General features: G+C 37.6%; 1 protein-coding gene across 1 annotated transcript; it reads left to right on the forward strand.

The window, feature by feature from the left end:
* The first annotated feature begins 27678 nt into the window (after positions 1-27678).
* On the forward strand, positions 27679-32305 carry LOC149409745 (uncharacterized). Its single transcript, XM_089649138.1, has one exon. It carries the CDS (start codon positions 28841-28843, stop codon positions 30041-30043), a length of 1203 nt encoding a protein of 400 aa, XP_089505264.1. The 5' UTR covers positions 27679-28840; the 3' UTR covers positions 30044-32305.
* Positions 32306-72089: the final 39784 nt, after the last annotated feature.

Raw genomic sequence — 72089 nt, forward strand, 5'->3', positions numbered from 1 at the left:
TTTATAGTATATTAAAAAGAAGCTTAGATTCATGAGAATATAAATGATTTTAAATTATTAAATATGATTTTTTGAACAATTTTGTTTTTAAAACCCGTTTAAATTCAGCCAAATTTTGTATATTGGTAAGGGCTGGGGGAAGTTTATTCCAAATGAGTGGGCCAGCTACACGAAAAGAGCGATCATAGTAAACAGCTCGATTTGACCGAGAAAGTTCGATTAAACGATTGGTAACATCTATATCTGCTGACCTCAGAGTAAGCTGTCTATCGCTTAGGTTTTGTCGGACACATAATTCCGATATATAGGCTGGCGCCATTCCCTGCAATGCTTTGAAGGTCATTAAGCAGATCTTGAACTCTATTCTTTCAGGGCATCGAAGCCAATGAAGACGATCCCTTAGAAGCGGGGTTATACGACAATGCTTAGATTCACCAAAAATCATTCTCGCCGCAGCATTGAAAACGGACTGGATTCTGTTGAATTGTTTTTTAGGTAGGCCAGCATATGCACTATTACAATAGTCCATACGTGAGACAACGAACGAATTTATGAGTGATTTTGCTCCATCAAAGGGAAGGCATCTCCTAATTGATTTTATCTGCCTTAGATGGAAAAAGCCAGCACTTACAGTTTTTGAAATTTGCGATTCAAGAGAAAGACAATTGTCTAAAGTGAAACCTAGAAATTTTATTTCCGTAGAAGGGATTATATTTGTATTCTGAATACGGATTGGACTGGAGTCGATGAGGGCTTGTCTTCCAGGAGAAGCTATCCAAATAAATTCCGTCTTTGTCGGATTAAGTTTGAGTTTATTAACAGACATCCAACTTGAAACCGTGTCAATGAAACTAACCACCTCGTTTTTAAGGACGTCTTTTTCATCCGGACGGGAATATTGTCCTTCGCGCGATGAAGATGCGCGGGTTATTGCTTGTGTTTCTCTCTAATTGTAGACGGCTGATTGATGACTGGTTTGATTTGTTTCATCTGAAGGGGAAGCTTTAGTATTTGTAGGTAAAATACATGATGTAGATCTGCTTCCGAATGTGCTGCGCGTTGGTCTTCCATATTGTTCAACTTTTCTTGTGAAATTGTTACAGGTTCTTGAAACGATGAAGGTATGTTTGTTTCTTCCGATGAGGTCATTTCCAATAATATGTTACGTAATACGTTATGCAAGACATAAAAAAAACTAGAGAATAATTTGTAAGAATCTATTCCATCTACCGGATATATTAGCAAGTTATAAGCGGGTTCGCGTTTGTATTGTATTTCAGTGAAGACGCAAACCGCGTCACGTAAGCTATTGTGATATACCAATATGCCAATATGGCGCTATTATTATATAGTGCAATAATATTTTAAATTTGTTATTACAAAATAGTATGATGTTAAATTACCTCAAAGTAAGGTTTGGCAGTTATTGGACAATAACCTTAATATTACTACAATAATGTACATTTAAAACATGATTATGTAGGTATGCTGAACAATTCATTGTTTTGCGATATGGCAATAAGAAATCGTGATATAGGTTACTTGATTGAGATATGTGGGTAGGTTGGCTTGTTCAACTGCAGGTTGTCCACGTGGATTGTTGCGTCATCTTCCTTGTCTGGGGAGTAGATGCTGCCGTTGTGGGTCGTAGTGGGTAGGTTGTAATTCATCGAAAGATTATGATGCCATGGTTAGCCACGTTGTTGACAGCCTGATTTCAGGATCTTTCTCACTGAAATTAATTTTAACACGCACTTAATTTTCATAGTAAAAATAGTAAAACATTTCAAGCTAGGGATTGATTGACAAATGGGGTATTGATGGAAAATATACCACGTGTATATTTCCTTAAATTACCGGGACATTTACTTGAATTTATATTAAAAAATTGATTTGTAAGAGATATATTAATTGGATTGTACTTACTGATCTTGCCCGGGATTGCTGTTTCTCTTTTCTGATCCTTGGCAGTGACGGAATGTTGCAAAATGATTTTAAAATACTAAAGTCGGTAGTCGGTATATTATTCAGAGTCGAAGGGTCACCAATTTGGCGATGTGTTATTATACTTACCTTTATAGCAGCCAATTAATGTGTATAGTGTAGGTTGTGATAAAGTAAGAAGATGTAGTTGATAATTTAAGTTTATTGAAAACACGTTACACTATAACACGATATCAGAAGGATTTAGTAGGAATCAAGAAATGTCGACTGCCAAGGTAGATCGGAGAAACAGGAAGGTTGGTCGGTAATGAATTGGCAGCGAGCTCTGTTTTTGGGTTGCCATCCGTGAAACAGTGTTTCCGTATTAAAATATTATTTTAGGCTGGCTGACAGTTCTTGTCCCCACAGTCTCAAAATCCGTATAACTGAATGTCTAGAAGCAATAACTCGTTGGATGTCTTCAAACAAGCTGAAGCTCAATCCATCTAAGACTGAGTTTCTCTGGGTAGCCACAAACAAACGTCAACATTTCATAGACAATTCACCTATTACTATTTCCGGCAGCGATATCATCCCAAAAACAACAGTCAAACTTCTCGGTGTCAATTTAGATTCAGACTTTTCGTTTAAAAGTCAAATAAATAGGACTGTAAGCACCGGTTTTTTTCACCTAAGACAACTCAAGTCTGTCCGAAGAAACCTTCCTTCAGAAGCAACAAAACTACTTATCAACTCTTACGTAGTCTCACGTCTCGATTACTGCAACGGCATTTATGCCAGCCTTCCAAAATATCAAATTGACAAACTTCAATCAGTGTTTAATGCAGCAGCACGGCTCATAACCGGGGTTTCAAAATATTCACACATTTCAGAACACCTTCGTAACCTTCACTGGCTCAAGTGCCCTGAAAGAATCCAGTACAAACTGTGCTGGATGGTGTTTAAATCCATCAATGAAATGGCCCCACCCTACATCTCTGAACTATGCTTCCCGGAAAACACTGGTCTGAGGCAGTCAACGCTTAGATCAGCAACATCAGCAGCTGTAGGCAGACTGATAGAACCTATGCGCAAGCCAAATACTAAGTTTGGTGATCGCGCTTTCGGAGTATCTGGGCCGAAGGCTTGGAATAAACTCCCTCCGGAACTAAGATCCATAACAAGTCCAACAGAATTCAGGTCTAAATTAAAAACTTACCTTTTTAAGCTGTCGTATCCTTAAAATAAATATACCAATCCTAAGAGAAAGTTCAGTTATATTCAATTTTTCAATTAAGTCCTAAATCCTGTATCTAAATTTCGCCAATAAACAATTAGATAATGTTAATTAAGTGTTAATCTCAAGTGACCTATCAGGTAAGTATTGAACTGTATATTTTCTCCATAAATAGTTAAGTAATAACATAGATCACTGTACAAATGTATTATAAGTTTGTACAGCGCCCTTGAGGTGTTTTTGCACAAAAACGGCGCTATAAAAGTCATCCAAGTATTATTATTATTATTATTAACATAAATACAAACACATTACATATTAACAGACTTCGGTGGTGGGTCGGAAATGACTCAGTTTTTGCAAAAATTATATGTCGTTGAGGCTAATTTCCTATAGTAATCTTTTATCAAATTTTAAGCAACAATTTAGGATAAAAATGAATATAATCAGACAAGATTCACTTGAATTTAAATTTGTTTAAATTCAAGTGACCATCGTCACTTGAATTTAAACAAATCTTACTCGCTCTTTTTTAATGTGAATACCGCACCGCAAGTCCCAACTGCTCCATACCATCTGGAGTCGCGCCCCCATTTGGAGTTTGTTGAGATTGAAAGTAGTGGGGAGGGGAAGGGAACACGGTCAAAGCTATTTCAAGCAATATTTCAATTCTGAATGGTGGTCTTACACCGGGGCAATACTGAGAGTATCTCTTCCACTCTGGAACGTGCAGAAAATTTTGACTAAGTAATTTATTTTGGTAAATTTTTAATAATTTGTTAAAAAAAAACACGAAAACAGATGATTCGAGTTAGCGGTAATATGACAGTTGGGTGCGGTATTTAATAAAACTTAAGTTAACATGTTGAAACTGACTTTGCACACGCACTGTTGGGGCGTGTAAGTAAATAAGAAACTCCACTCCTTTTTTATTATTAATTTTTTTATCAATTTTCCTTCTAACTTAAACACCAACATATTTTTTGATAGTTAAAATTATGTTCAAAGTTTTAATTTTTCAGGTCTCTCCAAAATGTATCAAATCTGTGGTTTGTATGTGTGACGTCACTGCACACTAACAAGCTACTTCTTGTGACGTCACTGCACACTAACAGGCTTCTTCTTGTGACGTCACTGCACACTAACAGGCACTGCTACTTGTGACGTCACTGCACACTAACAGGCTACTTCTTGTGACGTCACTGCACACTAACAGGCACTGCTACTGGTGACGTCACTGCACACTAACAGGATACTTCTTGTGACGTCACTGCACACTAACAGGCACTGCTACTTGTGACGTCACTGCACACTAACAGGATACTTCTTGTGACGTCACTGCACACTAACAGGCACTGCTACTTGTGACGTCACTGCACACTAACAAGCTACTTTTTGTGACGTCACTGCACACTAAGAGGCTACTTCTTGTGACGTCACTGCACACTAACAGGCATTGCTACTTGTGACGTCACTGCACACTAACAAGCTACTTTTTGTGACGTCACTGCACACTAACAGGCTTCTTCTTGTGACGTCACTGCACACTAACAGGCACTGCTACTTGTGACGTCACTGCACACTAACAGGCTACTTCTTGTGACGTCACTGCACACTAACGGGCTTCTTCTTGTGACGTCACTGCACACTAACAGGCACCGCTACTTGTGACGTCACTGCACACTAACAGGCTACTTCTTGTGACGTCACTCCACACTAACAGGCTACTTCTTGTATTGCGGCGTAGAGAGTAGAGAAGTCTTTTTATAGTTTAATGGTACTCTGAACCTGTATATCACTTGAGTGGAACATCACTTTCAAGGCAGCCACATTCTACCTCTGAACCTGTAGATCACATTCTACCTCTAAACCTGTAGATCACTTGAGTGGAGCAACACTCACAAGGCAGCCAGATTCTACCTCTGAACCTGTAGATCACTTTCTACCTCTAAACCTGTAGATCATTTGAGTGGAGCAACACTCACAAGGCAGCCACATTCTACCTCTGAACCTGTAGATCACATTCTACCTCTAAACCTGTAGATCATTTGAGTGGAGCAACACTCACAAGGCAGCCACATTCTACCTCTGAACCTGTAGATCACTTTGAGCAACACTCTCAGGGCAGCCACATTCTACCTCTAAACCTGTAGATCACTTGAGTGGAGCACCACTCACAAGGCAGCCACATTCTACCTCTGAATCTGTAGATCACTTGGTGCAACACTCTCAAGGCAGCCACTCAAATTAACCTGAGGGGTTTTTTAATACAATTATAGTGAGATTGGTACTCATTTTTAAGAAGTTGTGATAGTCAATAAAAGTAGGTAGGTATGTATTCCCAAAGTCTTGATGGATAGGAAGCCTCAGTATTAAATATCTACCCAATGTAGCCATCCTAAAATGTCACTACGACCGGAATAATTGTTACAAGAGGAAGAAAATGTGGAAACTTACCTTTCAAACCCTAATTGTAAATTGATATCTCGGACGAGACGGATCAATGTGTGATATAAAGGAGACGGCAGAATATAATGTTGTGAATTCAGATTCTTTACATTCATACATAGTGAAACAGCTCGAAGCTGGCATACTCCGTGGCTCCAACTGCAACAGGTCAGTCCCCCTTCTCTTATATTCCAATCTGGGCTTATGTTCAAGAAGCCCAGATTTAATATTTTGAGGAATACTGTCCTTTGAATGCATAGTAATCAACTGTCCCATATATTATATATAATAGCATTTAACATAGTTTAGGGATTGGTCCTTCGAGTGCGTTGCGAACGGCTTACCTTAGCAGCACCTTCAAACACCAACTTATACAGTGGAGTCGTTTATCTACAGTTTAGATATATTTTTCTATCTTCAAATTTTCAAACTCAGCAAACAACAGCTTGTGACGGAAGCGTCCTTCTGTTTTATTATTATAAAAGGAAAGGAAGAGAATGATAAATGTGATTGACACCAAACAGTGCCTTTATTTCACAGGATTAGTGAGAGAACACTATGCATTTATGTATTTTCGCAATAACACTAAATCTGTAAAGTTGAAATGAGAGTTGGTCATCCCTAAACCTTTACAAAGTCCTCTGGATCCCCTTATATTGGATTTATTTCATTGTAAAAAAAAAAAAACAAAATTTGAGATTAAATATATTTTTATTTTACAAAAACATAGCTGCATAATTATCAACATATTTACACATTAAAATCATATTCCAATAAACAATATGAACTTATTTATTGTAATTACTTAGAAATAAGTTATTTACATATAATACAAATTTTTGCTAATTCATACCTACTGCCCAAAATATAGATGCAGCAATAAACGTTTTGTTTGTGTTTGTCTAATTCTAATGTGTGTACTACCATACAGTAGACATTTATTTCAAGATTCTACTGTTATTTAATTACACATTTTTGTTTTTATTACATTTGTACATTATTAAAATACATTTTTGAAAACAGTTTATACAGTAATTATGAAAACTATAGAACACCACTCCATTATTGTCTGTAGACACAACTTAGTCCTGCAACTTAAATTAATTCTATAATGAATGTTCGACTTAAGTTTTGTACGAGAGAGACAGCGAGAAAACATCGTTCTTCATCATCAACTGTCATCCAAGTCAACACATTGTGTTCATTGGTCTGTGGACTATTATTCCGCCATCCCATCCATTATGTAAGTCAAAGACATAACAGTAAATTAGAACAGAGTAGGTTTGAGTTTTAAAGAACAATCATCAATAAGAGATAGAAAAACAATATTATGTTTTGGCTACTGCCCATAAAATTTGAATATTTTTTTAAAATATCAAAGGCTTAAAGTCAAACAATGTTATCTATAAAAAAATATACCAATATATAATTAGTACTGACATGTTTTTGTAAATAACATTGTTTAGCCTTCGATATGCAGGAAATAATATTATTATCAATAATAATCCAGCAGTATCAAGTGGAGTAATGAGATTGCACTGTGATTAAATACACACACCTTTTGTTTCATTACGTTAATACATAATTAAAAACATTTAAGCGGTAATTATTAAAATCATACAAAATGTGTGCCCCTTGAAAACTGTACTAAACTTAAAGTAAATACATTTCGTCATTTGTATCTGATAATTGTGCCAGACAGATCTTGTACTGCAGCTACATGTTTCTGTGCGGCCAATTTCTATAGTTAACGCAAACTGAAGGTGACTAGATTCAAGGCTTTTTTTATTTAATTCAATTTGTACAATAAGTTGTACCGTTTATACAATGTATTTTCAGTGCCAAAAATCTTGTAAGTGCGTTGTAGGACATGAAAAATATATAATCTTTTGATTAAGCACATTTAGCAAGTACGGTCCTCAAGAGCGAGACTCTGTTTGACATTGTTAGATAAGTAAATGTTCAGTAAAACTAACTCTAAGCAGAATTCTTGCCTGAACAGACTATTCAATAATTACAATAGCGTATTTTCCAAGGTTGATATTTTCAGTTGCAAAATTACCAAATACAAGAGGTCCATAAAAGAATATTTCTCTGATGGTTTATGAATAATGTTTGTGTCTCTATCGTTTATATCTCTATTATGATTTGATTTATACCTAAAACCTCTCTCCATGGCTATAAATGTATAGTTTTGTAAATTTTGCGTTTTATGTAATCTTTGTTTTGTGTATATTTTTTAATTCATATTCCTTTCTCACAAATTTAAATAACTTATTCCATATTATGCTGTCTCAAGTCACAAGGAGGAAATCAATAATTGGTATATTTTACTATATAATACTTATGTACAAACTGGTTTTATTTTACTATAGAGGAAAGGAAGCGTATTTGGAATACTGTTGGTAATTCGGAATACCGTCTTATCTTCGGTTCGGGCGGCGGAATCTATCGGTAATAATTATAACTATTGAAAGTCTAAGCTGTGAGCCTTGATTTTGGCCGGTATAATAGTTCTCCTGTGTCTGCGGATGAATGCTGACGTGTTTTGTGAAGTTGCTCCTATCAAAACTTTTTCGGTGAGTTTTTAATCCAATATAATCACCCCATATTCCAAACTATTTTATAACATTACAAATGAAATCACTTCAGAAAGAGTTATATTTTTATAGTATGGCTTTCGTTTTTGCATTTTTTAATACGTTGACATGTGATATAAGAAAGATCTTTTAGGTTATATGTTGCTAATGCGGAATACGGAATGTGATGCAAAATCCCAATAGTATTCCAAATTATATTCATTTTTTTTTAAAGTTCTTTTATTTAATTTTACAGAGATGTCGTCACCAAATTTGTACCAGAAAAGGAAGAAGTGGGATTCGAATGATATGTGTGAAGCCATTAGTGCTGTTCGCAATAAAAAATGGGATATTTGATGGCAGCTAAACACTTTAAAGTCCCACGTACTACTTTGTTTCGACTCGTATCTGAAAAAGATGCGGACCCTTTGACTTTAACCTCAAAGAAAATTGGCCGAATACCAGTTTTTAGTGCAGAGTTCGAAAAACAATTGGTAGACAACGCCCTTGTAATGGAAAAAAAATTCTATGGTCTAACACAAATGGATATCCGACGATTGTCTTATCAAGTGGCTGTTAAAAATAATCATCCAACTCCTTTTAAATCGGGAATTGCTGGCAGATACTGGTTGAAAGGCTTCCTAAATAGACACAAAAATGTGTTATCTATGAGAAAACCTACAGGAACCTCGTTTGCAAGAGCCATCGGTTTTACCAAAGAAAAATTGGACACATTTTACGACATACTAGAAAATGTGTATTCAGAAAAAAACTACCCCGCCGACCGTATATTCAACGTAGATGAATCAGGACTATCTATCGTTCAAAGTAAAATCCCGAAAATCATTGGACGCCGTGGTAAAAAACAAATCGGTGCACTAACTTCGGCTGAACGAGGGTCTCTTATAACTATTGTGGTTTGTATGAGCGCATCAGGCATATATGTGCCTCCAATGATAATTTTCCCCCGCAAAAATATGAATCTACAGCTCATGAAAGGAGCCCCGGCTGGATCTATTGGAGTATGTCATCCATCTGGGTGGATACAAACTCACCTATTTACCCAATGGTTTTTACATTTCATGGAGAAAACTAAACCAAGCGAGAGCTCTCCGGTTTTGTTAATCTTGGATGGTCATTATAGCCATACAAAAAACTTGGAGATTGTAGATTTGGCTAGAGCGAATCACGTCTCCATAATATCACTCCCTCCTCACTGCACACACAAAATTCAGCCCCTCGACAGGTCATTCATGAGTCCTCTGAAGGCCTATTATAGCGAAGAAATTCGTATGTGGCTACGTAATAACGCACGAGCTTTGTCAGTATATGACATAACGGAGTTATTTGGAAATGCTTATTGCAAATGCCAAACCGGAGAGATTGCAGCAAATGGATTCAAAGTTAGTGGAATCTATCCCTTCAACCGGCATATTTTTAGCGATGCTGACTTTCTTGCTGCAGAAATTGAAGAGTCTGAAGTCCAGCATTGTGCAGAAGCGTCAACAACACCCATGATGGAAGTTGAAGCACGTCCATTAGCTTTAATGGAAAGTCCACCCGAAGAACAAAGTCCTTCCTTGGTCGCGATTGAACCCCAGCCGTCGACTTCGCGTGGAAGACCCAATCGCACTATCATTACCCCATTTGATGTTTCCCCGATTCCGCAAACTAGGAAAAAAAACATCCAATAGAGGGCGTAAATCAGCGGTTTCAACCGTTATATCAAGTTCTCCATACAAGAAGCAACTAATAGATGAACAGGAAAAGAGGACTGCCAAGAACAAGCCCAAGGGTACAAAAAATTCCAAAAAGAAAAAAACGACAGATATTGCTACTGACTCGGATTCTTCTGCATCGGAAGTAATTGATGACAGTTCCTCTTCTGATATAGTCATCCCTCCTGGAACTAATAAACCAAACGATGAAGACGCAGTGTGCTTTTTCTGCAATGGTCCTTTCAGTCAGGATGTAAGGGGAGAACTTTGGGTCAAGTGCCTAATGTGCAACCTCTGGGTACACAATGAATGTGCCGGATGCGAAACAGAAGAGTATGTATGTGATTATTGCAAATAATTAACAAGACACTATTATATTCTGAAATATTAAAAGTGAATATAATTTGGAATATACTATTCCGAATTACATGCACTTTTAAAAAAACGCATTTTTTCTCATTCTTTAATTTTTTATTTTTTAAAAGCACTGTAATATTTTTTTTTAATTTCTGTTCTCGTTTCCTAATAAACTATTAGTTTCTTAACATTTAAATCGACTTTTATTCGTAAAAACATTTTTATCTTATTTTCTGCACCCTAAAATGTAAATGGTATTCCGAATATACTTCCTTTCCTCTATAATTAAATGCAAACTGTCGATTTCCCAAAAATGAATAAATAAATAATCTTTTGATCAAGCTCATTTAGGAAGTATGTGGCTCGCTCTACAGTGCATACAGTACTCTACAGGTCATGGTGAGGTCCTCAAGAGCGAGACTCTGTTTGACATTGTTAGATAAGTAACTGTACCTACAGTAAAAGTTCAGTCCAGTTCTTGATTCCAGCCAGAACGGTTGTACTAATCTCGCTCCGGCATTAAAAATCTCTGAATATTCTCTTTTTTTAGAAAATTCACGGAAATTACTAATTTTCTTTGAGTTTCATTTTTGTATTATAACAGTATAGTGTACATTATTAAAATAATTGCTTTTTTCCGTTGAAAAAACACGTTTACGTGTGTTTACCACCATGTGGTGAAGTGAAAAAATCAACTTTTCGTCTATGTTCGTTTATACTCTAGTGAATAAGTTTCTCCTTTGTTTGCATCGTGTTCTATCCCGTTTACAAAACCCCCACTAAAATCGGTCAAGTTACAAGTGCTCAAAAACTAAAATAAAAAAAAATTTGGTCCCTAATGTGGAGGGCGGAAGTCCGCCATCTTAGTTTTACCGACACATGGTTCTCGATACTATCGAGGTTCTCGAACAATCTAGAGCCTTCTAGAGTTTTCTAGAAGTTTCCAGAAGACAATTTAAATTCACATTGTGTGATCGCTAATGTGGAGGGCATAAGTCCGCCATCTTGGTTATCGCCACGTGGTTTTCATTCCTATCGAGGTTTCCAGAGAATTCTGGAACCTTCTAGAAATTCTCAAAAGACAATTCAGATCAAGATCTCGGAAGGCCCGACTCTTTCGCGGCTTGCCCGGCCTAACTGCCGCCAACTTCGCTTGACAGTAAATATCTCTCCCTGTCTCCTCTTTACAATTCGTTACTTAGTTGAATCGCTTTAGACTAACATGTCTTCAGCCAGTGATACCTCGAGTGATATGATAATAGAGACAAAGGCGACAAGCATGTCGCTGTTTCTTCTCAGCCAGGTCCCTCTTCTGAAGGCATATCGACCCTGAACATCAAACAATTTATGGAGTTTGTCAAAAAGAAAAATAAAAAATTTCAAAAAAAAAGGATAATGAAGACAAAGGCGAAATACACGTCGCACAACATGAAGAACAGCCTAATCCAACCGTCATATCCATTGAGAATTGGCCTAATCAGTAGAATAGAAAAATAGCCCGCATTAATGACTCACCTAAAAGTGATCAAGAAAGAATAATCCCTTCCATGGAAAGGCTCATCAATGACGGCAACAACAAGCTGAATAAAACAGATAAGAATGAAATAACCACCCTAGTAGACACTCTCATGACTGACCTCACCACCATGACTGTTGAGCTAACAAACATTAAAACAAGGGGAGCGACTATCGAAGAACTTTTAGCAGCTCAACAAAAAATGAGTGAGAAAATGGATAAACTCGTAGTACAGCCGAAAATCATTCCACCAGAGGAGGAGCTACGTCAGTGTAGCCGCGGGAGCTCCTGCGTCCAATAGTATTCTACTCAACGGTTTTGAACGTCCCACGCCCCCCAAACAACCAACTGTACTCTTTTACCCGGCTAATGCTGAAGGAAAGACATCTGAACAGATCCACAAGACCCTAGTTGAAATTATCGACCCAAAAAAGAATGGCTTTCAGGTGGTCCATGCCAGAAAAATTAAAGGGGCAGACCTTGCCTTACAGACCACTACATCTGGAGGTCTGGAAAACATTAAAAAGACGGAGGAAAAGCTTACAGCACAAGAAATAAAAATGATTGCCCCATTATGCAGATTACCAAAAATAGTTCTGTACGATGTCCCTAGAGGAGAAGCAACCTCGGACGCAGCCCACTTAGCAGACAAGGGAAACCTCACAAAATAAGATCACTTACGCACCATGAGAAGGGTATCGAAGAACATGATTATCACGTACCATACACAAGCTAGAAAATTACGATTCAGATGATCAAAGTGAACCTGAGGATATCCACTTGGGAGATGGGGACGTTGGGGATCTACAAAACAATGGTGACGGTGATAATCTACATAATGTTTTATCTAGTGGCCAAACTAATATTACAACGATGACGCCTGTTTTGTCTACTTCAAAAGATTTGAAATCGTAAATTTTGTGGAGAAAAAAAAACCTGCAGCTTGAAGACTCCGACATGGAATTTACAGGAAACGGGCAATTGCCTTCGGATGTGATGGAATTGGAAACCCCATTCGATTTTTTTTAAATATATTTTTACAGATGCTCTTATCAATAAAATAGTAGAACAGTCAAATCTCTAAGCTCTGCAAAAAGATATTTCAAGGCCTGCAAATATTACTGTGACTGATTTGCATACATTTATATTTTGTTGCGTGGACCAAATATCCGGTCCCACTAGTCCAGCGATTCTTAACCTCGGGTCGCGACCCAAATTTGGGTCGCGAGAGGTTTTGGGTTGGGTCGCGGAAATCGCGTATTGATATCCCGATCGATGTCACTAAACTAGTATAGTCACAATTATTACTACTCTCAGAACAAGGACATCTATTGTTCACAATCGCGACATGTTAGTTCTGTTTTAATGGGCGGAAGGGCGCGGGGCGCAAAGCGAGGAGTGCGCGCCATCGCCACCGCTCGGCTCACGCAGTCGGCATCGCTCGGTTCGGCTCGGTCACCACCCGCGCCGCCCGCCGCACCGCGCTGGTCGGTCGGTCTCGTCTCATCTCGGTCAGTTTGCTAGCGAGTTTGTTTACGATTGCACGCTCGTTCTCATACTGTTTTACGTGAATAACGTTTATACTTGACTACAATACACTCTTTGTTGACAACTACAAAGTGCTACAAAATTGTGATAATCAATTGTGGAAGATTAAAAGTGCAACTCGCGATTGCTGTTATCGAAAGAACGTAAAATATTTTTTTCCAATAAATGACATTGTTAGCCTACAATTCGCCGATGAACGAATAGAATAGTATATTTCTATAATTTGTCGTTTTGTTTCAGTAAGTCTTTCGAATTGTGGACAGTCATGGCGAAACGGATGTTAACATACAAGCAAGAATTTTTAGCCTTAGGATTTATTGAAATAAAAGATCGCTCTGGTGTGCCACGTCCACAATGCGTGGTTTGTACGCAACTTCTTTCAAATGAATCGCTAAAAATAAACAAATTGAAGAGACATCTCGAAAAAGTCCATCCAACGTACGCAAATAAACCGCTTGCTTTTTGGAAAGAAAAAGAAACACAAACAAAGCGCATGAGACTTGATGCACCATCAAGTTCAGCAACAGTTTCGTTAGAAAAAACTACCTACGCTTCTTTCGAAGTAGCTTTAAAAGTAGCTCAATGTAAAAAACCCCATAGTATTGCTGAGCAGTTGATTAAACCAGCTGCAATAGCCATGGCAAGAACTGTCTGTGGAGATGAAATTGCGAAGAAGCTGGAAATGGTGCCAATTTCAAACGATACTGTGAAAAAGAGAATAGATTTAATGTCATCAGATATTTTAGAACAATTAATAACGGATCTCAAAAAAGCCATCAAATTTTCAATTCAAATCGACGAATCAGTTGATATTGAAGATTTCCCACAGCTGTTGGTGTACGTAAGATACAGAACTCCACAAAATTTCAATGAAGAGTTCCTGCTTTGTGAAAAGCTCTCTGAAACTACAACTGGGGCTGATATATTTCTTTTAATAGACAAGTTCTTTGTGGAACACCAATTACTGTGGGACAATTGTCTCGCAGTCTGTACAGATGGAGCACCGGCAATGATAGGGAGTCGCATCGGGTTTTGTGCCAAAGTCAAGGAACGAAATCCAGAGGTTGTTTTAATACACTGCTTTTTACATCGAGAAAACTTGGCTACACGTGATATGCAGCCAGATCTACATCAGGTGTTACAGGACGTAATACAAATTATAAATTTCATAAAGGCACGCGCTATGAACTCTCGGATATTTCGACTGATGTGCGAAGAAATGGGTTCAGAACACCAGAATTTATTATACCATTCGGATATTGCTCGGATATTGCTCGAAATGCAAGGTGATGCACTTTTAAAAGAGAGATTTGCCAGAACGAGTCTCACAAAATTTTGGGCACAATTATCTGGGAAGCCTGTTCTGAGCAATGAAGCTGAAAAAGCCCTGCTACCTTTCCCAACTACTTATTTATGTGAAGCAGGATTTTCATGCCTTGCTGTTATGAAGAATAAGTACAGGAATAGGTTGGATCCTCAGCATGACATGCGGTGTGCACTTTCTATAAACATAACTCCACGTATACATGATCTTTGTTCAAAAATACAACACCAGGGTAGTCACTGATTATTTTGCTGTAAATTTTTTAACTGTTTTAATGCTGGTCTGATTTTAATACAGAACATTTAAATAAATTTGTTTATTTCTAATTTTACCAATACATCGTATAAATTTTATAGTATAAAATTACATAACCTGTCAATGGAAAAAAAATAAAAAATTAGATTAGGGTCGCGTACTTCAAATATATTCGTACCTTGGGTCGCCAGCCAAAAAGGTTAAGAACCACTGCACTAGTCCATTGATTTGTATTTTGATCCACTAGCATCAACAATGACTGTCAACCAATTTAAAAAAATACGTCGATTAATCCATTTCAACGACAATTCTAAACACTTACCGAGAGAAAATCCAGCTCATGATCGTCTTTTTAAAAGCAGACCTCTACTCGCGGACTTAAATCAAAGATTTGCATCAATTCCCATTGAAAAATATATTTGCGTCGATGAACAAATTAATGTGTTCAACTAAAGCAAGAAGTTGTATGAAACAGTACATGCCCATGAAACCCCACAAATAGGGTTTTAAATTTTTTGTATTGAGTGGTATATGGGGTTACGCTAATAATTTTGAATTTTATTCTGGACAAGAAAATTGCTTGCCAAGACCTGAAAGTAAACCAGTCTTGGGAGCCTGTGGAAATATTGTTGTGCGTCTATGACGCGTAGTACCAAAACCAACAGACTTTATTTTGACAATTATTACAGCTCAATTCAACTTTTAAGCCATTTGGCTTGCACAGGCATTCAATCTCTTAGGACAGTTAGGAGGAATAGAATCCAATCAATGAAAAATGCTCCACGAGGAACACGCTCGGAATTCAATGGATCGTATCAAGGCGTTGAAATGTCTAATGTTGTTTGGAAGGATAACAAGGTGGTCACATCACTATCATCTTTTGCAGGGGAACTTCCAATGAAAACTGTTGAACGCTTTTAACTGCCCATTTGCTATAACATAGTACAACAGACATACGGGAGGAGTTGATTATTACTAGACAGTGTCATGGGAAGATAAAAAATTGCGATGAGAAGCAATTGATTGTATATGAGGGTGCTATACCACTTAGTTGATATGACTATAGTAAATTCTCGGTTTCTATACAAAACAGTACAAGATCAAAAAAATGCCAAAACAAAAAATATGATAAGTCTCGCCAAATTTAAAACCCAAATTGCTTGATCTTTATGCACCGTTGACTCTAAGTTTAACAACAAACGAACTGGTCGGCCAAGTGGAAATTTAGAAGAAAAAAGGCCCAAAAGTAAATGTCCCACCAAAATACATAAGGAGAGATGAGGTATCTCATTGGCCAACATGGCACGAAAAGAGGGAGAGGTGTCGACTTCCCACCTGCAATGGTCTGACGTACTGCCACTGCCAAAAGTGCAAAGTCCCTCAATGTTTTAATAACAACAAAAACTGTTTTACGGCATTTCATTTAAATTAATACTTTCCCCTGTTTTTATGTCTTAATTTTTTACGTATTAGTCGTAAAATAGTTCGCTTTATTCACTGATAATTATTGTTGTAACAGTAGGTACAAACGTTTTTCAGACATGGATGCATAGTGTTTCACATATGATACAATAACGTTTTTCTCAAAATAAACAGAATTTATGGATAAATATTTATTTTAATAAAATAAAACATTTTTTTTTTTGTTTAAACCACGAATTTTTATTAATTTTAAGACCGACCGGTTTCGCTTCACTCGAGCATCGTCAGGGTACAAAATTAAACTGGTTAATTTTGTACGATGCTCGAGTGAAGCGAAACCGGTCGGTCTTAAAATTAATAAAAATTCGTGGTTTTTAACAACAACAAAAAATATTGTTTTATTTCATTAAAATGTTAAGCCACAAAGTGATTGCTTTCTACGAAAAAATAATATTTATTTTATTATTTTTCTCTATTTTTAATTAATAAGTAGAATGCAATTTTTATTTAAATAAAAAAAAGTCATGCGTTTACGGGTTAAGTAATATACACGTGGTGTATTTCCGTCAATTACGATTGACGCGAGCAAATTCTAGCAAACCACGCGGCTGTGAATATTCCACCACACACAGTTTCCAGTCCAGCATCTGCAACAAGTAATGTGCACCAAGTCAACACATATTTTGTTTGCTATATACGATCGATTAACCATTAAATTTTCATAAATTTCGATTCCACATTGTGCGCATGGAATTTATCCTACAGAATTATAATCTGTAGAAATTATTGTGGTCAATTTAATCATAAAGCACAATAGTTTATTAATAACCAATCTTTTTTAAGGGTTATAAATTTTAAATCAACCTAAATAAATTTAAATCTTTCACCAAAAATACGTTAAGAGGTTTGCGTTTCCACTAATATTAATATACCTGCTCATAACTTATAACGTTATCTGATAGATGGAGTAACTTTTTAATTTCTCATACGGTAATTATGTGATTACTTTTTCCTTGTATGCCTTGCGTAACGTATTTTATCGGCTGAAATGACCTCTCCGGAAGACAAAACCAAATCAATTCCGAAGACACAAGAATCATTGCAAACAATGGATCGAACATCAAGCGACGTTGCACAAGAAGGCACATCATATTCCGTGACAGACGCCCATCACGTGTCAGTACAGCTCCCAGCATGTTGGAAGGGCAACATAGCCCTGTGGTTTGCACAGGCCGAAGCGCAATTCGTAAACTACCGTGTGAAGGAAGATTTCACAAAGTACAACATAATTATTGCGGCTTTGGACGCCGATACTCTACAATGTGTGAGCGATATCGTCATCGACCCACCGCCCAAGGATAAATATGCACGTATCAAGACGGCTCTAATGGAATGCTTACAGGACTCCGAAAAAAACGCCTGACCCGTCTCTTAAGGTCTCTAGAGTTGGCAGGACCGACTTTGGCCAAAAGTTCAATTATGAGGACGCTTTGGCTGCACCGCTTATCTCAACATGTGCAGGCAATACTGTCAGCACTTCCAGACAACGACATCAACCAATTAGCTTCAGCTGCCGACAAGTTCCTGGATGTATATCAAAAACCGGAATGCGACGCGGTGGATCGGAACCACAAACCTCGACCATCACAATCTGAGACAGGAATAAACACAATTTTGCAAAACCTTCAGGACCAAATCGCTTCACTTATACAAGAGGTGAAGCACCTCAAATTATCGAATAACGATCAAAACAGTGCCCAGTCTAAGAGCTGGAAGGAGTATTAACATATATATCATATATGATATTTCAGATGTCATAGGACACGCATACCCTCTTTCTTTTACTCAGAGTCACAGGAATATGTCCTATAGACGAAGATATATTTTCCGATGAAGATTTCGTATCATCTTATGTAACCGACCGTCCAGAACAATGTTCTATCCATATAGACAAATGCAAAACGACAGGAAATGTTGTCGACTTATCTATTACCAACCATGAAAATGATCTCGACTTTAAACATCAATGAATTCAACACCTTTGGTTACTTTAGACATGAATAAAGTGGAACTATCAACCCCTGAGGCCATATGTCCATTCCCTAAAGCACCACCCAGGAAGACAAAAAAACAAACAAAGAAAACAACGAAGAAAACCTGGTAGGACTAGAATACTGACAGACACCCAATGACAGAAAAAAATTAAATAATGAACGAAGCTATAAAAAGATATCAAAACAAAATAAAGGCTAACGTAATGGGAGGAAAAAATAAAGCTTCCAGGGTAAAAGAGGATTCAAAAGGTCCCAGCATCAAAGATAAAACATTTATTGATTTAGACCAGCCCAGCACCAGCAAGATTAAAATAATAAGCGATGTTACGGTTGTTATATGCACAGTTTGTAGACAATAATAACATCCTGACATGTAACTTATGCCAAGGTTATTATCACTCTTAGTGTGTTTCAAGAGCACACAAAGAGAATTATTCAGATTCAGATGACGAGAATTCTTTCGTATGCCAGAGATACTATCTGAAGTACTGATGGAGATCAGGATAGTATTGATTTGGAAGATTTATACAGAGCTGCATGTGATGCTAATAAATAAGACTATTTACACCGTTAAATTGATAAATGTTATTATTTATCATCAGCATTACAACCGGCAACCGTTGTGTCGGAAGGACGTATTGTTAAGCTATGTCGTACAATGTATGTAATCTCATAATAAATGAGTGCCTCGCGTTTATCCAAAACAAGGCGGACACTCTCGATGAGATCGCCATCATGCAATTATGTACCTCCGCCTTCTCGGAAGAGGAAATAAAGAATGCGAAGACTATCTTGTTCGACAAACGAACTCTGCGGAAAGGAGACGGCAGGATTAGCCGAGATCTCCAGGACATCCTGAAGGCCTTGAAAGAGACAGACCCTGACAGGCTACCAGTATTCGTCGCCAGACAGCTACACCTGTTGCCTCCTGTCAACTTATCAAGAGTGGACATATCCAAACTCCTAAAGGAACTTAACGCTATGGAAATAACACTCATTAAAACCAAATTAAAAGACTCTTCGGTCACAACAAATGACGAGCTAAAACAAGAACTGGCTTAACTTAGAGAACAAATTACAAAAATACATGCTCCAAACAAACAAAGCGATTTAGCCGAGAACTTGCAACAAAATAGTGGCATAAATGTAGGTAATCCTCAACGTAAAAGTAAACAAATACCGACAGAAGAGTCCTACTCAACTGCTGTGACTAAGAACGCACTAATGCAACCACCACACACATGAAAAATACACAAGAACGCACCGAGCGTAGAAACAGTGATCACTGTGATCACTTCGAACGGCCCGAAAACAATAAACAGAGAACTCGCGAGCACTGTCCGCGGCCACAACCCCGGCCTTCCGCGATGGGTGAAAACGGATTTACACTAGTAACGCGGAAAGTTAACCGAAACTTGAGAGGTAAAGCAACATCAACAATATTAAAGTCGGCTGACTTAATCACGACGGTTTACCTTGGAAACCACCGAGGAAGACATCAATGCCTACCTAGCAGAAAAGGGTTTGGAAGATACCAAGATTGAAAGAATCAAGCCTTTCCGCACTACGTCTTTTAACATCTTTGAACTTTCTGTCAAAGCGATCGAAGTAAAGAAATTCCTGGCAGAAGAACTTTGTATTCTGAAGATTTATAGAATCGCGCATATCAACTAAACATCAAAATGACAAGTAATAATTTGAGAATTATATCCGTGAACTGCAGATCGGATAAAATTTATACATGATCTCTGCGAATTACACGATATTATAGTAGTTCAAGAAACGTGGTTACTCCCTACAGATATTGACTTCCTATCACATATACACAAGGATTTCAACAGCTTGGAACCTCTGCCATTGATATCGCCAATGGGCCACTCCTGGGAAGACCGCCCGGTGGAGTGGGGATAATCTATAGACAAAATTTAAGGGTTACCGCAATCCCAATGCATAACTGAATCTGAATCTGGCCGGAATCAATGAGTGGACGTCGAATCGTTGATATGGCCCTTTTCTTTGAACAGCCCAAAAATACAACTGCTAAGGAACCTTTTACTCACCCAACAGTCTCGCCTAACCAGGCAAACAGGAAGAGACACAGGGGTGATCATTGTCGTCCCGACTAGCGTAGATACCCAAGATTCAATAACAACAATCTGGTCTTATATGGAGACTATCTCCATCGCGGTGAACGCGGGTAAAAACAAGATGAAACGCGAGGAAAAGGCTATCATAACCAATGCAATGGATGACATTAAAAAAGTAGTCACTAGCATGGCAATATCATACGCGTCCGCGGCAGCTCGAGCATCGACACTGAGTGAAATCCTCGAACCCCAAAAGGGACTATAAAAAAGCTTCCCTTCCCATCCAGTCAATCCCTGTCCTCACTAAATCTTATGCGAGTGTTACCTCCTCTAGTCCCCTATCCAAATCGATCAAGATTGACGGAATCCCAAGACAGATCCCTCTCCACCCAGCACACGGTCCTGTTCTATCCTACCATTCCCGAGGGTAAAACCTCAGAAGAAACGCTGAAGAAGTGGACAACGCTGCTAAACCCGAACAAAGACGGTTTTAAAGTGGTAAGAACACGGAAGATTAAAGGTGCTGGATTCGCCCTTCAGACAAACAGTCAGGAGGGTCTTAATAACATCAAAAAGGCGGAAGCTAAACTAGTCGAACAAGGAATCAAACGGTCAGCCCACAAGGACGCTTACCTAAAATAGTAATTTATGACGTTCCGAAGGGAGAAATTTCAGGCGATCCGGCACTGTTTGAGGAGATTTTCACTAATAACATTACAGGAAAAAGCGGTCTGCTAAAGGAGGACTTAAACGACACAAAGAAAAGACACAGTTTATTCGTATAAACTCTTACAAAACACGAGACCAATGGATATGCTAAAATGATTTATAACCAAGTAGTGTTTTTTTACTGCGTTTTGTGCAGGAGACCAATTTGAACCCTAGACCCCTATGCATAGACATGCTAAAATGATTTATAACCAAGTAGTGTTCTTTTTACTGCGTTTTGTGCAGGAGACCAATTTGATGACGGTACAGTACATGAACATATTATTATATAATGTTTTATCAAATGCCTTTATTCGATTAATCATGGCAAATCAAGCTATCAGTATGTATTGTGGATAAAATGAAATTAAAATAATTAAATACAGACAACTCTTACGTTGAGTTTTGAAATTCAATGTCAGGATGAAAAAATGTATTGTAAGAAGATCTTTCAGAATTCACAATTCACATTCCCCTCTGGTCATCCAGGAGCCACTTTTCGCAACTGATTTATAACAGATATTTAGAAACTTTCTTATCCATCAATTTTAAATACTCCACTTTTTGTTATTCGTAAAGAACGGAAGACATTGATAAAAATTTTCTCCTGGACCCCCAAGTGATGAAACTTCGTCCCTCTTCCCCAATCGAATCCGACTGACCTTCAACTTCACAGTACCGAGCTGCACTTCCTCAATCTCCTCCAACAAACTTCTACTCCGCTCATTCCCGTGGTTGATGTCTAAAGCAAACAACTTGAGAAAGCGAGGTTGAATAGGCATAGAGTTTAATTCAATAGACAAACACAGTTTTCCAGTTACGTCAGACCACACGATGGAGGTGATTCAGATCATTAGCAGAGCCACTTCTGCCCCAAAGCAGGATTGCAATAAGTATCTGGATTCAATCAACAGTAAAGAGTATATTGCTGGCCAACAGTTATGGATGATGGCTAGAGATGGCTCTTCTCCTTGAGGCCGATGCTTCAGTCGGAAGCATCTGCTGGGGGAAGATGAAATGAATGATCTATGGTCATAACAACTGATAACCAAAGAGCCTTCCAACAAGTAGTTGATGGTGACCGCCCCAAGTAGCAGCACACGTTGCTCCAGAGACAGTGTTCACTGGCGTCATCGAGATTTAGAACCACCAAATCCAAGGACTAAAGGAGGTGCTACTGTTCTCTACCCCGCCGCGACTGTGGGTTCGGGCTTCATAGACTTCCTCCAAAAGGAATGCCATAATATATTGAACTTGGAAGGTAATCTACTTCTGGTGCCAATCATTACCGAAGACTTTGCCAGCGCATGATCCTGCAAATGACTCTGTATAATTTGGAAATATTCCCAGTTCCAGCTTAACTCAACGCCGGAGCCGCGGTATTGACGCCACCACTGGAAAAGCTTACGCCAGTGTGATGATCGCAAACCTGCAAAGGCATAATGTCCATCTGGCAAGTGCAAAAAGTCTTAAACGGAAATTCGAAGAAGAATTATGAACAAAAGTTACAAGTTAAATGATCAAATACTCGGATAATAATGACGAAATTTCAAATTGGCTAAAGGTAATTCATTTATATTAAGCTTGCATATTTCATGAAAAGAGAAGTGGTGGGGGTATATATAATTGTAATCTGATAATTATGTAAACGCAACAACCGACGTCGGACACACCACATACTTACTGCGGCAACTTAGCCCTATTGCCTATTTGACAGCTAAGAAAAATTTCCCCAATTGCCACCTATAACCAGAAATAATGCTCCTCCAGGACCTGCCAGACCCTCGGTAATAATTCACTAGTCAACCGACGCCCTGTCCACTTCCGAGTCGAAAACCAACTGGATTGCTAAGACACATGCTGGAGATGGCTGGACCCACGTTAGCTAAAAGTGCCATTGTTAGAACATTATGGTTGCAGCGCCTCCCACAGCATGTACAGGCGATACTGTCCGCACTGCCAGACAATGACCTAGAGCAACTTGCTTCAGCAGCGGACAAGATTGTTGACGTTTATCAAGCAACTGAATGTACTACGGTAGACCGTAGCGAAAGACCAAGTACATCGCGGTCTGAAATTTCTGAGAATTCAATATTGCTTGACCTACAAAAACAAATATTAACCCTTACCCGTGAAATGAAACAACTCAAGTTATCGCAAAATAACAATGGTAACCATTCTAACTTTCACGGACGCGACAGACAAAATACTCGCCGAAATTCATACTACCAGCCTCCATCAAGACAGAGCCCCGCTAGAAGACCAAGGTCTGGGTCTCGCGGGAGATCTCCGAACAGGAACTCTGATGGATACTGCAGATTTCACACAAGATATGGCGAAAAGGCATATAAGTGCTACCAACCGTGCTCCTTTCCAAAAAAGAACCAGGGAAACGACAACGGAATACCATAGTAGAGACATGTGAGATTCCGACAAACACTTGCCGTCTCTTTCTATATGACCGAGAAACGTGTCAGAAATTTCTCGTGGACACCGGCGCAGATGTTTCTGTTATCCCTAGACTTTCTGGAAAATAAAATAAGCCCCATAAATGGGGCATTAAAATGTTCGCCCGAGCGGGATCAAGTGGCTTTGTATATGACTTTGAAATTTACACTGGCAAAGACACCAATGTGGGTGAGAGGACTGCACTGGGAATCAGTGGAGATATTTTTTTTTTTTTTTTTTTTTTTTTTTTTTTTTATTGTTGATACATTTTTTTTACAATATTTCATATTTCAATTTAGTAATGTTGGCCTATTATCGTAAGACTTTGTCGAGGCATTCCTCAGAATGCAAACTATAAAGTTTCTTTCGACAATTCGTTCACCTCTCATTCACTGATTTCCAAATTAAAATCTATAGGCATATGGTCCATTGGTACTGTTCGTAGCAACAGACTACGTGGTTGCACATTCAAAACAGATCGTCAGTTACTTGAAGAGGGCCGTGGATCATATGATTATAAGACTAAATTGAAATCTGGTGTTTTTGCCATAAAATGGTTCGACAATAGGAACGTACACTTTGCATCGTCATAAGTCGGACGGGAACCGGTTGGTACCGTCCGTCGTTGGTCTAAGGTTTCCCGTTCCTACGTAAATGTTCTTTGTCCAGCTATAGTGGCAGAGTACAATAGATTCATGGGTGATGTTGACCTCAGCGACATGTTGATTTCACTCTACCGAATTGATATCCGATCAAAACGCTTTTATTTAAGAATAGTTTTTCACCTTGTTGACATGTGTGTGGTGAATGCTTGGCTATTATACAGGCGCCACTGTTCTCAACAAGGTGAAAAATATAAATCGTTATTAGTGTTTCGATCTGAGATTGACCGTGCGCTAACAGCTGGTAATTCTACAGTCAACCCACGTCGTAGAGGTCGACCCTCACATGAATCTCAGGACAAACCGTCTTATAGTAAGGGTCAAGTAAACCAACCAAGACTTCTTGGTGATGTAAGGTTTGAGGGCTGGGGGCATTTTCCCCGATATAGTGAAAAGCAGTTGAGGTACAAGCACTGTCTCCAAGGCATCACCAAAGTCAAATGCGAACGGTGTCTAGTACATTTGTGCTTTGCACCTACTACAAACTGCTTTTCCGACTATCATGATAGGTCGAATACACATTGATTATAATACATTTTAGTTGTGCATTTTTTTAATTAAACACTTATTTGTATTATTTGTGTTATTTGTGTTTTGTTGTTTATTTTACCTAACTATAAAAAAAATTCCCCCTGACACACAATGTTAATTCAAATTAACGTAGAATATTTTATAAAGTATGTATTAAAAAAAAATATATATATACAAGAAAATTTCAAATAATCTTCTGAGGTATTATCAAGCATTACATATTTTTATATGTGGAAACAATAATGCGGGTGTGAAAGGGCTAACCGTGACACGGCAGAAACTTTTCACATCAGTCCGTGCTATATTTACTAATAACAAATGCTGGACCAGCGACAACACAATTGTGGTGATACTCCCTGACGGACTATGCATAGACCATAAAATAAATTTGGATAAGATTAGGAGATAGGAGAGATCATCTAATATTGAATATTTAAATTGCAGGTGAGAATTGTAAAAAGCAGTGGAAGACAATTCGCGATGGGTATATGCGTTTTAAACGCAAAAATAAACTCCCCACGGGATCGTCAACTCCGAAAAATAGTCGAACAAAATGGAATTTGTACAGATTATTTCCTTTTTAGAAAATGTTCCGCAAGAGAGGTCTACTATTGGTAACATAGATGATGAATCGGAGTCATCACAAATCACCGCTGAAGAGTCCTCAGAGTCGGCACAGATTAATACTCAGCAAGGGAATGACGACACGTATTCTGTACCTAATATCGAGCAAGGGAATGCTGACACACAGTCTGAAGATAATATATCTGTTCCTCTTACCGCAGCGTACAAGCAAATAAGAAAACGTCCCCATAGCAAGAGAGATGATATACTATCATTTTTGAGAGAGAGAGAGAAGTCACGGCTTTCGCTGTTGAAAAATACCTCTCAAAATGAAAAAAACAGATGAGTTCAGCTCGTTTGCTAATCATATTGAGCACGTTTTAAAGAAATTACCAATTTTGCTTCAAATAAAAGCCCAAAAAGATATCTTTGAAGTTCTCACCAAGTACGAGATAATGGCCGTAGACAATGCAGCTAGTTCAACACCATCTACTTCAAGCGCTGATACCGCCATGACAAGTGCTTCTGATGATAGTCTCTATACAATAGTAAATGTGTATTCTCCACTTAGCTGTTATTCGGAACCGACCGATTTAAGTACCACAAGAAGAACTAATTGACGGGTACTCTCATTTTCACAGACAATTACTTCGATTGGTCGGCCAAGAAGCTCCTGTGGATGTAATGCAAGTTTTAGTTAATCTTGCTTCCCTGGATTTGCAAAAGCAGTTATTCAATGTCTCAATTGCCCTGTCAATAGTGTTGATGCCGAGAGGTACTTTAGTATCTACAACATTGTCGTAACTGATCGCAGGCAAACAATGAAATGTAGAGTTACATTGGAATCTTGCTACCCTGGATTTGCAAAAGCAGCTATTCAATGTCTCAATTACCCTGTCAATAGTGTTGATGCCGAGAGGTACTTTAGTATCTACAACATTGTCGTAACTGATCGCAGGCAAACAATGAAATGTAGAGTTACATTGGAATCTTGCTATCCTGGATTTGCAAAAGCAGCTATTCAATGTCTCAATTACCCTGTCAATAGTGTTGATGCCGAGAGGTACTTTAGTATCTACAACATTGTCGTAACTGATCGCAGGCAAACAATGAAATGTAGAGTTACATTGGAATCTTGCTACCCTGGATTTGCAAAAGCAGCTATTCAATGTCTCAATTGCCCTGTCAATAGTGTTGATGCCGAGAGGTACTTTAGTATCTACAACATTGTCGTTACTGATCGCAGGCAAACAATGAAATGTAGAATTTACAACAATGCTAGCCTTTAATTGAGTTTTTAACATTGTTTTTTTTTGCGTAATAAATGCGAAATTTTCTATTTTGAGTTTTTTTAAATGCAAAATCACGATTTTTTATTTGCGAAATTTACGTAACCCTATCAATAATCAATTAAATGTAACATTCAGCCTATAATAAGTATGTTTCCCGCTATCCCAAACTCCCCACCCCCACTTCCCTCCCGCAACTGACACTGTCTCTCTCTGATTTTCTATCTCTTTCTCTCTTAACTATTGGTTTATATATATGTGTATTATTCTGTATTTGTTAGTATTTTTATAACAGTCCTGATGATGGTACAGAGGTAGCGAAACCGGTAGACTTTAAAATATCAATAAAGTGACTTTAAACAAAGTGTTTCCTTTTTTATTATTTGAATTATTATTTAATAGCAATCTATAGAACTCATGGATCCAAAATCCAAACATCCATGGATGAAAATATGCCATGACATAAAAAAGGCTCCAGAATAAAAAATCTGATAAATTTCATTATACAAACAAAAGCAAAACTAAAAAAATAATAATATCGAAAGAAAGGATTAATATTGGATTCACAAAAGCACACGTAGAAGACTGTGACCCACTGATGCAATGCTATCATTGTCTTGGTTACGGACACACCTCACTGAGATGCCTCGAAGAATCCCAGATGCCTCCACTGTGCAGAAGAGCACAAAATACAACAGTGCACCAAAAAACAAGAGCCTGCCAAACGCCACAACTGCACTAACAGAAAGGGTTATCAAAATGATCATACAGCTAACAGTCACCTATGTGAATTCCGCAAGAAAATGTTACAAAATGCGCAAATGCGAATTGAATATGACTGAGTTGTATTTCACATACTTATTTCTTTTACACTAGAAAGTCTAATTAACGTAAAATTTACGCATGCGTTTGCGAAATATTGCTCTCTCTTTCTAAATAGCGCGAATCCATAGCTGTGCGTTTAGGACATCTCATTCGTCGCTGTGAGCTGCCGTGTGGTGTACGTGTCGATAAGGTAAGTGTCACCGATTTTGAAATATAATAAACGCGTGAGTCAAAATTACTCATGATTATCTTTTAAATGACTTTGTTGATTTTGACTTTATTATTTATGATAGTTTTATTATTTTATGTATCTGTAAGTATTTTATGTATCTGTAAGTATTTTATACCATAACTATATTATAATTTTCTTTTTATAGATATTGAGGTAAAAGTATAATTCAATGGGGAGTAGAAACTAGGACGAAGACCATATCCTGGCCGCTCTTATGTTAAATGATGACGAGCTTCCCGGTGAGGATACCGATAGTGAAGTAGAGGACCACGGAAGTGAAGATGACATCCAGAGCGACACAGAAGAAGCTTTCATTGATGAGGTACAAGGAGAACAGCCAACACCAAGTGGAAGTGTAATCTTAGACGGGCAAAACAGCACTGAACCACCAGTCTCCACTTCGGTCTCTCGTAGGATCATAGCCTTGCAACAGAGGACTATCAGAGGTAGGAATATATATTGTTGGTCCACGTCAAAGTCAACGAGGCGTGGCAGAAACACTGTTCGAGCTCAAAGAGGTCCAAGCCGCATGTGCCGTAATGTATATGACCCCATCTTATGATTCAATATGGTTTTTACCAAAGATATTAGAAGAACTTTTACTGATGAAATAATTATGGAAATCGTACTATGGACTTGTAACATCACTATTGGTGTCGCACATCGATAGTTCTGAACGTCATTGTATTGTCGTCTGTGGTCGCACTAACAAGCTCTCTCTGTATAACCGTCACAAGAATAAAAGTCTATCTCACAAAATACGATCAGTGTTTTAATATAAAGTCATCCACATTAAATAGAATAAAACATGGTGTCAGAAGTGGTATCAATAGTAATAATATAATATACTGGAAGTTCGATGTTAATAGTAATAATATAAATTGAAAATATTAAGTATAATTCAAAATGGCGAAGGACACGCAAAAGTCACACATACAACATGATTTTCATGCCCTGTCAAATCTGCAAGTGTTGTGAAATAATATAAATAATGATTCAAAATGGAAAAATTGGTGGCTAGACTACGAAATATACCTGGTGGCGTCAGGTTTGGAAGAAGCTACAGAAAAAAGAAAAATTGCAATTCTACTTCATTCAATTGGCTCCAAAGGTATGGAAATTTTCAAATCATTTAACATGAATAGAGAATCAAGCACGCTACAACAAGTCAAGAAAAAGTTTGATGAATATTTTGCGCCTCACAAAAACTTAACAATGATAAGAAATTCATTTTTTACACGAAAACAAAATAATTCAGAAGACATCAATAATTTTCTATGGGACTTGGAAAATTTAAGTTTGGATTGTGAATTTGGAAATTTAAGAGAATCTCTGGTAAGAGACATATTTATTGCAAATATGTGTGCAAATTTAAATCATATTCGTCAACGCCTATTACAAGATTCTACATGGTCATTGCGAAAAACGATTGAAATTGCAAAAACCATCTTAATGTCACAAAGCCATGCAGAGAAAATTAACCAACAAACACACACAGAAAATATTCTTCAAATCAGTCATAATAAAAATACTTCAAGAAAATCAAGTCAGTTTGGATTTTCAAGTCGTCATGGTTCACCGTCATTCTCATCATCACAGTCAAAATCAAGTCAGTATGGATCTTCAAGTCTTTATGGGTCACCATCATCATCATCATCACATCTAAGGTCAAAACCGGAATTTATCCATTTGACAGAAATATATTTACGGATGATGACTTTTTTAACGAGCACAGTGACAGATCGCCCAGTTCCTGTCCAGACATTACCAGATGGTCGACCATCAAACTTAGTTATTGAAAAAGATACATCACCAGCAGACTTCGAAGACCTTTCAATAGCTGGACCCTCTGGGCTTTCAAGAGCGGAGTCTGTTTCTTTTATTGGTCTTGAACAATTCCGCGATTCAATAAAGGCAGGCCCTCGGAAAAATATGAGAAAACCTAGACAACTAGGTCGTAGTTTGATTGCTACAGATACGCCTGAAAAAATCGAAATCAATCAACAGCGATCAGCTGCCAAAAAGAGGAAGGATGCAAAAAATAAAAAAATTATTCGTGCCGTTTTAGCGTCCAGTTTAGATGATGAAACAGAAATCTCCATTCCAGATTCAAGCATTGACATGAATTGGATGGAGAATGATGAGATAGACCTGACAGAAGAAATGATGATGGAACCGTTAGAGAGATCCCCCGGCGAAGGAGAATTTGTTGTGGTAGTATTTGACACGAAAAAAACAAGAATTTATTATATTGGGAAAGTTCTTGAAACACGGAATGATTCCCTGGAATACTTCATCAGTTTTCTTAGACTATAGACAAGAGGTCCACAACAATTTTCTCTACCCAATGTTCCTGACTTATCATATGTAAAAGAGCATGACATTAAATATATTCTCCCAAAACCAATTGTATCTGGAAGCACTAAGAGGCAGCAGCAGTCATTTTGTAAGTTTGATGTTACCTTTGCTATAAACATTCGCTAAATCTTTTGCTCTAAAGGTAAAAAATTACATTACTTATTTTTTTATAGCTCTGCGAGTTTTCATGTTTTGTAATTATTTTCATATCTTGCTACTTTTTTTAGTTATGGGTTTTTCATATTGTATAAATTATGTTTATAAATAAAGCCCTGATTATTTTCTTAATTTATTTGTTTTATTGCGAGGATTATTAATATAATTTTCAGGAGAATTAATGTGTTGGTCCACTGTGTACTTCTTCGGCTCACTGTGTACCATGCCTGCGGTTCACTGTGTACCAGCATTGTACACAGTGAACCAAAATGTCATTTTTTTTATATAAATCATTATATATAATTAATAGTAAACTCTGCGAAAATGAGTTTATGCACATAGAAAGCCAAATAAATACTGAAGACAACATTTGACAGTTATACTTTAAATTTTGGTGGCCCAGGTCAACTCGGAAAAGGTTCACTGTTGACCCACTGACCCTACTCTACGGTACACATGTTAATTTTAGTACATTCAGTGAACACGTGTAGAGAGTCTGGATGGACGCTCAGCGGTGAATAAATAAATAAATGTCTGTTTCAGGATCGTGACCCGAATCACCCACCGATAGCCGGAAGAATATTTGACTATATTACTTGCTCCCGGAACACGTCTGAAAGAATTTCTAGCAGCATTTATATTAAAATGTACGCAAATATTACAGGTGAGCGTATGCGTGTTTGTTTTAATATTATAAAGTAAATTGGTAAAAGAATATGATAATTTTAGTCAACCCAATTAAATATCACATAAGAACTGCGCACTGTGTTCGCACATAATATACTTAAAACTGCACTGTGCGTGTACATCTGTCAGCTTACTTTTTCTTCTAATATTATAAAATATTACGACTCTGAAAGTACACTTTACAGTACGCATGTTAATGTTAGTACATTCAGTTAACAGGTCTAGAGTCACAACAGACACACAAACACATTATCAACCGCGACGGACGCTCAGTGCCCAGTGGTGAATGAATAAACAAATGTGTAATCGTCTGTTTAAGGATCGGACCCGAGGCAACCCATCGCTGAAGGATTATTTGACAGTTCATTTGACCGATATCACTCGGCCCCGTACATGTCTAAAACCATTTCAGCAGCATTTATGTTAAAATGTACGCAAACATTACAGGTTTGTGTGATATATGTGTGAGTGTTTGTTTGTTTGTGTGAATACACAATGTCGTGTGTAATACACAATCTAATGGTTGTGTTTTTATACAAAGAAAAGGATCGCTTCGATAAAACTGGAGGTAACGGACAGACGGACGGATGCACGGACGATTTATGGAACGCTGTCTACATTAACTAGAGCTGAGATCATCCACCGATTTAATAATAACGGTCCGCTTTTCATTACTATATTATGTCACCTGAACATGGCTAAATTCATTTCGGGCAGAGTTAACGTAAGAATATATTACAGTATGATGTATGTGTACTGGTGTGTTTATTAATAATTGATTTATTTACACATGTTTAATTTTTTTCCTCATGTCGTCGTGTGGTAAGTACACGCCATCTGTCGGCAGAAGACCGTAACTTCATTGTTCCCGATCGATTTACGAAGGGGCTAGGTGGAAGTTTACGATTTGGACAAATAGATGGCGTTGATTATAAAGCAGTTTCCCAAATTATAGAGAGAGAAGCCGAGTTAATGTTTACAATATCTTCAAACAGGTACAGGTAATTATGAAGGTAATATTTATTTATTTGCAATTTAATTTATTTGCATTTTTTTGACAGCTGTGATTGGGTGTAATCGCCGCCATTTCTTCTGCAGCCTTGTCATTGGCTTATTGCTTTCGGTGCCCAATTGCTATTGGCCGTGGCTGACGTAAACAAATTCTAAAAGATTTTAATAATTTGCAATGCCTCCTAAGAAGCTGCAGTCTGAGGACTCCGAACTATTGAAGCACATCGACAGCTTTCAAATGTTAGGCTTGAACGCGAGATTGCGGAGCTTAAGAAAATCGTTAATCACTTCGACAAAACGAATAATAACCACGACCAACAGCTGCTCGAAAATAACATTGAAATCTTCGGCATCTCAGAAAATACCAACGAGGACATTGCCGACACCATTATTAACAATGTAACAACAATGCAACCAAAATGGGACATAAGATAAACAGAGAAGATATTCTTTACGCCAGCAGGGTAAAAATACGCCTACATCCTCTACCCGATGGGTCCGGAATAGTCACCCCTCGCGATCCTCGCCCCCGAAACATTGTAGTAGCATAGGTTTAGCCGGAGGGAATATATCTCTTATAGATAGTTCCGCGAAAGAGTTTAAAATCGGTAACAACTTTAATTTTTTATGGGTGCGAAACTCCAAGATATACATAAGAAAGAACTAAACCTCTCCCGCAATCCTGATATCTGGCCTGGCTCAGTTATCAAACCTGTTGTAACTACAAAACCCTCTACCTTTTCTATTCACTTCAATTTATCTCATATTATCTCATACTTTTATCTCATTAAATCATAATTATCCATCCTTTACTTCCACGCTTACAACACATCACAACAACACACTCATTCTATCCATAACAACCGCTAAAATGTTTAACAATCATACCTACACACTCGCACATTCAGTTCTCAAATACTCATCATATTAAATTACCGTGATTTTTTGCTCGCCAACTGGGACCTTTGCACGCGTAATTTAATTTAAATTAAACTCAGTTTAGCTACATCATAAATTACCGCGATTTTTTGCCCGCCACTCGGGATTTTTGCGCGCGTAATCTAACTTTTACTCAATATTATAAACTCAGTGGTCAAATTGCCCATGACAAACCAGTGCATAAACTCTGAATTACCGCGATTTTGGCCCGCCATTCGGGATTTTTGCGCGCGTAATTCTATTCTATAGTTTCGCTCACATCGCCAAGCCATCACGCACTCGCCAAATCATAGCTCCGAACGATCAACCACAAACTCAGTGATCATAACTCACCCAAATCAAATCAGTGCATCAAAACTCTTGTGATAGTGCTGCATAACTTCACCTAAATTCAGTGACAGTGTCTATGAACTTTTGTGAAACCTTGACGTCCTGGAAAGCGACTCGGGATAGTTCCCGCTTGAAAGAAGAGTAGAGCCAACTGCCCCCAGCCGATCCAAGACGATCCACAGAATCAGAACTGTCACCATATCATCACCACCACCTCACCACCTCATCATCACCATCACCTCACTTCGCCTTCTGTGAGTACACACTTTGATTTAAATAGTCTGGCAAATTAGAGTCTTAAATTCATTAAACTCATTCTTGAACTCATTAAAACTCATCAATTTCACCCACTTCAAATCTGAAAATCATCAACACATAGAGGAGATGTACCGAATATGGCATACGTCCATAATATGAGATGGTCATGTTTCTCAAAATTTATGCGAGAAGAGCTTCTATAACCCAGCGTTCCCTATTCCCCACCGAACGATCTTGAACATGTCAGTACTCGTTCGGACGCCGGCCACAACACACGCGCCTGAGAGAGTGATCAAGTTTTTGTGCCACACCGGTATAATATTTACGTAAGTTTCACTTTATTCTTTCTCAAAAGATTTTCTCCACAAAATTGTCAATCTTTCACTGATCGACCAAATTATTATTTAAATTTTATGTTTTAAAAATGTTTTGAAGTTAAATTCAAGTAGATTTTGTTCTATAAATATATTTGTTTGAATTGATCTTGTTCCAAATATGGAATTTTTTGATGTCCCTAATATGGAATACTATCTCATCTTAGGAACAGTGTTTCCAATATGGAATTCTAGTAGAACCAAATTTCTTTTTTGATATTCCAGGTTTATCTATTTTGGCCTACACTAACCTCAAAATGTCGAAGACAAAACAGCGGAAGACGTGGGATAAAGAAAAAATGGTTAAGGCTATGGAAGCTGTAAAGACGAAGACCATGGGTTATCAGAAAGCCGCTATTCTTTACGAGGTTCCTCGAAGCACTTTATTCAGATTGTGCAAGCCGAGCGCTGAAGAAGATGCTGTTGAAGCTGCGCTGGGACGAAAGTCAGTCTTGGGACCAGTTTTAGAGGGACAATTGCGGGATTACCTATTAGAAATGGAAAAGCGGTATTACGGACTGACAAGGAAAGATATCAAAAGACTTGCATATCAACTAGCAGTTCGCAATAATCTACAGCACCCATTTAAAAACGAAACAACTGGGAGAAAATGGTTAAAAGGATATTTAAATCGCCACAAGGAAATTATTTCTCTTCGTAAGCCAACAGGCACATCGTTTGCTCGCGTTAAGGGATTTACTGAAAATAATGTTCGTTCATTTTTCGACCTTTTAGAGAAGGAATATGAGAAGAAATCCTTTCCCCCATACCGAATTTATAACGTCGACGAATCAGGCCTATCGGTGGTGCAGTCCAAACTTCCAAAAGTTGTAGCTATGAGGGGGAAAAAACAAGTCGGTGCCATCACCTCTGCGGAAAGAGGATCACTTATAACGATTTGTCTCAGCATGAATGCCGCCGGAGATTTCGTTCCGCCAATGATAATCTTTCCCCGGAAAAAATGAACGCTTTACTTATGAAAGGAGCACCGGCAGGATCCATCGGAGGATGTCATCCATCAGGGTGGATCCAAACAGAACTATTTACAGACTGGTTCCAGCACTTCATCGAACATACGAAACCAACTGAGGAAAATCCGATTCTGTTAATCCTTGATGGACATTATAGTCACACACGCAACATTGATCTTATAGATAAAGCTCGAGAGAATCATGTCACCATTCTGTGCATACCTCCACATTCTACCCACAAATTGCAGCCCCTCGACAAGACAGTGATGGGAGCTTTAAAGACGTATTACAGTGAAGAAATTCGGCAATGGCTTCTGATGAATCAGAGGCCTTTGTCAGTCTTTGATATCGTGGAACTTTTTGGAAAAGCATACCTGAAAATACAATGTGCAGCTTTAGCCGTGAACGGTTTCAAAGCTACTGGAATTTACCCCATCAACCGGAATATCTTCAGCGAGCAGGACTTCCTAGAAAATGAGGATCAAGAAAATGATTGTCCCAACTCAATCAGTATTTCAACTAGCACGTCTCTTCCATCTGCTGATCCCAAGCCTGTCCTCGTTAGCCCAAATATAATTGCACCCTACCCAAATAAGAAAAAGACGGTTTCCACTAGAGGAAGAAAAGCAGGAAAAACTTGCATAATTTCGTCGTCTCCTTATAAAATTGAGCTGGAAGGCATGCAGAAGAAAAGGGGCATTGTGAAAAAAGGCACGGAAATATGCGATCAGCCCTCCACTAGTGGGGTCCAAGTGAAAAAAGAAGTCTTGAAGAAACCCATCAGAAGGCTACGATACGACTCTACGTCTTCTTCTGAGATGTCACATATGTCGCTGTCATCCCATTCTTCTGAAGACATTTCGACAGCAATCCAACCTCGTGAAGTTGAGTCCGATGCGGTTTGTGCTTATTGTTCAGGACTATACAGCCATGATATCAGAGGCGAAGAATGGATACAATGTATAGCCTGCCGCCATTGGTGCCACATTGAGTTCTCGGGAGCCGAAAATATTGATTTTATTTGTGATTATTGCTTGCCAAATTAACAAAATCCGTGTATCCCATAATAGGAGCACTTTTTTCGAAACCTGTTTTTTCTATTGTTTTACTTTTCGTCCAAAATGAAGACCTTTTTGAGTTTATTTTAATATTTCGTAAACATTTTAAGTTACATAACTATATTTCCAAAAAATTCAATGTGTAATACTCAATAAACGATTTAATTATAATTAATGGGATATTTTTTAGCTAAGCTATCCCATATTCGGTACTTCTCCTCTACCTTTTCCCCCCATTCTATTCACCTCAAATCAAAATGTCTATCAACGAAGTCTTAGCTAGATTCTTAATGTGCACGATCAAATTAATGAACGACCGCGACCCATCGGAGTTGTCCGATGATGAAATTAAAAAAGGAGGCCAGGCACTTTTCCGCTTGGCTCACCAACTCTACAACCGCGACGAAACCTCCCCCCCCCCCCTCAGCAACCCTCTCTCGCCCGAAGGAATCAACGACAGGTCAACGTCAGCGTCCCCCCCCTGTGGCCAACCCTCCCCCGCCCCTTACGCCAAGTGGCGGCGTCCCCTCCCCGAACCCAGCTTCCACTTACCTCCCCCACTAGTCCCGCCCCCCACTTGACCAGCCTACCCCCTTCCCCAACGCTATCCGGCAACGAAGATTCAGACGTCGGTACCGATTCTAGCACGGACGAAATGCCCTGGGAGACGACTCGAAGCACCCGTAAACGGGGTCGTCGCACGACAGCCACCCCCCCCTCATCAATCCAACGCGCATATGGAACGGAAAATAACAGCGTTCCCTATGCAGTAGCATCAACCTCATTCGATTCTCAACGCACATTCCAAACGGGAACAAGCAACATCCCCTATGTACCTTGTAAAAGAACTCCACAAAACTTAACAGCACCCTCCCCCCCCCCTCTCTAACAACCCTCCCCTCGCCGCCCCGCGATCAACCTTCCCCCCAACCATCCACTTCTCAATCCTCAACAATCCCAACCCCTCAAACTGCCCCCACCACCCAGAGCCAAACCCCTCAGATAAGTGTTTCCCATCCCCGCATTCCTCCAATCATGCTACACAACAAAGCAGGCTGGAGCTCCCTACAAGCCGCATTAATCGACCAAGGAGTCGATTTCTATGCTAAAAACTCAAGCAGGTATATTAACATATTCCCGAAAAACCCTCGCGATCACCACCGCACTACCAGACTTTTAACTACAAGGAATGCAGAATTCCACTCATTCCGCCTCTCTCGCCTCAGTTTAGCCCTCCCACTCATTTTAGTTAACCTAACAAAAAATGACAGGGCAAAACTTATTTTCACCGAACTAAACACCATCATGAACCTCAGAGTAACAGTCGAAACTCTGAGAAACAGATTGAGCATCGGACAATGCTTCCGATGCCAAAACCACGGTCATAGCTCGGCTTGATGCAATGCCCGTCCCAGATGCGTTGAATGCGCGGGAGATCACCCCACGCATGAATGTACCAAATCCCCGGACACCCCCGAAAAATGCGCTCTTTGCCAAGGGGCACACACGGCCAACTACAAAGGCTGCCCATCCCGACCCATCCCCCGCAACGCCCCCAGACAAGACCCAATAATGGCTTATAATGTCTCAAACAACTAGCCAACCATTAAACATTCAAGCAGCGTTCTGGAACGCTAACGGAGGTCCTAACAATAGAAATACAAAACTCAAAGAGGGTGAAGATAGAGTTGGACCCTGTGAAGAAAATGAGAGTTCTCACGTTTGTAATGGTGGCTAATTACAATATTGCACATGATTTGGGGCTACATATCCAGTACAAAGATGATATTGGGATAACCGTGCAGACCCATAACATAGTTTTTGCCACTCATAATGCTCTTAGGCAAAAGGCAAATAACATCAAGTCAACCCTAGCAGATGCACATGAGAAAACTGCTTTTAAAGTAAAGTATGTGAAAGAGTATCCTATCACAAGAGAGAGAGCACAAGTAATTGTGATAGCAGCAGCAAAGACCATGGGGCTTGACTATAGAGCATACAACATAGACTCAGAAGAGAATTGGTATGGAACTGCAGGTCCCCTGATGGATTATATTGGGGGTTTCCAACTAAGATTGAATGAACTGCGCATGGGTCAATCAAGAATGCCAGTTCGAAAGGTCGATGGAATCACACGCACAGTTGACATAAAGGACATCGGAATACATGGACATCACCACATCCTAGCTGAAGATATTACATGGCCTCCGGAGAAGAAATCAAGCATGCCTCAAAGCATTGGACCTCTTGCAGCCTTAGCTCAGTTGATACATTCAGATAGAGGATATTCTGCTAAGTGGAAAGCAGCAGTGAAGCGAGACATGTCCCACATCCCAGAGATTGACACAATAATAGATCTCTGTGCATTAAAGAGTTATGCAGAGACAAAGCAAATTGTCACAGTATTAGGAGACATATTACTGATAACTCTAGGAAGACAACAATCAAGAATGTTTTTCCCGGTAAACGTTCTCACGCATGCCCTTTTGCCACAATTGTTTGACCATCAAGCTCCATATGTTGCTGGCACACTCCTCATAAGCAACACTATCTTCAATTTTTGTGGTCATGGAGGCTTCCTAGCTTATAAGACAATTATGGGCAAACAATTCTTGATTCCTGGGACTCATACAGCAGAGGCAGCAGCACAAGTATTTTTTACATTGTCTATTTGGAACCTTCAAGGAAGACTTGGGAATACTAGCAGAAATCACTGGCATAGGCAAATGGATGTCAAGGTCAGACATGGGTACACACTTCAAGAAGAACAAAGGTGATGTTTACTGTTCCAATTCTGAACTATTGGTCCAAATTATCTGGAGCCAATTTGTCAGGAATGCTTACTGGAACTTATTCACAGATATCCAGTGCAGCTGTGTTTTCAGGAGAGAGAATTGTCACTTTTGGCAAAGATTTTATAGATTATTTGGGATCCAATTCTACTGGGACTGTATCAACACCAAGAACCATGGCTGGAATGACAGAAATGTTGCTCCATTTAAAACATAAGCTTCGAAATGACCTTGTAAAGAATTCAAACAAGCATAAATTTGGAACAACTTGTTGGTACAAGATTGAAGGGCTTACTAAGGATGACAAAATCAAAGCAGATGGGTTATTGCTCAACACAACTGGGAGATATTTTCTTGGAAAAAATGATGAGATGTAATAAACCAAGCCTTTTCTTCTCACATCAATTATTTCATATTTTCTATTACACTTTAATTATTCTTTCGTAAACCAATTTCTTATTTCATGGTTCGCTTAACACTCTTTTTACCTTTTGTGTGCTTTTAATGGTTATTTTTGTACTTATAAATCAATATGAATAAAAAAAAATAAAAAATAAAAAAAAATAGTCTGAGAGAAATTCACCAATTCTTCCTGGATTATAATCTAGACATCCTACTTGTCAACGAAACCTGGCTCAAACCCAGCCAATCTATAAGTTTACCTAACTATATAATTTACCGTAATGACCGCATCCACACACGAGGCGTAGCCACTATATTCCCCAAAAGGATCCTAAAACGTCCGCCGAACCTACGTTCGTTCGGAGAAAATGTGCCATGGCGCAAATCCATGAAATACAAAAGGCCCAAACAAATCCTCAGGGAGAACTAAAACTATATTGAAGTCAACTCCCGCAAAATTAATGACCACAAACATGTAAATTAATAATTTATCTTGTAAAATCATGCCCATCATTATAAAGGAGCTAGAGCTTGTAATCCAAGCTAATTACTCTATTTGACGTTCTATCAAAGTCAAAGTCAGTATATTATCAAGCGTTACACTCGCCTAATGCATATCCCATTGGACTTGTGGTAGACAACAATAAATAAATCGGTAATTTACTTCGCTTTCCAATGTCCGAAAAAAAAATTTTTATTAAAAAACGCGCGTGGCCTTTGCACCAAAATGAAAGAGTTTTATCACAATGTTTTGTCAAATGAATTCAATATAATTTTAATTACTGAAACATGATTAGTAGACAGCATATCTGACAACGAGCTCTTCGACCCCAGGTATAATATTTACAGAAAATACAAATACACGCCCCTAACGGGTAAAACCAAAGTAAACTCACGCGAGTCGTGGAGCTCGTAAGCTGAAGACATTTAGATTTCACTAGTATTAAGAGACCCAAAACGTCGTATATCTAATATTCATATCTGTTGTTCGTACCCGGAGTCGGTCCAAAGCTATCAAATACTCAGCTTTTATCCTTTCTCAACAGTCACAAGTCTAGAATTTCCGATTTAACCACAAACTATCCAAACGATATCTTCCTATTAATTGGCAATCACAAGATGCCCAACATCAGCTGGAACACCAAATATCATCCAAAACAACAGGCACGGTAGAATACTTGACCTAGTGTTCTGTAATACAACACTCTGCGTCTCTCCTGCCAAATCAACTCTGGTTCAGGAGGATACACATCACACATCCTTAATAGTTAGTAACCTAGCATAGTATGTAACCTGGACGTTCACGGCATTCCCGAGGCAAAAGGATAAAATCTGTTAACATTACTGGAGAGAATGGGGTCCATCATTAACATCCCGCTTCCGAGTGGCGCTGCGCTCGCCGTCACTCGTCCTACCTACTAAGACTTGGTGCTCCCACCACTAACTTCTATGTAAATGAACACCTGACAATAAAAAATAAAATACTCTTTGCAAAAACACGTGCCGCCGGAAAAGAAAACGGCTATAAATACGTATGGGTCCGGAATGGCAGTATCCTGGCGAAAAGGAATGATCTCTTTCGAGTTTTCACCATTCGTCGTGAGGGAGACCTTAACAAAATTAGCACTCATGATCAACAAAATATGTGACTTCTACAACGCACTAGTTACTGCTGCTGTCGATGCCAACTCTCTCTCACTATCCTGTACCCTTGTTCATTCGTCTCTTTCTTGGAAGATTACTTGTTTCGCAATACCTCCATAATTATATAGCACTATCATATCTTTTGCATATTTCTTCATATTTTACAATTGTTATAAATATTATAACATATTTATAACATATTTTAAATGTTATAACATATTTTATGTTGACATATTTTACACTAAGTAATCTTTGTTTCATATATAATTTTAATGCTTCATACGTCCTACTTAATGTACCGCTCTCGCGAATGTGGAATAAGTCGAAAAGCACACTTACACTAATAAAATGACCTCATCAATTATATCCGTTTATTACCAGAACTGCGGTGGTATTAAGACCAAAATTCAGGAGCTACTTATTAATATTTCATCGAATAACAATAATGTTATAGTTCTAGTTGAAACATGGCTTGTAGCAAGTGTGAATACGGCCAAATTCATAGATTCACGGTACACGGTGTTCCGACGAGACGAGTAGAGACCGTATGATTACTGGTAAGATGGACGGAGGCGGTGTGCTGGTAGCAGTGCGCAAGGAGCTCTCAGCTTCCCGTTTCGATGACTGGGAAAAAAATCAGGATTGAACAAATCTTCGTATCTATTCCGGTAAGGTCTCTTAATCTCATTATATGTGCTGTATACATTAGGGTGTGTAAATTATTTCTACTTTTGAATTCAGAAACGCATGATGTCTCAAAAGTTGCGTCTTACAAAGAAAATGAGAACTACATTCATGCTCGCTAAAATGCATTGAAAAACAGAAAAAAAAACTAACATAACGCTTGTGCAGGAGCCAGGATCAGTGTATCTCGGACACGCTACGCCATCATCTGGTACTGCTAAAGACAGCGAAAATGCCATATGTTCTCTTTTGGAAGAGGAAAATCATCAAATGGAGAAAATTGTTGCAGTTGGTTGTGACGGAACAAATACAAACACTGGCCGGAAAAATGGAATCATTTCAAGAATGGAACAGAGACTTGGAAAGCCATTGCAATGGCTTATCTGCCAGCTGCACGCCAATGAACTACCATTGCGACATCTGCTATTTTCATTAGATGGACCGACTAGCGGACTTGTAGCTTTCTCGGGACCAATCGGAAGAAACTTAAAAAATTGTGAGAACATGAACATTATTCGGTTTGTTCCCATTCAATCATCCATACCGGAAAAGATAACTGAAAAATTAAGCACGGACCAAAATTATTTATATAATATGTGTCTGGCTGCGTCAAAAGGTATGATAAGTGTAGATTTGGCAAGGAAACAACCAGGGAAAATGTCTCATGCCAGGAGGCTAACAACTGCAAACAGAATATTACGGCTATTTGTTGCAACGGAAAACCCAACAGAAAATTTGCAGATATTGGCCACCTTTATTGTGAGAGTATATGCTCCAATATGGTTTACCATAAAGTGCAATAGTTCTTGTATAGATAGAGCCCGTAATCTCTGGAAAATGGTTAGCATTTCCAGATATCTTTCAGCAGAATTGAAAGCTATTGTCGACCCCGTGATTCAGAGGAACGCATATTTTGCACATCCGGAAAATATTCTATCAATGTTAACCGATGACAATAAATGTATAAGGGAGCTAAGATGTAGAAGGATCATTAAATATAGGGCCCTTCAAACTTCAGGAGTGAGAGAGTTCATAATTCCAAAAATGAATTTCAACTGCAATAGCTACATAGAATTAATTGACTGGCAGGCCACAGATTTAATTCTGACAGAATCTCCACTCCTGAGCAACGTAAAAACGGACGAATTACTTAAATTGTGTGATGAAGGAAATGTAAAAAGGTTCGATTTTCCTAAATTTCCTTATTTCGTGCCCGAGCTGTAAAAAAAATTAACCAAATAGATAAAATAAAAAAAGTTTTTTTTTTAATTTTATTCATAAGTTTAAAAATTACAATAGAGTTTCATAAAAATAAAGTCATAATAAATCAACAAATATTCCTATCGATTTCTCTGGAAAAATTGTCAGTTTCGGCGGGGAACATTGAATGAAATTTTCAAATGTAACGTAAGTTAAATTTGAGTTGAAACAACCCAATTCTGGTTTGAAAAAAATCAACAGAATGACTGTTACATTTGAAAAGAAAAGAAGAATATGAACGATTGTTCAGATATTTTTGAAACAACTGGTCAAATAAAAAAAAATGTTTTAAACTTAAAAATTAAAAAAAAAAAAATGAACTTGGAAATCGTTAGTGTGCCATCCAAATGATCAAACGTGCCACCTCGGGCACGCGTGCCCTAGGTTCGCCACATCTGTCCTATGCGATTCAATCTAAAATTAAAAACAACAATGAGCGTAAGCGAAATTTCAGGAAAGCTGATTACACGCAAAACAATAATGACATTAATTGTACTGATTAGAAATCTGAAATTACGAATTTATCAGCAGAAGAAGCAGTAGACCAATTCTATGTAATAATAAACAATTTAACTGATAACTTTATTCCATTAGGGGAAAGCGGTCACCATTCGTACGCAGGGCACATTCGTGCAGTATAACTGAAAAACAAAACGGCACAAAAACACGCCGAGCATACCCGAGCTGTTCCGAGTAAATTGTTTCCCACTGCCTGTGATGCCAAAATCAGTGAAACGCGGTGGGCGGTGAAACGAAACGTCAGAAATGGCGTCTTCGAGTGCCGGTTTAGACCGTCTTTTAGAAGTTTCGTTAAGTAATTTCAAAAAGAATTCAGAGACGGGTGTTATCAGTGGATACATCGACAATGAAGGAAATTATGAAGCAGCCCATTTCTCCAGTTCATAAGCAGCTGCTGATATTTACGAGTTATTCGAAATTAACATTTCCAATGTTAATTTCGGGAGGGAATGGCCGACAAAGATGTCGATGAGGTTCGCTATCCATCACATCGCCAACCCTTCGGTGGCGCAAAGAGGAGGACGGAACGTGATCAATGTCGAATTGGTACATGGAACATTAGAGGAGGAATGGAAAGAAAGATGAACGAACTGTGTGATACTATGGTGAGCAAATGTTTGGACGTACTTTGTATAACAGAGAGTATGAAAAAAGGTAGCGGTACAATGCAGCATAATGATAGGCTCGTCATTTGGTCTGGGAGACCAGATACGGAGAGGGCTTGTCAAGGTGTTGCAGCGCTACTGTCTCCCAGAATGATTGAATGTATGTTGCAGTATGAATGTGTAAGTCCGAGAATAATGTGGATCAGATTTAAAATCGGTTTGACAAGGGTGTTTCTTGTTATTTGCTACGCCCCTGTTAATTCTGAAAGCGATGAAGTGAAAGATGATTTTTGGACTGGTGTGAATGTTGTAATGAGACTAAAAAATATGAACGAAAGGATTATAATGGCAGGCGATTTGAATGGGTGGGTGGGAATTAGACGTGACGGATTTGATTCGGTCTTAGGTATGTTTGGGGATAAAAGAACGAATGACAACGGGAACAGAATGCTTGAAGTATGTTTAGAGTGGAACCTGTTTGTGTCGAATACTTTCTTCGATCATAAAGGTATCCACCAATATACGTGGGAAAGAGGAAATGAGAGGTCAATTATTGATTTTGTAGTAATTGACTCTAGGTTGAGAGCTGTTACCGAGGACACAAGAGTTTTCAGAGGGGCTGAGGTCGAAACTGACCACTTTCTTGTAGTGTCGAGAGTAAACCTCTTTCGCGGTTGGCGCTCTAAAGTGAAAACGGTACCAGCTCCGACAAGAGTCAAAATAGAAAAACTGCAAAACGATAATGTGAGAAGTAAGTATGTGAATTGTGCAGAGATAAGATTGAATGCGAAGGAAATGGATGGTCTAAGCATAGACGAAACATGGAACCACATAAAAGTGTGTCTTTGTGAATCTGCTAGGGAGGTTTGTGGAATAAGTACGCAAGGTAGGAAGAAAGGTGATGCATGGTGGGATGATGAGATTAAAGCACTGGTCTCAGAAAAGAAGAAAGCATGGTTGTGTCTGATTGCGGCTGGCAGTGCTTCCAGCGAAGAGAAGTATCGAGCGAAAGAAGTATATAAGGAATGTAAGAAAAAAGTAAGAGTTGGAGTGAAAGAACGAAAGAAACGCCTGGAAGAGGAAGAAGGAATGAAAATGACAAACCATTTCCAAGAAAACATTAAGTTGTTTTGGAAAGAAGTCAAAAGGTCCCGGAGTGGCCCAGAAAACGGAAGCATGAAAGTGATAAAATCAAAAGATGGAAAAATGTTGACGAATGAGGAAAAAATAAAAGAGAGATGGATGAATTATTTCGAGGAAGTCTTCGAAAGCGAAGTGAATGACAGTGATTCCAGTGGCGAATCAGATATGAATGAAGATGGAGTGAATGTTACCGAAATTAGCATGGATGAGATAGAAAGCTCGATTAAATGTATGAAGAATGGTAAGGCTGTTGGGTTTGACAATATTGCTGCTGAATATTTTAAAGGAGGTAGCCGTGTAATTCTCACATGGTTGTGCAATCTTTTTAACCAATGTTTAAAGGAAGGTTACACGCCTTTAGATTGGAGAAGGGCTGTGATCATGCCATTATACAAAGGTAAAGGGTCACGTATGGAATGTGGGAATCATAGGGCTATTAGCCTGCTTAGTTCAGTTGGCAAGCTGTATGGTAGAATTTTGATTGAAAGAGTAAGAAAGGAAACAAAGGATAAAATATGGGATGTGCAAGGTGCTTTCATGAGTGGAAGGGGGTGCATGGACCAGATCTTCTCATTGCGTATGCTCACTGAGAAGTTTCTGGCAAAAAACCAGAAACTTTTCTGTGCCTTTGTAGATTTACAAAAAGCATACGACCGAGTCGACAGGAAAAAGCTATGGAAGGTGTTGTCCAAGTATGGAGTGAATACGAATCTGATTCAGGCAATTGCGTCTCTGTATGAGGAAAGCGTTGCATGTGTTAGGGTAAACGGTGGTTTTACGGGGTGGTTTGATATCACAAAAGGTGTTAAACAAGGCTGCGTAATGTCACCGTGGTTATTCAATCTATACATGGATAATTGTATGCAAGAATTGAAAGAGGTGGGATTGGGCGCGAATTTGAATAATTTTAAAGTATGTTGCCTGTTGTATGCTGATGATGCGGTGCTGATTGCTAATAGTATAGATGATCTACAGTCTCTCGTGTCTAGGATGAACGAAGTATGCATGAAGAATGAGTTAATGATGAATGTAAGTAAGTCTAAAGTAATGGTGTTTGAAAGAGAGAGTACGAAAACAGTGTGCAATATAATTGTGAATGCGGAATACTTGGAGCAGGTGGATGAGTTTGTGTATTTAGGAAGTATGTTTACGAGAGATGGGAAGGCTGACAGAGATATCGAAAGAAGGGTAAATGCAGGTAATTCCGTTAATGGAGGACTAAACGCCGTAGGCGCTAACAAAAAATTGTCCAAAGAAGCGAAGTTAGCAGTCCACAACGGAGTGCTGGTACCTACCTTGATGTATGGAAGTGAGGCATGGAACTGGCAAAGAAAGGATGAAAGTAGATTAAATGCTGTTGAAATGAGATCCCTGAGGCGTATGTGTGGTAAAACCATGTTTGATCGTGTGAGGAATGTGGAGATCCGCAAAGAGTGCAAGGCTGATGTAAGCGTAATGAGTAAGATTAAGAAAGGGACGCTTAGATGGTTTGGGCATGTAGAGCGAATGAGCGAAGATAGGAGTGTAAGGAGGATATATGATGCAAATGTGAATGGTAGCAGAAGTCGGGGACGCCCGAGGAAGACATGGCACGATCAAGTGAATCAGATACTCGAGTCGGGCCATGTCAAGAGTCAGAATAATAGAAGAGTATGTATGAGACGATGTATGAATGTGAATGAGGCAAGGAGTGTGTGCCAAGACCGAGTTGTTTGGCGGTCCGTCCTCTCTGCCTACCCCTGCGGGGAAACGGCGTGATGGTTAGTTAGTTAGTTAGTTAACATTTCCAATCTTTCAGATGCAGTATACACGTTCTGCCCGCCTACAGTGGAGTTCTTTGGGATGCTGTAATGATTTCAAAGGGGTTGTTACCATAGTGTTTATATTTCCTGTGTGGTGTTATGTATTATGATTACATAATAGCCGTGATGTAGCATAACGCATAAGCTACGTTGGTGTTGGATACGTAATGCTTGATTTATCTGTCATGTTTTTAAAGGGGTTTGTTCCCTCAATGTTTATATTTCCTTTGTGTGGTGTAATGTTTTATTTTCCATTAATAAAATAATATCAAATATGTATCAATGAATTGCCCAAATTCCTTCATTGCTCACTTATCCTTCAACATGCTATATGGCATCCAAATTTTCACATAAGACTCCAAATAATGCTAGTTTTACTTTCCCATAGGTCTGTTTTGTAATGTAAAAAGATTAGATACTTTGAGTATATATATGCCTAGTACGAATTTATACAAAAGTTGAACATAGGGCCTACCACAAGTCTTTTATTGTCCAAAAGTTCATTATATTTCCAGGAATTAGAATGTGGTTGCCATACCAAACAGTCTTTATTAAGGCTTTGGAATCGACATTATGATATTGGCCCTATAGTAATGTAACCTAACCAAATGAAATCAAGCTGCAAGAATCGTATGAAACGAAAGATGAAAATTAGCTTTCGGCTGCTCGGAAATATTCGGAAATGCTCGGCCGTTACGTCACAAAAAGAACCCTAGGCCACGCCCCCTGTCGACTGGTCGCTGTGGATATAGCATCTCTTATAGACATACCGGCCGCCATGTTGCTAGCGGAGTGTCGCGCAGCGATGTGATGTCTAGGGAAATTTCCCTAGATCTAGGGGAGAAAAATATTCTTTAGGGAAAAGGGAAATCAGCACAAAATCTAGGGAAATTTAGAACTCGGGCAAAATTTTTTTTTTACATATGACAATACTACTGGTATTGCTAGTCGCAAATTTTTTTTTAAAGAAATTCCCATTCCATGAATCAATATTGTAGATTTACTTACAAGAAATGTTTTTAACACTGACAACTCAAAATTTATCTAAAAGGATGAATGGGGAATCCTTTAAAAAAAAAATTGGTTTCAGGTTACGTTTTTATCCATGTTTATTTATTACAAGGAATTTTCTCGAAGTTTCTGTTGCTTTGAAAGGTGATTAGGTGATCGCGCTTGATTTTTATATTGAAAAGTGATTTTTATTCGGAATTTCATTTCTAATTCAGTGGTAAGTGACATACATACTTTGATATTATTATTTTACTAAGAAAAAAGTGTTTTATTTGGAAAAGTACAATATTATAAGCCTACATATTATTACTAAGTATCGATGTATATCTTTCCAATTAATAAACATATAACAGGATTAGTGTTACACAATCAGCAAACTACAGGATTAGTGTAATAGCATTAGGAATAAGTTATAAGTTCAATGTTCAGCTACCAAGATCCTTAAGCTACTTACTGATGTATTCGGTGTTTAACACAACTTATACTATTATGTGTTTGGTAAAGTGCATCCTGAATATAATATTTATTACAGGCCACGATGGATATTCCTTCAACGTCCGGCACGAGGAGGAACCTTTCGGATGCAGAAGAAGCTCCTTCAGCCAAGAAGCCTAAAAAAATATATGCCCAAAAATACCAAGAAAAATGGGAATGTGAGGAGAATTTCAAAGGCTGGCTGAAAAGAAGTAAGAAGGGGCCAACATTTTTTTTTTGCCATGCCTGTAGTAAAGATTTTGTATGTGGCAAATCTGAAATCCAAAAACATGCCCAGGGAACAAAACATATTACTAATATCAGAGCTGCCGTTTCCCAACACACGCTGTTATCAATGCCTAGGGTGCAACAACTGACGACAGAAGCCGCAAAAATAAAAGAAGCTGAGATAAGGTATGGTACATCTTTACACTACTGATTTTAAAATGTACTTATAATTTATTTTACAATATGATAAGGTTTAATCTATAGTATATTATTATGAAATAAATCTTCCCAATTCTTATTACATATTTCTAAATTTATTGTATCTACTATATTGTTAATTATTTATTTATAATTTCAGGTTGGCCGCCTTTGCTGTAGAACACAACATTCCATTTAAAGCCATGGACCATCTGAGCAAGTTAGGCCAAGCTCTCTATCCGGACTCTGAAATTGCCAAAAAGGTGACTTGTGGCAGAAAGAAATGCACAGCAATCGTCAACAACGTCACGGGGAGTGTTGGGTTTGAAAATGTTTGTAAGTTGTTAAGGGACAATAAATTTTCATTAATTGTCGACGAGTCCACTGATATTAGCAGCATTAAACATTTAGCCTTAATAAGTAGAGTTTTTGATAATAGTATAAACCAAATAGTAGATGTATTTTTGAACTTAGTTCCTGTGCCTTCTGCAACTACTGATAGTATGTATAATGAAATTAAAGATTTTTTTTGTAAAAATAATATCCCATATGCTGCTAATATGGTGGGCTTTGCTGCAGATGGTGCCAATGTGATGATGGGTTCGAGGCATTCGCTTTCTGCTCTTTTAAAAAATGATATACCAGGTCTTTTTGTTATGAAATGTGTGTGTCACTCTTTTCACTTGTGTGCTAGCAATGCATGTGAAAAGATTCCATCAGGTGTGGAAGATTTAGCAAGGGACGTATATTCCTATTGTCATATAACAGATTTTAGGCGCGAAGATCCTACAGTTGCTAGCCTGAGTAGCGGGAACTATCAGGTTGGTTGCTGGGCCAAACGGAGTTGAAAACGCACAAAAGATCCGCTAGAGTTCCCCCCACCCCCGGCGACCAAGCGCCTCGTCCCTTCTTACGCCCCGACCTCTGACCTAGCTGGACGTGTGCGCATCCCGGCCCCGCGTTCCCAATTTCGCACCGCACGGTCGAAAAGCATAATGTACGAGAATGGCGCGCTTTGAACATCGACAGGCTGGCACCGCTTGTTTGAAACACGGCGCTCAGCCCTACAATCAACAGGATGCCCCGAGGACTCCCATGTCCCGACCACGCCACGCTGTGAGTTTCTTACGTTTCCTATTACCCCTTGAATGTGTCCGCTAATAACCTAAATTCGTCCACGCTGCCTGTCGGTCTAGAGAGAGAGCTGTTAATTACTCCCCAGAGAGAGATTAGGGAACCCTTTGATGATAATTCCAGTTAGGATGTAACAACCTGTATTCTATTGTTATTCACCCATGTAATGTCCATTTTGCCGCTCAAATACAATGTTGATTCATAAAAAACCTAACCTCTTTCATTTGGGGATAGCAGTCGTATGGGAGTGTTTTGTGTAGACGGTGGGATATGGATTCTTGAGCCTCGCGCTGACCCCGAACCCTGACTATGAGAGAGACGTCTCATGCCCCGCTCTGAGCTGGCCGAGGGAAAGTCAGGGCCCCCCAGGTCCAACGCGCGACACTGTCGACCAACATGGGGCAGAATTTTTTTTAAACATATCCTTCCCGACTGCACAGAATTACCTTTACGATTGTCCCCAATTTGAAAACATGTACTATGCAATTTTGTCCACACAAAGCGCGCAATTTTGTGCCAAGAGCATTTTTGCCGCGAAAACTACGGTGGAAGTTTCTCGAATAAATAAGAAACGCACGCAATCCCGTCGTGACTTTGTTGCCAAGCGCATTTTGCCGCGAAAAAATAACGGTAGGAATTCTCTCGAACGAATAAAAGAGACGCGCGAAATTCCCGCCAAATGCTGTGATAACGAAAGTTCGAACATAATGTTTTGTTTCAACAACCTAGATTCTGTGTTCTTTGTTTAACAAAACAAACCCACTGTTTTAATTTCGGCATAAATTGCACCGTAATAATAACAGTCAGGATTTAGAACTGTGAAGCCAATTTTTACACCGGAAGTGACTTTTTTTAAAAAAAGCACAATACACCCAACGGCCCATCGAAGCTGATTTCTAAAAAGTATATCAGCTACAACCTGTAAAACACAAATAATTCTTTATCCCGATTAATTATATAGGTACGGTGTTTGTCCATATTCTTGTTTTTTTCAGCATTGACTGTTATAAAAGTGATTTTAAGTGAATTGTTTCAAATTAACTTCAGAAGTGCAGTGTTTTTTTTGCAAATAAGTGCTTTCTCGACGCAATAATAAGAACGTGTGTTCAATCTCACGATTTAGTGCCAGTAAATGAAGCAAATATAAAATCTTTCCATCAAAAGTGTTTTTTCGCTTCTGAAGTGCTGTTTTTTGTGCCTTTTTTCGTGCCTTTCCTCAAGTGCAGTGAATATAAGTGCGAATAGTGCCCACAAAAATTAAATAATGCAAATCCTAAAGTGTCCCCCTGGCCAATTTTTCTTCAAAAAGACTTAGAAAAATTTCGGAGTTTTTTTTTCCCTTTTTAAACCATTTTTAACAATGAATTCCAATCAAATGGCTACATCTTTGGACATGGGTGTCATTCCCAATGTACACAACTTATCCAAAGTGCACCTACAAGCCGTCTTAAAAGACAGAGGAATATCACCACTAAACAAATCAAAGTCAGCATTGAAAGCATACGCTTTGTTATTCAACAAGAAGTTCATCAGGAAAATAAACCTATCCGTTGCAAGTGAAGACAAGGCACCCAATACCCCAGTTTTGGAAATCCCCGTTTCTAACAAAGAAACCAGGACACATGTTACAGTAAAACAAGACAATGCACCCATCACGGCACAAGAAAAAACATACGATCTCACTCCTTGGAGGATCAAATATAACGGTGTTTCTGATATACTGGATTTCATTGACCGAATCGAAGAAACGGCCTCAATTAAAAATGTTCCATTTGACGTGCTGCAGAAAAACTTTATAGAACTAATATCTCCAGAATTAATCCCGTGGCACAGAATACAAAAATCAAAATGCAAGGACTGGAATAAACTCAGATCAGCCCTGATCACTAGCTTCGGCAAATCAGAGGCCCAACACAGAATTAAATTATCGTTACTATCCATTAAACAATTAGTAAACGAAACTGTGGCAACATTCATAGAGAGGGCCGAGTCCATCAACATCAAACTTTCCCACCCTGTCTCGGAAGCCGAATTATTACCAGTTATAACTGATGGCCTCCTACAAAGATATGAAAACATTATCACCTCACAGAAAATTGTGTCGTTGGCCCATTTAAACGAAGTTTGCCTCATTTTGGAATCCCACCAAGACAGGAAAAACAACAAAACCACCACGGACAATATCACTGTACCAAGCCGTCCTTCTGGATTAAAACCAGAATTTGACAACAAAAAAGTTTGCTCCTTTTGCAAAAAAGTAGGTCACCTAGCTACCACTTGTTTCAAGCAGGCCAAATTTCTGGAAGCTAAAGAACCCAGAACCTTAAAGAGACATCGCTCCAGGGATCGTTCTCCTCCACGCGACGAACTGCGTGAAATTTTCAAAAGATCAAGAAATAACATGGAAAGGTTGCAAGACCCTCACTTTGTTAAACCTCAAGTGGATTTCTCTAAACCCCCACCGAATTTTCATGCAAGAAAACCAAAAAACTAAATAATAACCTCTCAGGTATTCATTCTGTACCAAGGTCTAAGGAATGGACTGATTGGTTATCACACATTAAATATTTTAACCTACCTTTGTAAATAAATGTATATTAACATATTATGACCATGAAGTATTATTCCTGTAATAACGTTCTTTCCCTCACGACAATCGTTTTCTCCCTTTTTACCTTTTATTTTCTCACCTGTTCTGAAACTGATCATTTTAGAATAGAGACACGTTTTCGAGTTACAATCGCCGGGAAGTCGCGAACCCGCTTTTGCTTCTCAACTTCTACACTATGCAATGTTTATGTCATGTCACCCCATTTTCGTTTCATTTTGTTCCCTTCGTCGTGTTAGAAAGAACCACCCCACTTTTGTTTTTGTCCTTGTAAAATAACGATTGGTAATCACTCATAAGAGTGCCATCCAAAAGAGTTCGGATTTTGTAAAATTCCAAAGTGTTAAATACCGACCCCTCTTTTTTAAAAAAAAAAAGAAAACCTGTCAAGTACAGCCATTAATTCTTTCTTGTCCAATTCAACTTTACCTTGAGTATGTAAAACCCAATAGTGGTCTCAAAGGCAAGAACCAAGCAGCAATTAATCACATAATTGCCCTCTTTGTATGTATATAATTTTTTCAATTTTTTCCTTTCAAAAATTGATGGCGTCCTACCCAAGCTCACATTTACCAAAAATCGGATTTTGACACATCCATTTTGGGAAATTGTATTTATAAAAGAAAACCAAATGTCGGTCCTATAAAACCACATACAAATAACTGGACTCGCTTCAACTAAAAGTATGTAAAACCCATTAAGGTCTTTTATTGTATGACGAGATCTCGATTTCTTTTCTCTACTGTTACGTCACGTATGCCTCGTACCTCACGTTTCAACCCTACGGGACAGGTTAGTAAAACCTTACGGTTATCCTGATCTTCGAACGCAAATAATTATATCACAACGTAAATCAACAGGACTTTGTTCGATCATCGTTGCATAATATAAACACCCAACCTTTGTCTCACCATTTAACCAAGTGTTTGCAACCCAATTGCACGCTACAATGAACAGTATGTAAAGCCATTATGGGCCTGTTCTCACCCATCGCACGATGTAAGTAGAAATACCTTCTACCATCATCTTGCACCTTGTAACACATGAAGTAACATTAAAATTGTTTATCTTCTCTATTGTTCCATCGTACGCCTCTCCAGGCTACGGAGTTAGTCAATCTAACAAATCTTTGCAAACAGTATCAAATGATACTGCTAGCTTTTGTTGAATTATATTTAAATGTAAAAAATTGTCACGCGATAGGAGAGATCCTTAAAAAATCCACCACTACACGAGAAGTTCGTTACAATTACTTAATACTTATAACCATGTGTTATAATTTGGTCGTGTGACATTAATTTGCCATGAGTACCGCCCTTGTGTATAATTTGGTCGTGTGACATTAATTTGCCATGAGTACCGCCCTTGTGTATAATTTGGTCGTGTGACATTAATTTGCCATGAGTACCGCCCTTGTGTATAATTTGGTCGTGTGTCATTAACATGTCATGAGAACCGCTTTTGTGTATAATTGTGTACAACCCTGTACACGAGACGTGGAGACGTAATAATAATACTTACCGTGATTCGTGTGAACGACATAATATCGACATCGTCATCTCCTTTAAGGAACTGTTTTTACACTCTTTGACTTCTGTCTATAATTGAGTTGTACCTTGCATATACTGCATACTTGTACACTATACGTGAAGACGTTACAATACTCACCATGAATCGTGCGAACGAAATAATATCAAACCTTTATATGTGAACTACGTAAGTATTTCACAGAAACCCCTTTGTTCAACGCCAATGCCCGTGGACTTCCTGTTTTTGCTGCTTTCCAAAAAGAAAAGAAGCCCAGGAATATCTACTATCCCAAAAGGACTAGTTTTCAGCTTCACTGTCAATTATGGGGCATAGTGCCGCAGGAGTTAATCGATGGGCACAAAACCACTAAACTCGTCGTCTGGGAAACGAATAAGAAGAATCCCAGGTTTGTGAAATTGGAACTAGGGTCTGTCTTTTCTCACAATCATGTAGAAGTTTAAAACGACCCCTAATCTTTTGCCAAATACACGCAAAAGATTAGCCTCTTTAGTACAATGTGTATTCAAATGCTGTTTAAAATTAATCCACTTTATTAAAATGTAAAGAGTCAGGAAATCTGCTGGTTGAATATGTTTCACTCTCACATAGAGGTTGAATTGGAAATTAGTCCAGTCTCTAGCAAATTTCGTAACTCAATTCCCGTCCTTTTTCCTCCCCCTCCCTACCCCCATGCCCTCAGGCATATGTATGAAGTGGAAAATCTGTTGTCGACCATATTTCGCCCTCACTTCGAGTTCGAATCGGTAATTGTTCCGGTCACCAACAGGCTTCCTACCTCACCTTTCACGTATGTTGTCATTTTTTTCTCTCCTCAACGAAACACATTCATGAATTTTGAATACGTATGATACGCACTTGGCGTATCGTCTGTCTCTTCTGACAACCTTTATTCATGAATTAGTTTCCCTGCTGTTGCCGTGACTCGTTCACGAATTTTTTGTCTTGTTCTTTGAAATCCTACGAAAATGTTACCACCTGTATGTTAACATAGGCCAAGGAAGGCCGGTTGTTTTTTCAACCAAGACAGTTTGTCATTCGGCAAACGCCAAGTCATCCTAATAAAGGATAATGTTTATGTAATCAAAACTAGTTAGGAACCTCTCTCTACCTCTCTCTCACACTCTCCGTCACTCTCCGGACCGGCAGCTAAACCTCGTTTGTTTATTTTTCTGGACACATTTTGTTTCTCTCCAAACTTTTCTTCATTGGTCCCTAGGCAGGTAAACTTCAAGAAATTTGCTTTAATAATAATTCCCCCCGGATTTAAAAAGAAGCCCAGGCGGATGCCATCTCCGGCAGCCAAGCTGAGCCTCACCTCCTAGCAGCCTGCGCTGTGGTTACAAAGGTCCCTCGACTACTACTCGCTACACACTTGTTCCATCTTGTTCCTGAAAGCACAGACCATACCACTCATATGTATGACGTTTGTCGCACCACTGCAAGCCGAGTTGTCCCACTATACTTTATGACACTCTGAACTACCTTTCGGACACGCTAGTCCCGGAGTTCAAATTCTTGCCCTCAATGCCAATGCCAGTTATACCGTCTCTTGCTCTGTCATGCAGTGACGCATACCAGGTCGTGGGTGAAACATAATTACCCTTTGCCCCCTCCAGTAAACACAAACTGCGCATCTCTAAAAAGTTATCCTGAGCTACATTATGCTCCGATAACCAACACATACGATCCGTGCCCACCATAATAGCACATAGGACTCGTACTGGCATAACTACGGAACCTGGACTACTCTCTCCAATGACCACTGTAACCATAGCCGCAGCCCCGCAAACCACAGCCCCACTTCGCAAACATCAACGCCCACAACGAAGCAAAGTGTTTTTCCAAGGCCTAAGTGTACTCCTGAGTGTTTTTTTTCAATTGCATAACCATGCTCTTTTGTTTTTTTTCAATTGTATAATGTTGTCTATTTGTTTTTTCAATTGCATAACCATGCTCTTTTGTTTTTTTTTTCAATTGTATAATGTTGTCTATTGTTTTTTCAATTGCATAACCATGCCCTTTTGTCTTTCAATTGCATAATTTTGTCTTTTGTCTTTCAATTGCATAACCATGTCTATTGTTTTCTAATTGCATAATTTTACTTGTTGTTTCCACACCTGCTCTCTCCCCAAAATTATTTGCTCCAAACATGCTATGTACCCTTCCTCATTTCTCCCCACAAATATTGTTACCTAGCCTATGGCATAAGCTAGTCATTATGTTTTAGCTAGGCATCTCTCTGGCCATCCAAGTCTCTCAAACTAAGGGCAACTTTTGTTTTGTCAAAAAACCCCAAGGGAGGCATATAGAGGATCTTTTAACCCTGATGCTCCATTGCCACGTCGCCTTTTTTACGAGCGCGGGGGGAGGTGTCATATAACAGATTTTAGGCGCGAAGATCCTACAGTTGCTAGCCTGAGTAGCGGGAACTATCAGGTTGGTTGCTGGGCCAAACGGAGTTGAAAACGCACAAAAGATCCGCTAGAGTTCCCCTCACCCCCGGCGACCAAGCGCCTCGTCCCTTCTTACGCCCCGACCTCTGACCTAGCTGGACGTGTGCGCATCCCGGCCCCGCGTTCCCAATTTCGCACCGCACGGTCGAAAAGCATAATGTACGAGAATGGCGCGCTTTGAACATCGACAGGCTGGCACCGCTTGTTTGAAACACGGCGCTCAGCCCTACAATCAACAGGATGCCCCGAGGACTCCCATGTCCCGACCACGCCACGCTGTGAGTTTCTTACGTTTCCTATTACCCCTTGAATGTGTCCGCTAATAACCTAAATTCGTCCACGCTGCCTGTCGGTCTAGAGAGAGAGCTGTTAATTACTCCCCAGAGAGAGATTAGGGAACCCTTTGATGATAATTCCAGTTAGGATGTAACAACCTGTATTCTATTGTTATTCACCCATGTAATGTCCATTTTGCCGCTCAAATACAATGTTGATTCATAAAAAACGAAAAAGAAGTTGATTCTGAAAGTCTAGATAATTTAAGAAAGCGATGTTTAGAATTTTACATTGAAGGCGTTAGCCAAATTTTAAAAAGATTTAATTTTAAAGACAAAACAGTTCAAATCTTAAAACATTTAACCTCTAAGAGAGTATGGCCTCACCGTTGGCGTCCGAAATAAAATCTGCTCAAAGGAGTATGGACGCCCATGGTGTGTCGGTGCTTGTAGAAATCATTCTATCGAATTTATTCATAAAAAGGACATGCTAGTGACATCTCTTGACGAATTCCATAAATATGCCGAAGAAATATGTAGATTCCGTCTATTTTTAACGGATCTACAGCGTTTTGAAAATACACGTGGTAATGGCGCGTCAGTTGCGTTGATTGTAAACATTTTATTGACAGTTCGCGAGCGTAAACGACATTTTTACCGATTTTGTTAGAGGTATTTGCATTGTTTTCGTGACACAAACACTTGAATGTTTCTGTGTTGTTATTACGTGTTAAATATGCGTATTATATCGCGAAATTAACAAATAATTTTGTGCGTTTGTGACATTACTGTGAATTGTGGATTTTTTAGTTGGTTTTGTGTATTGTGGGTCCTATTTTCGTGTATTGACGACAAGTTTCTTTTCCGTGAGATATTCTCTAACATTCTGTTTTAGTTTTGGATAATTTTGAGTGTTTTTATATATTATACTTTTCACATTGAAAGGTTGTGTGTTTTGTGGGTCCTATTTTCGTGCATTGACGACACATTTTTTTTCGTGTGATATTCTATAACAGACATTTTTAGTGTTGGATAATTTTGTGTGTTTATATACTTTTCAAACTTTTCACATTGAATATGTCAACACCTTTGGATGAAGACGAAATTACGGCCGTATTAGCCGAAAGTGATGATGAAGACTTTTTCAATGATATCCAAGATTTACCAGTTCATTCTGATAGCTCTTCCGATGACTCAAATATTTCTGATGATGAAGAAGATGAACCACCATCTTCGAAAAAGCAAAAATTGGATAGTCGAAAATGGGTTCAATCTGATTTTGTACCAACCTTGCATGATTTTGACAGCAGGCATTCAGGTATAAGAGGCGATATAAATTTGGATGAGAACGCAAGCGAACTCGACTTCTTTGAATTGTTCTTTACTAATACCATAGTTCAGTCAATTGTAACGGAAACAAATAAATACGCTTCAACACTGGCTCTCAACGTAAGTCTAAAATCAAAAATGAATAAATGGGTTGACACTACTGTGTCCGAAATAAAGATATTCTTGGCGACACTTTTGCTTATGGGTCTTGTTGGTAAAAACTCATTGAAGAAATATTGGTCAAATAACCCAATAATAGAAACGCCATTCTTCAGAGTGTTATTTTCACAGGATAGATTTCTACTTTTACTGCGGGCTCTGCATTTTGCCGATAACAATGTTCGGACAAATGATAGATTATATAAAATAAGGAATCTTTTGGATCCTTTGAAGAAAATCTACAAACAGACCTTTTACCCATTTCAGAACATATGTATAGATGAAAGCCTCTTATTGTGGAAGGGAAGACTTTCCTTCAAAATATATATACCGTCCAAACGACACCGTTTTGGAATAAAATTATTTGTCTGTTGTGATGTAGAAACAGGTTACGTCTTAGATATCATAGTTTACACTGGATCAGATTCAGACATCATCATGGATCCAAATATTGGAGTGTCTGGGTCAGTTGTAACAACTATGATGAAGGACTATCTTGGAAAAGGCCACAGACTCTTTGTAGACAATTGGTATACAAGCCCAAAATTGTTTGATGTTTTATTTGAAAACAAAACAAACGCTTGTGGAACTGCAAGAGCAAACCGAAAGGAAATGCCTAAGTTCGGAAATGCTAAAATGCAAAGAGGAGGTTATTGACAACAATAACAATCACGACGTAATCTGTCAAAACTCCTGTTTAAAATATCTAAAAAAACAACAAAAAACGCAAATTAACAAGTGAAAAGTGATACTATTGGATAAATCGTCCACGATTTATTCTGTGGAAGTGTTATTTCAGTTTGAAATTGATGTTTTTAGACTCAGTTGTTTAGTTTAATAATTTAAAATCTTTGTTTTTATTCCCAACACTAAAGTTTTACTAATAAACTGTCGTAACCTCGATTAGTCAAAGAAATTAGTGGATGTGAAGAATACAGTGAAAGTGAATATCATATAAAACAAACAAAAAACAATAGTTAATTGTTTATGAAAAACAGTTGAACAGTGAAAACTAAAAATCTAAAATAACATTGTCATCTTCCAAAGGCGATTTACAATATATAAAGAACTATACTGTCGCTAACTCTTAACTCGGGAGTAGTCCTGTGGATAAATCGGTCACACCAGTTGAAATTAATATCGACGGGGAGGGCGGACGTTCGAAACCCAACCAAACCAACAGGATTTTTATTTTTATTTTATTTATAATCAAAAGCACTACTGCAAAGTCTTGGCCACAGATGTCACTACAAGTTAATAAATAATCAACAAAAGCATAAATTATTCAAATAAAAATTATAAATAACCTATTCCAATAAATAACTCACTTAAAATTTAAATCAACTTCACATTACCTAATATAACAATGACAACTAGAGGTAAAAGTGCGCTTGAACTCGATGAAATAAAAATTGAAAAAATAACCCAACACATCGATAAAAAAATGGATAACATTAAAAAAGAAATCTTAACACAAATCGAATTATTCAAAGGAGAAACGCAAAAAAGTATTGATTTCATCAGCAAACAATACGATGACCTAATAAAAAAAATCGATCTAACCATAATCCAAAACCAAAAAATTGAAACTGAATTCGAAACATTAAAAAAAGAACAACAAGACCTCAAAAAAACAGTGGAGTACCTGGAGAATAAAATTGATAATCTGGAATACGAGTCTCAGTCGAACAACCTAGAATTGCGCAACTTCCCGGAAAATCCACATGAAAATCTAGTTACTATATTTCACAACCTATCCACAAACGTCATAAAATCGGTAGTACAGCCCGAAGACGCGACCTCTGTGGTGCGGGTGGGAGGCAGAAACCGCTCCGATGATTCTCGTTCAAAACCAAGAGATATAATAATCACCCTCAGCTCTAAACTAATGCGAGATTTATTCCTGGCTAAACTAAAAGAACACATTAAAACCAAAGGCCGAATTACTGCTTCATCCATAGGACTACCACATACTCAAATGGGTCACAGTACACCCATCTATATATCCGACCACCTAACTTCAAGAAAAAAATTCCTCCTGGCTCAAACAAAACAACAGGCAAAAATAAAAAACTATAAATTCACATGGACAAAAAATGGTCAGGTGTATGTTCGTAAGTCTGAGGACTCTAAAATCCTTAGAATCTCGTATGAATCGGACATTAAAAAAATGTGACTGGAAGTCAACAAAAAAAATCCATTAACTAATCTGCTTATCTGTAATAATTCAATAATTTTTATTTATTTTCTTTTCTCAGTCAACTTTGCTCACATCACAAATCTATCTATAATTATTAATAATCTTACTAAACTTATCAACTTGCTTCAAATATTTATCGTAACTTGCTCCATAATTCCCCTTTATCTGATCATTTTAAATCACTCAAATATTCTTTTCTATATAATATATTCTATGTTCTATTCTATATTCTATTCCACAATCATTCCAATTCATCCATTTATTTCCACTGTGCTAATTTATCGAATTATTATACCAAACTTAATTTATTTAAATATTTTTAATTTCTCAATTACTTTATGTCGTATGATACATGTGATACATTCAATTGTTTTAAATTATAAAATAATTTCAACTAAATTAACTCCTTATATTTCCATGATAATCCTAATCCTATCATATCATCAAATAAAATTATCTTACTTAAATCAATTACCTCACTTAACTTCTCTTAATAATGCTATTCAAAAATTGGATACAACTATTCTAATTAATTTCATAATTTCAAACCACTTGATTCCGTCTATCCTAGTGATTGTTTTTATTCTTGCACTTTTTTCACTTTTCTTAATAATTTTAATTTTGCTAATTCTCTTAAATGTGGTATATTTATTAATTTTTTTACATCCCTTGGTAATTATTATACTATTAATTTTAAAAACTCTACTTCTCCAAATAACTAAAGTCTTCTATAATTCTCTTAACTGTCGCATGAACTATAATTATAACAATTGTTTCAACCATTTCCTATGCATTATTATTTTAAATCGTGATATCTGTTTTAACTATTTTGATTATTGTGTCACTTATTTTTCTTATTTTTCTATGGATTTAAATTGTTTCATTTTTAATTTTATACACATCTGTTTTAATTATTTTGTTTATCTCAATGTCTCTTATTTTTCGATGAATTTAAATTATACCAATTTTATTTTTATATATACCTGTTTTAATTTTTTCAATTATCTCAATGTCTCTTATTTTTCGTTGAATTTAAATTGTTCCATTTCTATTTTTATAAATATCTGTTTTAATTTTTTCGATTATCTCAATGTCTCTTATTTGTCGATGAACTTAAATTATTCCATCTTAATTTGTATATACATCTCTTTTAACTATTTTGATTATCTCAATGTCTCACATTTTTTGATGAATTTAAATTTTCCCATTTTTATTTTTACAAATATCTGTTTTAACAATTTAGATTATCTATTTGTCTCTTATTTTACAATGAATTTAAATTGTTCCATTTTTATCTTTATAAATATCTGTTTTAACTATTTTCATTATCTCATTGTCTTTTATTTTTCGATGAATTTTAATTGTTCCATTTTTATTTTTATATACATCTGTTTTAACCATTTTGATTATCTCAATGCCTCATATTTTTTTTTGATGAATTTAAATTGTGCCATTTTTATTTTTATAAATACCTGTTTTAACTATTTTGATTATCTCAGTGTCTCTTACTTTTCGATGAACTTAAATTATTCCATTTTTATTTTTATATATATCTGTTTTAACACTCTTCCTATTGTTCTAATTCCGTTAATTCATATAATTCTACTAAGCACTAGAGAAACTAAACATCTGCAAAAACACATCTTAATTATCAATTTCTATGGTTTTCCTTTTCCTTTATCTTTATACATCCACTTAACTCACAATGTTACTGATGAATTCGAGCCCCCACCATACACAGACGCTTATAATGGACCCAAATAACCCTATCGATAACCTACTAAACATCACGGTTCAAACGACAAATGATATAAATGAATATAAAAAAACTATCTCCACACCTAAAGCACTAAAAATATTTGCCATGAATATCCGCAGCCTCAATAAAAACTTTGACAATTTACTTGTACTCCTAACTGAATTAGGGAATGAATTTGATATAATTGTGCTGTCAGAGTGCTGGATAAATGCAAATTATATCCCTAAAATAATCAACAACTACTCCGTGTTCAACACAACTCGGCACATGTCCCAATCCGATGGGGTCATAGTTTATGTCAAATCTTACTTAAACCCTATAGTGTCTGAAATTTCAGTTGACCATGCAAATTGCCTCAAAGTTACTATTGACAACTTAAATGTCTTCGCCATATATCGCTCCCCTAAGCTCAATAATGTCTCCCCTTTTCTCTATTCACTCGAAAAAAAAATCGAAGACTCAACTAAAGATCTCATCATAATAGGTGATATCAACATAGACATACTAAACGAAGCCAGCCCTCATACAACAAAATACCTAAACCTAATGGGCCTACATGGCCTTATACCATACATCAACATACCTACCCGAGTCACACTCACTACTAAGACATGCATAGATCACATCATGGTTAGAACAAAGCGATCTGCTAAATCAATTGTATTCGAATCTACTGTAACAGACCACTACTCAACCATCCTAGAATTACATAATTCAAAATCTCCTCCCCCTAAGCCCAGTAATCCTACTCATAAAATTGTAAATATGGATCATCTGATAAAGGCAGTAGAACTAGAAAAATGGGAGTCTACCCTGCTTTCTGAAAATGTCAACACAGCTCTTGAAACGTTTTCTGCATCACTAACTGCCCACATTAATTACGCGTCTTTCCCCACCAAAACAGCCTCCAACAAAAACAAGAAGTTGAAACCTTGGATTACGAACGGCCTTATCTTCTGCATACGTAAAAGAGACAGACTCCATAAACAAGCACTAAATAACCCTGACCCCCAATTCTCACGATTCTATAAAAAGTATCGTAACATTTGCAATAACCTGATAATAATTACCAAACAAAAATATTATAAGAAAAAAATTGAAGAATCAGGATATGACAGCAAAGTAATTTGGAACGTAGTCAACGACATATCAGAAAATAAAAAAACCTCACTCAACATTCAATCACTAGTTATAAATGGGAAAAATATCCAAGTTCACGAAGACCCAGAAACCTTAGCTGATCACGCCAACCATTATTTTAGTAATATCGGCACAAACTTAGCCAACAAAATTTTGAAAGCCACAAATAAAACCCAAAATTTTCTAGCTTCAAGGGTAAGACAACAGAACTTTCTACATCCCACACTTATCCTAGCCCCCACATCCACCAAAGAAATTGTTGACACTATACTCTCTATAAAAACAAATAGTGCTGCAGGTAATGACAAAATTTCACCTTACATACTAAAACACATAGCTCACTTCATTACCACACCGTTAAAACACATTGTTAATCTAAGTTTCAAAAGTGGCACCTTCCCCAACCAACTAAAACATGCTACGGTTATCCCAATCTATAAGAGTGGCGACAAAACAAATATCGAAAACTACAGACCCATTTCTTTGCTAAGTGTCCTATCAAAAATCATCGAAAAAATTGTCAAAAGTAGACTTATCTCCCATTTGGAAACCCAGAAGATTCTCTCGCCCAATCAGTTTGGCTTCCAAAAAAAAATTAGTACAGAATCTGCAATCTTAGATTTGACTGAGAACATCTCTAATAGCCTGGATGAAGGCGATTCCTGTCTAGCCATATTCTTAGACTTAGCAAAAGCATTCGACACGGTTTCCCATCCCATACTCCTAGAAAGGCTATCTCAAATAGGCATCCGGGACTCAACTCTTAACTGGTTCTCCTCATACCTAACTGGTAGATCACAAACTGTAAAAATTAATAACACAGCTGAAAGTAACCCTCTACCAATTCAATTCGGAGTCCCACAAGGGAGTGTCCTAGGCCCTATTTTGTTCCTCATTTACATCAACAAACTCTGTAACCTACCCATAACCGGAAAACTAATATCCTTTGCAGATGACACTGTGCTCATAGCTCGTCATAAAAACTGGAAAGGAGCATTTGACATAGCTCAACACGACATAGGCCTTGTAAAGAATTGGTTAGATGACAATCTCCTGACACTCAACGCTGGTAAAACAAAATTCCTAACCTTCAGTCTATCTGTTGCAACCCAACCTACTAACAATAAGAAAATAACAATTCACTCTTGTCCAAGACCTTATTCTTCCTGTACTTGCCCAAACTTAGAAAAAGTATCCCATATAAAATACCTAGGGGTCCTAATTGATCATCATCTTCGTTGGGATCAGCACTTAGCCAGCCTAACTCCCCGAATTCGCAAGCTCTGTTATGTTTTTCGAACATTAAGAAATATCCTTACTCCTACAATAATGAAAACAGTCTACTATGCTCTCTGCCAATCCCAATTAGCATATGGCATCATAATTTGGGGCGGTTGTGCACATTATCTTATTGATCCATTACAAAAAGCCCAAAAAACGATAATACGTACTATCAACAAGCGACCGACAAGATACTCCTCCACTCGACTCTTCACTGAATACAATGTCTTAAACATACAGCAACTCCACATAAAATTTACTCTAATGCATTTTTTGTACAAATATAAGAAAAAAACCCTCGTACACCACAATTACACCACCAGAACAATAACCAACCGACACTACAACGTCCCTACACTACATACCACGTCAGCTCGAAGACATTTCATGTACCTAGCTCCCAAAATATTTAACCTTCTCCCTGAAAACTTAAAAACCGAAACCCAACCCCATAAATTTAAAAAACTAATATCAAAATGGATAAGTTCACTTGGAGACCACAATATATAAAAATTGGTACATAAATTAAATTATATTATAATTTTATCAACTAATTATCAATTATTATTAATATTTAATACCATTTTTATTACTATAAATACATTTAGAAACCATGATTTTAATATTTGTAATGCAATTAAATTTGTATAATTTAAAAACTTTTAATTTAATTTAATTTGTATATTTTTATTACTTACTTATTATTTAATTGTATAATCTAATTGTATAATCTAATTAACTTATATTTCAATCTAAATTGCATAACTTTATAACTTATAATTAACTTATTTTATAAATCCAATCTGTAAATATCACCCGCCATAACACAGGGACATCCCTAGCATGGCGGTTGAATTATCAAAAATATGTATAAATGTTCAACAAGTTCTTATAATAAATAAATAAATAAAGATGTAAAAGCATTTCATTCAAATGATCTCTTGGCAGTAAAGTGGCGTGATAAACGAGAAATTATTATGTTGACAAACATACATGAAAATAAAATGACGATCACCGATAAAATTGACTATTCTACCAGGGAAAACAAAATAAAACCAGAAGCTGTGGTAGATTATTCGAAAAACATGGGGGCTGTAGATAAGGTTGATCGAATTCTTGGTTTTGTTGACAGTTCTCGCAAGTCTTTCAAGTGGTATAAGAAAATTTTCTTTCGCCTTTTAGACATAAATGCCCTAAACGCCTTCTTTCTACATCGTCAGAGAACAAACAAAAAACTAAGTTTTAGTGAATTTCGTGAGAATCTTGTAGGTCAGTTGGTAGAAAAATATCACACCGAAAGGCCACCAGCATCTGGAGGAAGACGAGTAACAGATTGTCCTACTCGTCTAACTGAACGACATTTTATCAACCCGCTTCCACAAACAGAGACTCAGGGAAGGAAAACACGAAGGAAGTGCCATGTTTGTAGTCACACAGCCGTTCAGCCAAGGAAAAGAACAGAAACAAGATACATGTGTATTCAATGTAATGTGGCTTTGTGCTTATTTCCCTGTTTTGAGATATATCACACAAAAAAACAGTATTAGATTGTAGTTCTTCAGTGTAAAATGAAAATGTGAAAAATAGTTTTAGATGACATTTTTTAGTTTCTTTTGTGTAAAAAAGTAAGGTGTAAAAAGTTTATCCCATAAAAATTAAAAAAAAATTGAAAAAAAAAATTGTGTAAATAAAACTTTTTTTTTAGTGTAAATAAAACAAGTTCTATAGTGAAAACAACATTCGGATGAGGAAATATGGAAGTACAAAATAAAACTGAAATAAAAATTGGTAAGTAAATTTATGTTCTAGGTTGTACATTTTACGTGAACCGATGGTTGACAAAACATGAATCACATATTTTTTGTTATCGGATTAATTCGGTTATTTTGATATTTCTATATGTATTTCTTTAGCAAAGTTTGATTTTTATAACACATGCTATGAATATAATTTATAAAAAAATCAAATTTTGAAGGTAAAAAAAACTCACTCTACTGAACACTTTTTGCTCTCAGAAACTCACTCCCTTAGAGGTTAAAAGAAATAGATCCGGTTAATGTCAAGGCACAACATTGCAGGTCGATCGCTCCTATGGCAATGTTATTTCCAAATCTGGTAGGAGAGAGAGATTTAAATGACCTTGACAGAGAGTGGAGAGAGTTGCAATGTTTTGATTTTGACCCATCGCCTGACGATTCGATACTACAATTTTGGTTGAGAATTACTCAAACCAAATTGGGCGATGATACCCTCAAATTTCCTAGACTTTCAAAATTTATTTTAACAATCCTGTGTTTGCCGCACTCAAGTGCAACAGTAGAGAGATTATTTTCAATAATTAATCTAAATAAAACGAAAATCAGAAACCGTTTGTCAACCAAAACATTATCCGGAATATTGCATTCCAAAACATTAATTTCCTCAACAAATTCCTGCTTAGATTTCAAAATAGGGAAAACATTGGTTGACAAATTGGATAATAGTATTTATGATTAACTAAACTTCTGGGTTTTGTTCGGCATGTAACAGTACAGATTTTTGCCCGCTTTATGTCCTCGTCATTTCACTTCTGTATCATTCATTCCAAGTGCCAAACTTCAATCTGTACTAATAATTTAAAGCGCCCTTGAGGTTATATTTCACTGAAACGGCGCTATACAAATCATCCAAAAATTATTACTTTTAATAACACTGTCAATCCAAATCTTCTTGTTCCTTGCTAAAATCTAAATTAAAATCTTCGGCGGATAACCAGAAGCCATAATCACAGAAGCCAATTACAATGAATATAGCCTATCGATGCCTTAATCTGCAAAACAGACATACATTTGTAGATGGTATTTCAGAAAAACAGCGTTATACAAATTATATAACCATATGTTATATACATTACAATTATATACAAATTATGTAACCATATGCAAATAGGGTGGTGTATGCTTGGAACAAACTCCCACAATATGTCATCGATGCAACTAATACAAACCGATTCAAAGCTCTATTGGATTCACATTTGGAAAGAAGATAGGATTAACTTAGTGAAAAAATTAAAACTACTCATTTACTGTCAAACTATTGTGAAATTAGATATGAGCGCATTTTTTATTGGAATTGTAATCTTCTACTTCCCGGTAAAACGTATACAATTTCAGATGAAGGCATCGCTAGGTTATATATTGCTAGTATTTGACCTTAACAATTTACTATGTTTTTTCCAAATTATTGCCTATTCCGCCACGCTGGTATCGTTAACAAAATCAGTATTTCGTTTCAATTTAAACTGTAATAAATAATAACTAAAGTAGGCAAGTAATGCATTTAAAATAATTAGCTATTTAGTGTGTCGGAATTGTAAATAATTACCTCTTCTTAGTATCCAATTGTAAATAATTATTTAATCTTATAACCTCTCCTCTATACCATGTACCTGTCTGACTGAAATGTATTTCCTGTAATCTTGTATGATTGAAATAATTTTAGCAACATCATAGATCTCATGACATATAGTGCCACATACCAAAATTGAAGAGAAATACTTCTTATTAATAAATAAATGTAATTATGCATACAATCATAAATTGGTTTGACACACGAGATCTGTCAGCTGTCAGATTGGTTAGCCGGTGTTGCCATTGAGAAACAACAATTAAAAATTGCCAACAGCAAAATAAAAAATTTCCATGTAAGATAACTAACGACTTAAATGTGATATTTGAAAATAAAAGAAGTACCATATTCAAAGACCTTTATTTCAATGACTACCCCCCCCCCCCCGACGCGTGTGTTATATTATTATTTGCGGGCGTATTTCGCCAAGGTGGTACCCCCGGAATCTAGGGAATTCTAGGGAAATTTCACCTCTAATTCTAGGGAATTAATTTTTTTGGGCATCACATCCCTGGTGTCGCGTCCAGTGTTACCGAAGCTCCCGATTTTTCGGGAGATCTACCGATTTTTCACTTCATCTCCCGATCTACCGAAATGGCACCAAAATCTACCGATTTTTCGGTGTTCTCAGCGATTTATCGTTCCTCGTCGATTCTTTGTTTATGGTCCGCACAACAGGCAAATAATTGTCTATGGTTAAAAAAAAAACTAAAAAATTCCCCGGATTCGGGAATTGACAAGAATGTTTACAAAATACTGCAATCTAAGCATATCTCTATTATACGCGGTTCACACGGGGCGACTTTTGTCGGTCAACTTTTGTTGGTTGGACAATTGAAAGCTAATCGCCACGTGTGAACACTCTGTCAACAAAGTTATCAACTTTTTTTGTTGCCTAGCAAAAGTTGAAAGCCCGTCTACTTTTGACGTTCGAGTACGACCATCGCCATTTTGGTTTTACTTGTCGTTCGAGTTTTTCACCGAATCGCCCCGTGTGAACACATGTTTCAACTCGCTTGTCTTTTTTAGTTACTCGCGGGAAAAAGTAAAATTTGAAACGGACCTCCACTTTTAAATTTGATGTTTGACACAGGTAAAATTCCAACCTCCTGGAAAACCCAATTAATTATCCCTATTCTGAAACCCCAAAAGGACCCCAGTTCTGGTCTTTCGTACAGACCCATTGCTCTTTCTTCTTCTTTAGTTAAAATTGCAGAACATTTGATAAAAAGACGACTAGACTGGTATGTTGAAAGTGAGAAAATTCTTCCCAGCTCACAGTTTGGATTTCGAAAATCAAAAAGTACAACTGAAAGCATTTCAATTCTCACTTCTGATATACAGATGGTCCTAGCTGAAAAAAATATTCTTGTCGGTGTCTGGGTAGATATTACCGGAGCTTTTGACAATGTTTTATTAAACGTTACAGAGAAAATTATTACAAATCGGCATCCCCCGTAAGCTTGCAAGTTTCATAATCAACCTTCTTCTTACCAGAAAAATTCAAATCCAGGTTCTGAACTCCCCTTCTCTGTTGAGAACGGTAAACAAGGGTTTGCCTCAGGGTTCCGTCCTTAGTCCTATCCTTTTTAATATTTACACCTCTGACCTGCATCAGAGTATCCTCCCATCATGTAAAATTCTTCAGTATGCAGATGATTTTTTTATCTATATATCGGGACGAATTATTGCTTTTCTGGAGGAAATGATCAACCTTAGCATGAAAAATCTTTGCATTTTTCTAAGAAATCACGGCCTGGAAATTTCTCCAACCAAAAGCAATGTCATCGTTTTCTCTAGGAAACGTGTTGCCCCGTGCATTTCAATCCGAATCGATAACATAATCCTCCCCGTCCAGGTTCAGATAAAATTTCTGGGGGTCATACTAGACTCTAAGCTAACGTGGAACTCTTACGTAAATCTCATTATTAACAAAAGTCAAGCTGGCCTTAACGCCCTGCGCGCCGTGTCAAGGGTCTGGTGGGGAAGCCATCCATGCTCGCAAAAATTGTTTTATAATGCTTATGTTAGAAGCCATTTGGATTACGCGTCATTCCTTATTGAGCCCACTTCTAAAAAAAACCTTTCAAGGTTAGACCGTATCCAATCTCAAAGCCTAAGATTAATTATCGGAGCCATGCGATCTTCCCCAATTAACGCTTTGCAGGTGGAGGCTGTTGACCCTCCTCTCCATTTCAGAAGACAGTTCTTGGCAGACAAGTTCTTATTCAAATGTTTCAGACTGTCTAATCACCCACTGATGGACAAAATTGCTGCTCTCTCTGCTCAAGTTAGATCACTTTCATATTGGAGGAACAAAACAATCCCACTTCTCGTCAAAAGCCTCCATACTTACAATGCTTATAAACCTATTTTAAATCCCCATGACAGACTTCCATTATATTTAAATTCTTTTCAAATTCATTCGCGCAATCCTAATATTATTTTTTCACTTGGCTTTCCTGGCAACCACGAAGCCCCAAGTAAATTTATCCATATTTTAAACTCGAAATGGACCGGCTGGAAAACTATTTATACAGATGGTTCTAAATCTTCCTTATCTAACCATGTGGGAGCGGCGTTCCACTGCCCAAGAGACCAAATTAGTAAAAAAATAAAACTTCATAAAGAAGCCTCAATTTTCACAGCTGAATGCATAGCAATTTTAGAATCCTTAAAATACATTGAAAGTATTCAAATTGAAAATTTTTTAATTCTCTCCGATTCCCTGAGTGCTCTTCAAAAACTAAACTCCTCCCCTTTCCACTACCCGGAAGATGATTTGTGTATTGGAATCCGCTCCTTATTACATACGTTAGCTATCTCTGGCAGAGAGATCGCGTTGGCTTGGATTCCTAGCCACTGCGGTATCCCTGGTAATGAAAAGGCAGATTTATTGGCGAAAGATGCCATCGACACCGGAGAGTTTTTGTACAATTTCTTAAACCCCGACGACCTTCTAGTCAAACTGAAAGAAAACATGATCTCCACATGGCAGAATCATTGGAATGAGTCGAGTAAAACAAAGGGTAATCATTTTTACAAATTACAGCCTACGATTCCTTCAAAACCGTGGTTTTCTGGGCTCTCTTTGAACAAATTTTCAACCTCTTCCATTTGCCGTATGCGAATAGGACATTGCTGCCACAATGTTCACCTGACAAGAATTCAGGTTAAGAATTCTGCCATGTGTGAGTGTCGTCTTGAAGAGGAGGACCTCAACCATATTTTTTTCAGTTGCCCTTTAAATAATAATTATAAAAATTTCATACCTGATCTGATCAATACAGGTATATTGCCCCCCTACGACATTGCATTTTTGTTATCTTCCATTGACAAACGAGTATATAAAATCATTTCTTATTTTATTAAAGTTAATGGCATCAACTTGTAAATTTACTTACCGAATTATTCATACGTGTATATATATATGTATGTATGTGTGTATGTATGTGCGTATATTTGTATGAATATATGTGTGTATATATAATATATATATATATATCTTTTTATTATTATTATTTATTTATATTTAGTGTGTTTAGTGAACTGTATATTATATATTTATGTTGTGTATTTGTAATTCTTTGGTAAATAAATATTAACCTACACATACACAAATACAAATACTCCACACACTCTCTACTTGACACTGGCCAGAACACTCCACTGGGGTGAAAAGCCATTTAAAAAAAAAGAAGAAGAAGAAGAAACGGACCTCCTTTGGCGAGGAGTATTTTTATTGTAATTAAATTTAATCTAATAAAATATAACAGGAGGAACAAATTGAAAGAAGCTATGAACGTTATTAATTAGGCATTTATTCTATAGTTCCGATTAGAATGGGTTAATTAATTAATTTAATTAATTATAATTTTCAGTTGACGCCATTTTGAATGTCAAAATCGCTTCAACTTAAATCGATACGTGTGAACCAAATCTTGTTCAACTTTTTTCGTAAAATAAAAGTCGGCCAACAAAAGTCGAAACGTCAGAACGCGCCATTATAGACCAATACGAACCGATCAATTACGAGTTACGAGCTGTGCTGTGATTTATAATTTATTACGTAACGCCAACTCCTCTTGCCTCTCCGTTTGCGTTTTTCAGTGCTTTGTTCTACGAACGTTTTTCTTTAATTATGACGAGCTCAGACTCTGATGCAGGCGAAGGTACGAGTAG

This window comes from Hesperophylax consimilis, chromosome 29 (genome assembly GCF_061612785.1).
Source record: "Hesperophylax consimilis isolate HC1 chromosome 29, BYU_Hcon_1.0, whole genome shotgun sequence".
In the NCBI taxonomy this organism is placed as follows: Eukaryota; Metazoa; Arthropoda; class Insecta; order Trichoptera; family Limnephilidae; genus Hesperophylax; species Hesperophylax consimilis.

What these genes read in the sequence shown, in the direction of transcription:
- LOC149409745 (XM_089649138.1), top strand. Translation starts at nt 28,841, where the DNA reads ATGGAAATTTTCAAATCATTTAACATGAATAGAGAATCAAGCACGCTA.